General features: G+C 43.7%; 1 protein-coding gene across 3 annotated transcripts; it reads left to right on the top strand.

The window, feature by feature from the left end:
* The first annotated feature begins 16,698 nt into the window (after positions 1 to 16,698).
* On the top strand, positions 16,699 to 59,441 carry LOC117526913 (NAD(P)(+)--arginine ADP-ribosyltransferase 2-like). 3 transcript variants are annotated; one of them, XM_034189040.1, is made up of 4 exons: positions 16,699 to 16,834; positions 35,251 to 35,389; positions 37,631 to 37,954; positions 58,560 to 59,441. In XM_034189040.1, exons 2-4 carry the CDS (start codon positions 35,273 to 35,275, stop codon positions 58,596 to 58,598), a joined length of 480 nt encoding a protein of 159 aa, XP_034044931.1. In that variant the 5' UTR covers positions 16,699 to 16,834; positions 35,251 to 35,272; the 3' UTR covers positions 58,599 to 59,441. The 3 variants fall into 3 exon arrangements, with proteins under 3 accessions (XP_034044931.1, XP_034044928.1, XP_034044930.1); XM_034189037.1 differs by lacking the exon at positions 58,560 to 59,441 and having other exon boundaries at positions 37,631 to 38,481; XM_034189039.1 differs by lacking the exons at positions 35,251 to 35,389; positions 58,560 to 59,441 and having other exon boundaries at positions 16,710 to 16,834; positions 37,631 to 38,481.
* Positions 59,442 to 60,948: the final 1,507 nt, after the last annotated feature.

Consider the following 60,948-nt stretch of genomic DNA (forward strand, 5'->3'; position numbering starts at 1 on the left):
GATTTGCAAATCCTCTTCAACCTAACTTAAATTGAATACACCACAAAGACAAGATATTTAATGTTCAAACTGATAAACTTTACTGCTTTTGTGCAAATATTTGCTAATTTTGAAATGGATGCCTGCAACATGTTTCAAAAAAGCTGGGACAGTGGTATGTTTACCACTGTGTTACAACACCTTTCCTTCTAACAACACTCAATAAGCATTTGGGAACTGAGGACACTAATTGTTGAAGCTTTGTAGGAATTCTTTCCCATTCTTGTTTGATGTACGACATGAGTTGTTCAACAGTCCGGGGTCTGTGTTGTTGTATTTTGCACATCATAATGTGCCACACATTTCAATGGGCAACATGTTTGGACTGCAGGCAGGCCAGTCTAGTACCCGCATTCTTTTACTACGAAGCCACGCTGCTGTAACACGTGCAGAATGTGGCTTGGCATTGGCTTGCTGAAATAAGCATGGACGTCCCTGAAAAAGACGTTGCTTGAATGGCAGCACATTTTGCTCCAAAACCTGGATGTACCTTTCAACATTGATGGTGCCATCACAGATGTGTAAGTCGCCCATGCATGGGCACTGACACACCCCCATACCATCACAGATGCTGGCTTTTGAACTTTGTGCTGGTAACAATCTGGATGGTCTTGCTTCTCTTTTGTCCGGAGGACACAACACCCACGATTCCCAAAAACAATTTCAAACGTGGACTCATCAGACCACAGCACACTTTTCCACTTTGCGTCTGTCCATTTCAAATGAGCTCAGGCACAGAGAAGGCGGCGGCGTTTCTGGATGTTGTTGATGTGTAAAATGCTTTCGCTTTGCATGATAGAGTTTTAACACAACACAATGATGATGGTTTTTAATGCAGTGCCGCCTGAGGGATTGAAGGTTACTGTAGATGATGGAATCCCTAAATTCCTTGCAATTGAATGTTGAGAAACATTGTTCGTTAAACTGTTGGACTATTTTTTTCACGCAGTTGCTCACAAAGTGGTGATCCTCACCCCATCTTTGCTTGTGAATGGCTGAGCCTTTTGGGGATACTCCTTTTATACCCAATCATGACACTCACCTGTTTCCAATTAGGTGTTCTTTGAGCATTCATCAACTTTCCCAGTCTTTTGTTGCCCCATCCCAACTTTTTTGAAATGTGTTGCGGGCATCCATTTCAAAATGAGCAAATATTTGCACAAAAACAACAAAGTCTATCAGCTTGAACATTAAATATCTTGTCTTTGTGGTGTATTCAATTGAATATGTTATGTGTCGACGCGGGTTGAGGAGCGGACCTGCGTCTGACGGAACCCAGCGCTAAAATAACCAGAAAGCGGTTCCAATAACAAAACAATTTATTCTTTCCACCCTCTGGTGCATAACAAAGTGAATGAACAAAAGATGCGTCAGTCTGGTGGAGTGAAGGCTGGCACGCTCTCCAGCGCCTAAAAGGATCGAAGCCCGGCGCTTCTGGACTCACTTTTACCGCCAAACACCCCCCAGGTGGACACGACAAACCGACTCTCTGCGAAGGATAGAAGAGGTGAGGTAAGTCAGCAGTTACAAGCAATATCCTTCAAAAGGCACACACTATCAGCAACACATTCAGGTCTGTATTTAAGCTTTATGTAAATGAGCAGCTTCTCACAACAGGTGGAGGAACAGTTGTCCGCACGCCACAGCAGTGAGAAGCAAGCTGCACAATTCTCATCACAATTCAAATATACTGCGTAACAAAATACCAAGTTATTATCAACAAGTAGTCAAACAATTAATCACCTCTGATGTGTGCTGACAGCATGTGTCCCTCACCCTTCCTGCTTCACAGGCACGATGTGTCAAACCCAGGCGCGGTCCTCAGCGTCTCACAAACGAACATCACAAGGTCGAGTTCCCGGCAATTCTGCTTGAATCACACATGGCTTAAATGCAGAACGCCATCTAATTATCTGCTTCAGCTGAAAGTCTTTAAGGTTGCATGTGAGCACCATCCACAGGTGCTGCACATAACGTTGATGAGGGTGAAGGACTCTTCTGCCAGCACCTTCTCCACAGACAAATCAGTTTTCATACCACCTGGAGAGCAAAGAAAAGAAAAGAACAACAAAATGTCCAGCCACACCCCCCCAACACACAACAGAATATAGGTTGAAGAGGATTTTCAAATCATTGTTTTCTGTTTTTGTTTACATTTTACACAATGTCCCAACTTCATTGGAATTGGGGTTGTATAACAGATTTCGATTATAACGGACAAAATTCGCTGGTCCACCTGAATCATTATATGTTGGTTTTACTGTATTATCATTACTATTATTAATAACAAATGTGATTTTTCTGTATATAACTCGCACCAGAGTATAAGGCATAGGGCCTCTAAAGGTAGTAAAAAGAAAAAAAAAAAACATATTCTGGAAAATAAGATAAATTGGCAGTTTATGTGAATAGGTTTTATTTTTCATCATAAAAATGCATTTATGCATACATGTATTTAAGGTCATTAAACTAGAAATACCAGTTTGTGGGATTACTGCAATTTCTCAGAAAATCAGACTGTATGTATCAGAAATTTGCTATTTATTATTGTGTGATTATCAACAGGTGTCTGTGATGACAGCAAATCATAGTTTGGAGCACATTGGGTTTACATTGGCAAATAGGCTTTGAAAATTACCTTAATAAAATAGAATATGAAAAGCTCACCTATCTCACGGACAGAAACTGACACAAACTTAATTCATCTGTACACGACACATGTCTCCCTCCCTCCATCCCTACTACACCCCCCCCCCCCCCCCCCCTTAGTGTCTTTCTAATCCCCTTACCCTGGCCTCCTTCCTGTCACCCTGGAGGCAGCGCAGCTTTTGCTGCTGCACCCTTCAACTCCCCAATCTTGGTGGCACAGGCGCCCTTGCTGCGGCCTTCACCCACTTTGCCTCAGTTCAGATGACAGACTGTTTCAAGTTTAGTGCACATAAACAATGTCAAATGTATATGTGATGTCTTTAATTCTAATGTGTGCCATTATTATGTTCAACTAGTAATAATTGTGGATTAATTGCTGTATTTTGCCTGAGGTAATTGGAGTGTAAACGTAATTTTGTTGTTGTTGCACTCATGTAATGACATTGACAATACATCTCATCACCATCCATCTTTCCATCCACCCACCCATCCATCCATCCATCCATCCATCTATCTATCCATCCATCCATCCATTTTCTAAACCTGCTTATTCCACTTAAGGATCACCGGTGGCTGGAGCCTATTCCAGCATTCACTGGATGTTGTTTGTTTGCTGGTTTTAGATTTTATTTATTGTGAAAGTGATGCTTCTAATGTCATAAGTAGTTTTTTTTTTAATATTGAAAAAACTATTGTACAGATTTCTGTTGGAATAAGTCTATTCATACATTTGACATTGTGATTATAATGCTGCCGGAGGGGTAAACTCTTGTGATTGCCTTGGTCTCTATGTAACTGATATGACTGCATTTACTTTGAATTGGTCAACAATCAAGGTCAGACAAACTGAATTTTTTTTTAGGACCCATGCTCATATACGAGGTCTATTAGAAAAGTATCCGACCTTATTATTTTTTCAAAAACCATATGGATTTGAATCACGTGTGATTGCGTCAGCCAAGCTTGAACCCTCGTGCGCATGCGTGAGTTTTTCCACGCCTGTCGGTTGCGTCATTCGCCTTTGAGCAGGCTTTGAGTGAGGAGTGGTCCACCCCTCTCGTCGTTGTTTCATTGCCAGGAAATGGCGGAATGATTTGGGCTTTTTTTCCATCAGAATTTTTTCAGAAACTGTTAGAGACTGGCAGCTGTAAACCATTAGAAAAATTTATCTGGCTTTCGGTGAAAATGTTACAGGCTTGGTAGAGAATAAGGAGTGTTACTGTCGCTTTAAGGACGGCCCCCTTTCCATGACAAGAGATTTTGTCATGGAAAGCCGAGCGGAGGCTTCGCGCGTCACGATGGATTCGCTACTGGAGCAAAAACCAAAAACAAAACCACCTCCGTTTTGGTCTCAAAGGACGGCTTTGAGATGGCGTTCAGACAGCTGTCGGTGGTTTTTCCATCGAGTGATTATCCGAGAAATTGTGGATGTGCCTGGACTTGCCAGAACATGTCCCGTGATGCTTCATCACGGCGTTGCTTAACTCCTGTAACAGTGGAATGTGCCGTTCATTTCCAAACTGGACGCTGTGTTTTATCCGGGACGTCGTCTGACTAGCACAGGAATTGTGAAAAGACGTGGACATCAGCACTTTTTCGGCACATTGAGACAGACGTGCGGAGGAATTCCGCGCATCACCAATGCTACCTTTAAAAAAATTATATACCAGATTATGAATCATTTCTTTAACTTGTGCATGCCCTGATATAGCTGATAAAATGAAAAATAAGCCAGAGTGCATCAGAAAAATTTAAGTCAGACCAACAACTATTTTGATCGACCATAGGAACAGAAAATTAGCTGCCTGAAGGTCACTCCACCTGCAGCCAGTTGCAGTCGGTTTCATGCTCGGAGCTACGCCAGTATATCAGTCAATTTGCTTTTCACATTCAGAAAAAAACATCAAATATGTCTTCTCCTCCCATGGTATCGCTCCAACTCCAGTTCCATATGGCTCCGTATGTAAACAAAGGTGTGATCTCCTTTCAGAAAAATACAAATTGTATGAGCTCATGATGGTCATCAAAAGTTTGATCGCTGTTGTCACACTTGTGTTGCTTCCATTTGTCATTTGTCTGCCCACAGTCATTGATCTGGTAAGTGGGTAACCATTAAACGCCATTAAACGGTTGGAGACTCGTCCAGTGTCCACATCATGATTCTCCCATTAAGACTGCAACAGCAGTCATTTTCTCTCAGAGTCGTTGTGGTCACACTTATAAGCACATGGATAAAACTGTTCTTTCTCCGCAACTCACCGGCATCTGGTGGAGCTTGGGAGAGGCATTTCACCTCTATGACGGTACAGGAAACATGCTTTGTTAGAGTTCTGCTGACCACATGAATGGTTGAGATAACATCCTTTAGAGCCAAGTGTTTTTGAAGCCCATTTCTCATGCTGTTTGTAAGAGTAGCTGGGAGGCAGAGCCTTCAGCTTTCAGGCTCCTCTCCTGTGGAACCAATCGCTCAAATCGCTCAACCATTTCCCTGACAATGAAAATCAGACGAGGGGGTGGACCAGTGCTCACTCAAACCCTGCCTACAGGCGAATGACGCAACCGACAGGCGTGAAAAAACTCATGCATGCGCACGAAGGTTCAAGCTTGGCTGATGCAAGCGCACATGATTCAAATCCATATAGTTTTTAAAAAAATAAAAAGGTCAGATAGTTTTCTAACAGACCTCGTAAGAGCTGTTGAGAAAGGGTGCAATGAAATGTCAATAATGAAATGTGTGATTGATGAACTGTATTTTGTAATGTTGAGAATATATTTTAAATAGTAGATTTTTATTTTAAATTGTGAAAATAAAACTACATTTTGATAATACACCTCTCTTCATTCCACGAACTTAGTGTAGCCTTTGGGATCATTTAAATTTGAATGGTACTGGGGCAGTTGTTGGTCTTTTTCCCAAAATTATATCATATCCTTCTGTCCCATCAATTAATCTGCTTTTCCACACATAAGGTTAGGATTCAGTGCCCTCCAAAAATATTGGAGCACTTGGTATTTCACACATTACATGTTCGATGTCGCTGGCATTAATGTGTGAAGCTCTCCACGATCTGTGTATATATCACAAACAATAATTTAAAATTGAATAATTGTTGCAGAACCTACCATTGCTTTGTGGCTTTTTACAACAATGTTGTCCTTTTTATGGCTTCGTCCACCATGGGCACATTTTTTGTGCCATTTCTGATTTGTGCCTTCATCTACCATAGAGCCAATTTCGCGCCGCACAGCAAGTTCATATTTTTTAAATGCGACAAACAAAAAGTTACACAGAAACAACATAAACAACTTACCAAAGAACAGGTTAATAATAATAATAATAAAAAAAAAACAACAGATCAAAACCAGGGGGGAATTATTAAAAACAACAACAACAAAAAACTTTTCAAAGTTAAACACATTTGACATTTTCTGTTTCACTGTGGATTCAAAATTTGGCCCTTCCTGTTTCATTCTCAAATTGCCACTAAATTCCCATGAGATCCCATGAGATGTCCTGTCTTTTCAATCCAGGAAGTGTTCAACATTTGACATTTCCTGTTTAATTGTGGACTTAAAATCTGGCACTTCCTGTTTCAGTCTCAACCTCCCACTGAATTCCAGTGAGATCCCACAAGATCTCCTGTCTTGTCAATCCAGGAAGTGTTCAACATTTGACATTTCCTGTTTCACCGTGGGCTCAAAATGTGGCACTTCCCGTTTCAGTCTGAACTTGCCACCGAATTCCCGTGAGATTCCACGAGATCCCATCTACTGTCAATCGAGGAAATGTTTGACATTTGACATTTCCTGTTTCACTGTGGACTCAAAATTTGGCACTGCCTGTTTCCCTACGGCGCTTTGCTCGTAATATGCATATGTCGCGGACATGAACGAGTGAAGCTCGTCAGCATCTCGCCATGTCATTTAGGTCCTTCACACTTTATTTTGAGTAAATGCTTCAGGGAAGCATTAGCATGGCAAAAATATTTCCTCCCCCCCCAGACCCGTGCCTTTTTAAGCATTTTTCTTTATTTGCCTCTCACTTACCTGGAAAAGCTCCTTGCCATCTAACCATGTCCTTTAGGTCCTTCAGACTTTTTTCAGTAAAATGGTTGTTGGGAGCATGAGCATGACTAAAACCTGTAGTGAATGTGTATATCATCAAAACCCATCCCCCAAACTGCCATCACCACCATCTTTGCCACAATAAGACTAATGCACAGTGAACTTACTGAGTCGTCTTGCAGTTTTCCAAGACATAAAGCACAAACTGGTTTGAGATAATTTTAACTGAACACCACCTTTGTTACCTTTACAAGAAAAAGCGAGACACCTGCATGTTAGTCAATCGCACGGCACATTCCAAGCTGAATGAGATGAACCAAAAATAAACAACAGCTTTTGTTCACTTATCACCACTGACATCTCACACAGTTCTGCGACAATGAGCTTATGTTGTATTTCAAGAGATACAGGTTATTCCACTCTGGGGCCTGTACTACGAAGCGGGGTTAACTTACTCAGATGTAACCCAGGGTCAACCTCTTAAACCGGGGTTGACAAAACCTGGTTTCCTCAAGTGGTGTTAATCGGTACTACGACGCTGAATAAGATGTTGATTTGTTGAACCTGTGTTAACTTAATTGGAGTTTGTGCGCGTTCACATAATTGGGGCATGTTGCAGCACACGTCACCATTTTTCAATGATGGCGTGGTCACCTTACTTTACCGAAGAAGAATGCACGATTATTATGCGGAGCTATGAAGAATTTAAATTAATGTTAAGGGGGAAATCGAACACATCGTCTGCCAATAAAGCAAGACAGGCTTGTTGGCAACGTATTGCTGATCGGGTAAATGTGTACGTACAATTCATTTGTTCTCCAAATCTGTTACAGATGATTAACCTGTGGAATGTCTAATATGTGTAAAAAATGACCTTTTATTAATTACGCTCAGATGCAACACGATTCAGAGGTGGGCATAGGCCTACTGATAAATGTTAGGTTAATTTAATGTTTCCTAAATAGGCTACCTTGACTGTATGATTGCTATTCCTAATCCTGTCAATATTTCAGATGCAATAGCAGTGCCAAACGCACCTGGCAGCAGGTGAAGATGAAATATAAAAACATCCTTCAGAACGGTAGGTTTATATTCATAGCTTGATAAGCCCCACTTCGCCTAATTAATGGACATGCATTAGACCTATTTTGATATTAGTAATTACCCGCGATTGCATAAAACCCTTCTTTGATTTGCATTGCGGATAAATGGTCGGGGAAAACGATAAATGCATCCAACAGTTTAGATAGAGCAAGTACTACCTTGCGAATCATACGACATACAGTATTCTTGCTCAGATGTTCAGCATCACCGATGGAATACATAAATTGTCCACTGGCAAAATAGGCACAAGGCACATTATCTGCTCGATCGTCGGAGCATTGCTACACTGTAAAAAAATTACTTTTTTGTACAGGAAAACACTGGCAGCTGTGGTTACCAGGGAATTCCTGTAAAACATACTGCAGCACAGTAGATAACGTTACAGACATAATATGTATATGGATTTACAGTGAATGAACCACAGCTGACTCACATTAAAAGAACTGTTAAATCTACAAACAGGAGCTCTCTTTTTTTGTACATTTAACTGTTGTATTTTTTACTGGAATTCCCTGGTAACCACAGCTGCCAGTGTTTTCCTGTAAAAACAAGTCTTTTTTTACAGTGTACAATGGGTGATGTTACAGACTTCTGGCCTGATCAGCTGACAAAGATAACGAATTCCCTTGGCTGAGAATCTATATCTTTCATAGAGAATATCGTCCGGGTATGTCAGCGGATTCTGGCGGTCTTTAAAAACCCTCGCCCTGCGAAGACAGGCCGTCACAATTTGTGCCCCAGTATCAAACGGATCATCCAGGTAGGCCAGCATTGTCTTCGGAGTGATTGAAGGTGGATGGACGGTACTTATAAAGGGAGTGATTAAGCAAAAACCTCAAGCTAACCGAGAACATAACCTGCTCGGAGCAGGTTTGGCACACAGCGTAAATTGCCATGGCAGCATACCTCAATCACAACCTATCCACCTTTCGTAGTACGGGTTAACCGGGAAGTTACTCCACACGTCATCAACTTACTCCCGAAGTTACCCTGATAAGCCAGTAACCCCGCTTCGTAGTACAGGCCCCTGGTGTCACATCTGCTGATTAAGATCTGAACATACAGATTACCACTTTTACCTTAAAAATTAAATAACCCCTGTTTTCAGGCTGGTAGTAGCTTGACACACTCAATTTTCAGCCTCTTTTAAATGTTTGAAAGCCTGAAAAGTCCCACTCAATTTCTTGAAGAAAGTTCACCTGTTCAGCCAATGTCCAGAAATGTCAGTTTGACTCTTTGGTATTCAGTAAACTATAGAGGCCTATATTTTAACATAGGCAGCCAACAAAAGCACTCAGGCCCATGGCATGCGTCTGTCCACCTCCCCAGCACTCCAGTTCAAACTTCATCCTGCTGGAACCTCACTGAGATCTCAAAGCTCCAGTTGGGAACTTGGCGGACATCAAGAAACAAATCCAGAATGCAGATCTTACAGTCCAAGATGCAAATCATTCGGCCACCACTTCCTTATGGTAAATTGTGAAGCTTACAAAGTTGTCCTTTTTACAAATCAGGTTGACTGATTTATTAGTTGTATATTTTCATCATGTGTTTATTTTATGTTCTATTTTGCTTTGCCACTTTGTTTCTTTGTTACATTTATACTTTAGCCATTGTTCAGTTCTGTTCTGCCAGGTTGTGTTTTCATTTAGTTATGTTTATTTTTGCTGTTTTCATTTCTGTCATTTTCTGTTGTACTTTAATATCGGGTTTTGCTTTCTTTCTGTTTAGTATTTAGTCTTTGCTTGGTTATCTTTATTGTATTCTTCCGTCATTAGTCACTTCTAGTTTAGTTTTGTCTTTTGTACTTATTGTCTCTTGGTTCTCTTTTAGTTCTCATGATTCATACTCTGTTCAAGTTCCTGTTCATAGTAGTTTTATTTTGTTTAGCTCAGTTCATAGTTCCCTGTAGTCCTTCACATCATTGCACCTGCCTCATGTCTTTGTCTCTCACCTTGATTCTGTCTGCTTTGTGTTTCGATTTACTCACACTCCCTGCACCAGCCCTAGTATCTTTGTCTATTACATCACTCCACTCTGTGTTTCCCTTCCTTCACTATCTTGCACTGTTTAATCTTTGTCCACTAGCCACGGCCCCTTTCTAGATCACTCCACATGTGCACCTCGTTAACACCACCTGTTCCTTGTTTCACACAGATTAGTCCACCTGAATTTAAACCTCACAGTCCTTTACTTCCCTGCCAGATTGTTGTCTCTGTACACTTTCCAGCACCCGTTTATCAGTCCTGTTTTTGCCAAGCCATGTGTTGTGTGGGCCACCAGAAGAGGAGGTACTGCTGGCCCAATACCAGAGGGCGCCCTACCTGAAGGCGGGCTTCAGGCACCAGAGGGCGCAGTTGCCTCCCAAGAGCAACCAGGAACACCGGGATGACAGCGGTCACACATTATCATCATCGCACTGGGATGACAGCTGTCATACATCACCATCATCACCTCCATCTACATAAGCTGGGCAGCGACTCCACCTCCCTGCCGAGATATCAGCTTACCCGACAGGTAAACCTCTCAGCTGTCTCTGTGCCATACGCACATAATTGCTTCTGAACTCTTTGCAGTCGTAACCTTCTGAATACTTTCAGCTTGGAGCTGGTTTTGTGGGAATTTGCAGGAGCTGGCGTTTCCACTCCTAAATTTCCTGAGTATTACATTAGGTACTACACGTATTCAGTTTTCCTGCTACCTGGGAGTGGAGGACTTTTCCCTCAGGAAAGAACTGTGATTTTGCTGACTGTTTGCTGGGTGTTCGCACACCCACCATAACCTGTTTGTTCTTCCCGCCAGCAGTACCAGATCTGACAGCTGGAGGCAGTGGCCACCTGGAGACTCAGGACTTGGTGGCTCCGGTGTGTTGCAGGTCTCCATTAGCAGTGGAAATCGTGTGGGGCCCGGCTCTTCCCTGGACAGGCATCTCCGATCCTCGAGCCTGCCCACACGTCACCTGTGATTTGATTGACTGTTACCTAAAAGCAGCATCTGTATTCCGTTGTGCACATTTCACAAATTAAATTGTTATATTTTGGGATTTTCATTGTCTGTTCATTTACGCCCCCTGTTGTGGGTCTGTGTCATTACACTTTCACAACAGGATATCTCGGCAAATCATCATGGATCCCGAGGGGCGTCAACCATCGATTGAACAATCAATGGAAACGCAAGGTGAACAGGCGCCAGCAGGAGGTGTGTTAGGTGAGTTGCAGCAGATCTTAACCGCCTTCACTGCTCGGTTGGATTTAGTGACCGAGCAGAACGTCATACTCAATCGGAGGATGGAGGCCCTCACCACGCAGGTGGAAGCGTGCCCGCAGGGCGCAGCTGCAGCACCTCCTCCTGCTGACCTGGTGCCGAATACAGACATTCCAGTGGTCGTTCAATGAACTACCCCCCGTCCCGTGAAGCATACATAACCCCTCTGGAACCGTACAGAGGTTGTGTCAAGATGTACGCAAACTTCTTGATGCAGTGTTCGCTCATCTTTACACAGCGTCCCGTCATGTACGCATCAGATTCCAGCCGGGTGGCTTATGTTATAAATTTGCTTCGAGGAGAGGCACACGCCTGGGCTATGGCGCTCTGGGAGCAGAACTCACGGCTCCTAACAACATATACTGGGTTTGTGAGAGAGGTCAAGCAAGTGTTCGATCACCCAAATAGAGGCAAGACCGCTTCAAACGTGCTGCTGTCGATAAGACAGGGGCGTTGGAGTGCAGCCGACTTCCGCATAGCGGAAGCGAGAGCCGGCTGGAATACTGTTGCACTCCGCACCGCCTTTGTAAATGGACTGTCTCTGGTCCTAAAGGAGCACCTGGTGGCTAAGGACGAGCCGCGGGATTTAGACGGGCTTATCGACCTGGTTATACGGTTAGATAACCGATTGGAAGAATGTCATCAGGAGCGAGGCGAAGGGCGTGGCCGGGAACGAGCCATCCCTCTTCCTTCCGGGTCCGAAAGGATACCGCCGTCCCCAAGCTCCACAGCCAGAGAGCTCCGTGTGGCAACAGCTCCCCCTGCTGATGAAGCTATGGACACGAGCAGGGCCAAAGTTAAATCTGACAATAGACAACGGAGGCTGGCCCGCGGGGAGTGTTTTTTCTGCAGCTCAAGCGAGCACATACAGAAGAACTGCCCCAAGCAGTTAAACACCAACGCCCGCCCTTAGAGACTGGGCTAAGGGTGGCCCATAACACTCACGCGGGAAACCACGTAAATCCGCACATATCCCAGTCACGATCCTGAGTGGGGATCTAACCCTTCATGCCCCAGCACTGGTGGACACGGGGTCGGAAGGGAATCTGCTGAACAACAGATGGGCAAAGGAAATAGGGCTCCCTCTAGTGGCCCTCCCTTCACCATTGAAGGTACGGGCACTAGATGGCACCCTTCTTCCACTAATCACACACCAGACACAGCCCGTGACGTTGGTTGTGTCTGGGAATCACAGGGAGGAGATTGCGTTTTTTGTAACACCTTCTACCTCCCGAGTGATTTTGGGCTTTCCATGGATGGTGAAGCACAGTCCCCAGACAGATTGGCCATCTGGGGTTGTGGCTCAATGGAGCGAAACCTGCCACCAGGAGTGTTTAGGATCCTCGGTCCCACCCGGTGTGACAGCTAAAGAGGAGGTTCAAATTCCCCCCAATCTTGCGGCGGTGCCAGCCGAGTACCACGACCTTGCTGACGTCTTCAGCAAAGATCTGGCACTCACGCTGCCCCCGCACTGTCCGTACGATTGTGCCATTGATTTGATCCCAGGCATCAAGTACCCGTCCAGCAGGCTGTACAACCTCTCACGTCCGGAGCACGAATCAATGGAGACCTACATCCGGGACTCTTTAGCTGCCGGGTTGATCCAGAACTCCACCTCCCCGATGGGTGCTGGTTTCTTTTTTGTAGGCAAGAAAGACGGCGGACTCCGTCCATGCATTGACTACAGAGGGCTGAACGAAATCACGGTTTGCAACCGATACCCGCTACCTCTGTTAGCTTCAGTGTTCACGTCCTTGCATGAAGCCCAAATCTTCACAAAGTTGGATCTTAGGAATGCATATCACCTGGTTCGGATCCGGAAGGGAGACGGCATTCAACACCCCGTTAGATCACTTTAAGTACCTGGTCATGCCGTTCGGCCTCACAAATGCGCCCGCGATGTTCCAAGCCTTGGTAAATGACATCTTGCAGGACTTCCTGCATCAGTTCATCTTTGTATACCTGGACGATATTCTCATCTTCTCCCCGTATCCTGAGACCCATGTCATGCATGTACGTCAGGTCCTGCAGCGGTTACTGGAGAACCGGCTGTTTGTGAAGGGTAAGAAGTGTGAATTCCACCACACTTCTTTGTCCTTCCTGGGGTTCATAATCTCCTCCAACTCCGTCGCCCCTGATCCTGCCAAGGTAGTGGCGGTGAGAGACTGGCCCCAATCCACAAGCCGTAGGAAACTGCAACAGTTCCTCGGCTTTGCAAATTTCTGTTGGAGGTTCACAAAGGGCTATAGCCAGGTGGTTAGCCCCCTGACGGCCCTAACCTCCCCTAAAGTCCCCTTCACCTGGTCGGATGGGTGCGAAGCCGCGTTTAGGGAGTTGAAACAGCGGTTCTCAACTGCACCAGTTCTGGTGCAGCCCGATCCTAACCGCCAGTTCATAGTTGAAGTGGATGCCTCTGACTCAGGGACAGGAGCCGTGCTGTCCCAGAGTAGGGAGTCCGACAAGGTCCTCCACCCTTGTGCCTATTTTTCCCGCAGGTTGACCCCAGCTGAAAGGAACTACGACGTCGGCATTCGGGAACTCCTGGCAATGAAAGAGGCCCTTGAGGAGTGAAGACACCTGTTGTAGGGAGCAGCGGTACCATTTACGGTTTTCACAGACCATCGGAACCTGGAATACATCCGGACCGCCAAGTGTCTGAACCCCAGGCAAGCCCGCTGGTCACTGTTCTTCGGTTGTTTTGACTTCCAGATCACGTACCATCCCGGGACCAAGAACCAACGGTCCGATGCACTGTCCCGGGTGCACTGTCCCGGGTGCACGAGAAGGAAGTCGGAACAGAGCTGTCAGATCCACCAGACACCATCATACCCGAGTCCACTATCGTGGCCACCCTCACCTGGGACGTGGAGAAGACCGTCTGGGAGGCCCTGGCATGGAACCCGGACCCGGGAACTGGGCTCAAGAACAAACTGTATGTCCCACCAGAAGACAGGGCTGCAGTCCTTGACTTCTGTCACGGTTCTAAGCTCTCCTGCCACCCAGGGGTGCGAAGGACCGTGGCAGTGGTCCAGCAGCGCTTCTGGTGGGTGTCTATGGAGGCCGACATCCGGGAGTATGTCCAGGCCTGTACCATCTGCGCCAGGTGCAAGGCAGATCACAAAAAAGGACAAGGACTCCTCCAGCCGCTGCCCGTGCCTCATCGCCCCTGGTCCCACATCGGCCTGGACTTCGTCACGGGCCTCCAGCCATCCCAGGGCATGACGACCATCCTCACGATAGTGGATCGGTTCTCCAAGGTCATTACACTTTCACAACACCATGTATCAAACTATTTCTCTGTGTTACTTCCACCATGCCTCTTGCCTCTTCCCGGGTGTCTATGTTTGCTCATGCCATTGAACCCTGCTCGTCCATGACTGCGTCTCAGCCTAACCCTGCTAGTACCTTTGCTCCGCTGACTGATCACATGTGTACCGTACCTGAGCCTGAATTAAAAACCATTATTTCCTCTTACACCAAAGTCCAGTCTGGGAGTTTGCATTGTGGGTTCTACTGCTCCTGGGGCCGGGTCGCCACCTGCCATGACAAGAAAAAGTGATGTAACAATTTGCATATTTTTTAAAGTTATTTCAACTTAGTTTTTTCAACTGTCAAATGAGTTAATGCCACAAGACTTCTCTAGTTAAGTTGAAATAACTTTAGTTAAGTTGAAATAACTTTAAAAAAGCTATGCCAATGCTATTTGAATTAGGTCATCACTTTTACAACCCCTTTTCTTGAAGCAAGTCAAGGGAAGGATACATGAATCTGAATATGTTTTGGACTTCATTTACATTAATCATAAAGAAATTCAGAAATCATGATATTGTATGATAAATCTGTGTCTGCTCTGCAGTTCTGAAAAATAGAGTGACCATACTGAATGGAAACTAGTGAGAGAAGCCACCAAAACCCTATGACAACTGATTAACTCAGGCCATAACAAATAAGTGTAACTGGTGGCTGTGTATCAGATGTTCTTGTTGTTAGTTGTTATGCCTGTTGACTTAAGCTATGGAAGATTATAAATGATAAAAGAAATGACACTAAGCGGCAAAGAATTCCACTGTGGTCCGATTGCTCTGTAAACATCCCTATGTTGTCGACTGACACTGTATGAATTATTTGCATTTTTCATGTTTGAGCAAAACTGACATTCTTGTAAATCATTCAGATCTTGTCGTGCTTGTGACTTATATAATAAAACATATTCTTTAAAAAACATTGCAGGTTTTACTTACAGCCTGGTGTCACTGGTGTCAAGCAATAGTGAAAGTATGCAGCTTTATGTTCCTGTCATTTCACTGTCAGTGTTGCCAGATTGGCCAGTTTTCCAACTCAGTTGGGCTGTTTTTGATCACACTGGGCTAAAGGAAATAATGTTAAATTGGAAGATGATGTTTGGGCTTTTTTTTTTTAAAGACTGCTTTCTTTGTTCCTATGGGGATAATATTTGGATATTTAAGGGCCATACTAAAATACGAAATGGGCGAAATGGAGCGAAATGGGGACTGATAATCACGAAATTGGGGTAAAATGTTATGAAATAGAGCTGACTGAACCAGACTGACTCCAAATAATTACTTTTATTTAATTGTTTAGCTTTTGTTTTTTGTGAGATGCACTCAGTCCATGTAGAGGCAGGTGCACCATCTGGTGTTCGAGAAATGAAACTTCAATTAATGGGTCAGTCTGCTCCATTTTGTTAAGTTTTACCCCCATTTCATTATTATCAGTCCCCATTTCATCCCATGTAGCTAAAAAACTTAATAAAAGTACTTAATTGAATCATATTTGGAGTCAGTCTGCTCCATTTCGCTACGTTTAACCCCTGTTTTGTTATTATCAGTCCGCATTTTGCTAAAAAATAATTAAATAAAAGTAATTAATTGAATGATAATTAATCATATTTGGAGTCAGTCTGGGTCAGTCTGCTCCATTTCGTTACTTTTTACTCCCATTTCATGATTATTAGGCTCCATTTCGCTCCATTTCGTATTTTAGCATCGTCGGACATTTAATGTTCCCTGTGATTAGGCATCAGTCACTGAGTGAGTCAGCAAAATGTCCATGTACAAACATTGAACTGGTCTTCTGAGAAGGTGAATATAAGGATGCTTAGGAATATTGGTAAATGGGCTGCATTTATATAGCGCTTTTCAATCTGCATCAAAAGCACTCAAAGCACTTTACAATTATGCCTCTTATTCACACATCAGGGTGTTGTCATGCAAGGCCCTCACTACACTCAGGGAGCAACTCTGGGATTGGGCCCTTACTGCTTTTCCAGTTTGGCTGCATTTTGAACTTAAGATCCTCTTTTCTGAACCCTAACATTTGATCACTAGACCATCACCTACCCTAGTATTGAAAAGCAAGGTAGAGAAACAAAAAGGCATGTTTTCAATTGCACATGTGATCCTTGTATAGTTTTACACAGACCGCTCAGAAGTTATAATTTGGGTTTTTCTCTTTTCTGTTCAACTGGATGGGTTTTAGGACCTGATTAAGAAAAGTGTGCTTCTAATCTGGCAACGCTGTTGTACATTTGACAAAACTCACAAAACCTGTTTGAAAGCCTGTTCAGACAAAAACAAAAGTCTGTGCTGGAAACTCCATCTTAAGAGTCCAAGAAGTTTTACTGTCAAAAAAAGGATAATGATAGGTCTTCAAAAGTGAAAGACGACACTGCCAGTCTTCTACATTTGCCGTGGTAAGTAGCTCAAAGGTTGTCCTTTCTTAACTCCTCTATGTTATTACAAGATGAATTGTTACACGTCCTTATATAAAATGAACTTCTTATGTTACGAACGCATGTTAAATCCCCAGTAACTCCAACCTGTAGTGCCACATTTGTATTCTGACCAATTTAAAGATTTGCAGAAAAACATAATAGGAGGATTCTAGAAAGCAGAGCAAGTGTGTTTCTGAGCCTCTCTCAGTCAGAACACAGTGCAGTGTGTAAATGGCATAATTGTCATTTTGTCACATGTCCACATAATGCACGTAAATACTGAAAATATTTGCACTCATTTGTGCGCCAGTGGGTGTTTGTCAGTGCAAGCATTGTTATCATAAGGCAGCAGAATCAACTGCACCATAGAAAACCTCGTCGAATGTGCAGTGCAGAGGCTTTCTATTATTTAAAAGGTGCAATATTCAGGAAAGCAACAGTGGCCTTCATGGCCACCCAGACCCACCCAGCTTCACGAGAACACTGATAGGCCCGTTTGTCTTAATTTTATGTTGTTCTGCATGTTAAACAACATCAACATGGCCTAAAATAGGAGATTCGCATGCAGTCATTCTAATGGTTTAGAAGATGTATCAGCCATTATATGTTTATTACAGCTGTGGCACCGCGTTCAGCTGTGAGCGCTGCTCTGCCACTCAGAGACGTGCTTACCAGCAGTGCAGCCATCTGAAAAGGCTGTTTCAGCCATGATAACATAATATTACAGATAAAGCTTCTAAATCATGAGGTGGATTGACAATATATATGTCATATGAGGCTTATTACAGCTGTGACAGGCCGTTCAGATGTGCACGCGCTGCCCCGCAGCTGTGGAACGCACTGACTTGCAGTGAAACACTGTGTTTTCGGTTTGTATGCGCAATGTTTGCATTTACTTCACAAGATGAATTTGTGCCACAGACTTTGCACATTACAATATTTCCTTTGCGTACTCCCAACAGGATGCACGAGGGTGCAGTCCGGGACTTGCTGGCAGGATTAGACGTGTCTCACTATGGAAAATTTCCCCCAAACACGATCAGACTGTTTCGAATGCTGTTTTATGTTGAGAGAATATTTAGAACGCAGTCAGATTGCTGTTAGAGTCCACCACGAATGGCGTACAATTCCCACCTCGACTGCACCTCGACTGTTTTTGAACATGTGCTAAACATTTGGGTCAGCCACATAATTTTGCCCAACTGTTTGGAATACACGCAGAATGCTGTCGGAGGGTTTCAATTGCAGCTCAACTTTGCCTGAATGGAGGTCGAATTTTCATTCGGATGGCATTCAGGCTCATTCAGCCTTGAGTGTGATGGGGGTATTAAGTATGTTACTCCAGCATATGAAAAGTGTTCTCTTTTTTTAAATAGAATGACTGTTTTAGAGGTACCAATTTTTTGTATAGGTACTGTCAACTATGGCAGAAAAAAAAATGCAGAAGAAAACATTTATGTTGATCCTACAAAAGTCTAAAGTTGGTCAAATCAGCTCCACCTCTGATGCACTCTAATACCATGCTTGTAGTGATGTGCTCACCCTGTAGTCATAGCAAATAATGTCATATAACTGGGTTCACAGCATGTGTACAATTTGCATGAGTTATAGCACAACATACTCCTACACAAGTGAAGAACTGAATGACTGATTTATGTCACATTTACGAACATGAGGTGGGGATTCAATTCACACATAAAATTCCAACAGCTGATAATGCATCTTGATGAAACCTAACAATGCCATGCTTTTTTGACACAACAACCATATTACAAACTCTTATCACACAGACTCAAACATTCCATTTTTGCAGGAGATAAAGTATATTTTGTCTTACTGTTCTAGGAGTTTCAGGTGTCTTGGTGTGGAATCTCCTGAGGAGGTTATCCTTCTAATGCACATGAGGTCTATCACAAAGGCCAGCTGAATCAGCATGATGCGTGAACTGCTGGTGGTGCTTACCAGAGAATCTCTCACTTTTAAAGTTGCCCTTTGGATTAGTGATGTGTAGATCGATACTGAAATATTATAATACTTCCGATACCAGATCTTTATGCTCTAAAAGCAATTCTCAAATCAAAATATCAAATACTTTTGATACTTCAGTTATTTGAGGTAATGTATATCATTAACAGGAACACAGTGGAAAGTAACTAAACTTTTGAGGTTTTGTCCAAATGAGACATGGTTAGTGTCAATTATTGTGGCATTTATATATTTATTTAAATATTTTACTGGCAATTTCATTTTGAGTCACCCGTATTATAAAACAGTAAGTGATTGTTTCCCTTATTTTAGGCTATTTACAGGATTACATCTTCAACCGCTTAGTCCAGTTAAGGGTCGTGGCAGGCTGGAGTCTATCCCAGAAGTCATAGAGCGCAAGGCGGGGTACACCCTGGACAGGACGCCAGTCTGTCGCAGGGCCACATATAGACAAACAAACACATTCACACCCACAAGCACACCTAAGGACAATTTAAAGTTTCCAATTCACTGAACCTGCATGTCTCTGGATGTGGGAGGAAGCCAGAGCACCTGGAGAGGACCCACGCAAACACAGGGAGAACATGCACACTCCACACAGAAAGGCCACAGGCGGGAATTGAACCAATGACCTTCTCGCTATGAGGCAACAGTGCCAACCACTAACCCACCGTGCCGCAACTATGTATTACATACATAGCTGAATCTAATAAGATTAAGCACTCAGTGCAGATTAGCCCCATCATTTGTTTTTCCCTGTGATCTTATATCATTTGAACATGATTCCCCAAGAGCAGCAACACTTACAAGATGCCTGGGAGAGATGGTTGCAAATGATCTCCAGCCTTTGTCTATAGTGGAAGACTAAAGTTTCCAAGGATTTGTGAGAGCTCTTGACTCAAAATATAAACTCCCATGAAGAAAAAAACCTGACAGAAAGACATCTTGTTTGATGAATGCAAAGACAAAGTAATTCTTTATGAAGCTACAATTTGAAATACACTACTTTTTTAGATTTTCCATATACATTAGTTGTATCTGCACAAAGTATTGGTATCTGATTGGTATCACCGATACCAACCTGAATTTTACACAGTATCAGATCGGAAAGGAAATCGGTGGTTTCAAACATCACAACTTTGGATAGCAATGCATTGCACATGTTGCTGGCACACTTGTGCTGATAGGTGATAAACTGATTTATTTCATGTTATTCCCAAAATACACAAACTAACTAGGTGACTAAATCCACCCTGCATAATTGTGCTTAGATTTTATGTTATATACATTTTTTATGTTATATAAATAATAGCGTAGTGCCTGACGCATCCCAAATCAATCTAACATGCACAGGGCCCTCTGTTTCATGTGTGACCAGTGGTCCAAAACTGCAGGAATCTAACCTTCAAAAACACAGAGCCAATTTGTGCTGTACCTGATGAATGAGTTCTGCCCTTTGGTTGGGACACTAGGATGAAATCTTTCACCTTCAGAAAGAGCAGCTGCTGTGGCTTCACTTAATGTGACTGCACCCAAAACATGAAGACAGGATGATTCACAATAACTGGAACACAGTTAAAGTATGGAAACAAGTGTGTGCAGAGCAGGGATGTGGAAAAAACCACACCTATCAGGGAACTGACAAAAATCATGTATTTATGAAATACATTGTATAAATAAATTGTTTGTCCACAACCCCAATTCCAATGAAGTTGGGACATTAGTCAAATTTTAGTCAAACTTTATTGCAGACTCCAACGTCCAAATAGACATACCATCACATACAAAACATAAAACAAATATTTAGTATAAGAAAAAGTGTATATATCACATAATGTTAAAAAAAGAAAACAAATAAATAGATATATATACACATACACACATATACAATATATATATACATATATACATACATACATACATCCATACACATGTACACACCCATACACATACATACATACATAAAAAAGTGCTTATGCAAATTCAATAAAAAGGCATCTAATAAATAGAAGCAGTAAAAAATGCCATAAAAAAAAGTGGATACACATTCTATAAAAGGCACAAATGCCAGTGTTTCCACATATGGGAGTGGTATCTAACAGAACTGCACCTGGGATTGGTCAACTGCATAATGAGATTATTCCCGGACCCCTGCAGTCTACATATAAACTTGTACATCAGTCTTCTCAGGGTAGCCTGGAAGGTGTTCAACCCTAAATCACAAAAGAGCTTGCTGGCACTACTACCCCTGGGCTTTTTGAGCAGGATTCTGAGACAGTCATTATACGCAACCTGAGGTTTTTGCAAACTCTCCTTCTTATAACTCACCCAGAGGGGGGCCGTGTACATAGGGGTACAGTAAGCTCTAAACAAGTTCACCTTCACTTCATCAGAACAGTAATGAAATTTTCTCACTAACACATTGGCTTGGACATACAGCATTCATCTCTGTCTGAGCATGTCAGCATCATCCTCCATCTTATCGTTAACAATGTGTCCCAGATATTTTACATTGGTGCACACAGACAGTGTTTGACCAGACAAATAGAAACCTGGGAAGTTAAGATGTTGATCCTCCTTGGTCCTACGTATCATTATCATGCTCTTTTTGGCATTATACTTGATGTCAAACCTGACCCCGTAGTCAGAACATATATTAAGAAGCTGTTGGAACCCTGCACTGCTGGGAGATATAATGGCCAAATCATCAGTGTACATCAAGTGATTGATTAAGGTGTTGCCCACAATACACACTGTTCTACAATCTCCCAACTGCCTTGACAGTTCATCCATGTACAGGCTGAGTAGGCTTGGGGATAAAAGCCCACCCTGCCGTACCCCATTGCCAACTCTGAAGGGAGAAGATAAAAAACTCCCCCATTTCACCTGCATAGTCTGTCGGTTGTACCAATATGCCAGGATACGTATAATGCTACCCGGAACACCCCTATACTTCAACTTGGTGAAGAGCTTGTGATGGTTAACTCTGTCAAATGCCTTAGAGGCATCAATAAAGCCCACCAACACTGTTGAGCCATGCCCTCTGTACTTTTCTACTACTTCTTTTAATGCATAAATACACAAATCAGTACTATGCTTACTCTTAAAGCCAAATTGATAGTCCGTGGTACAAATAAAATCCCCAATTCTGTCAAATATGACACTTTCTAGCACCTTTGACAGTACGCTGGCTAGGGCAATAGGCCGATAGTTATCCATACTCCCTACCTTCCCAGCCTTGTCTTTGATAACAAGTACTAAAATAACTGTCAACATAGCATCTGGCAGAATACCATGCATTACCAACCCTGTAAAACACATAGCCAGCAACACAGCAACCCTAGAGCTGGCAAGCTTCAGGTGCTCTGCAGTGATATTATCCATGCCACATGCCTTGTTATCAGCCAGTTGCCTTATGGCTTGGGAAATTTCATAGGGGCTGATGTGTACCACTTCCTCCTCTATATTACCTGTACAGTAGGGCTCACTTCTGACACAGTTGAACAGAGCAGCATAATGCTGCCTCCATAGTTCAGTTATATTTTCTCCACCAAATACACCCTCAATGTTACATGGCAGTGCTGTTTTAACCCTGTTTATATTCTTCACTTCTTTCCAGAAGCCAGTGACATTGCTGTCAAGCAGTTTTCCAGAGTCAGCTCTCAAGGCTTGCTCATGCTTGCGAACAAAGCGTACTGCATATTTGTATCTAGTATTGGTTACCTTTTTATGCTCATGAACCGGCCCCTGCCTAGGTCTCCCAGCAACTACCCAGGCTTTATGGGCTGCCTTAGCTTCTGCATGGGGGCCAGCGACATACCTATTCCACCCAGGCTGAGCATTTACAGCTTTATTAGGGAGAGTGAGTAGAGGTCTGCTGGCTTCTAATAAGGCAAACACAATACAATTATACATTTCACAGAGGTCATCACAGTGAGAAGTGTCACTACAGTTAACATTCAAACATCGAATGGCATGCATAGGTAAATGTATTTTTCTCAAAAGTGCATCTGATCTCCCACAATAAAACAATACATCCTCTGAGGACAGTTTAGTCCAGTCTATCTTAGCCTCACTTATGATGTTATCCTCCCTTATTATCTCAGGGAGACACACGGTGTTAAGTATGAACTCAATAGGAAAATGATCAGCTGTGGTCACCTCATATAGTACTTTCATAGGCCCAAGCGTTGCATGAGCATCTGCAGTGCATATCAGATGATCAAGCCAGCTAGTTGTTCTATGGGCTTCACTATAGTAGGTAAAACTGTCTGCAGGTAGAAGCACCTGACTAGATAGAACCAAATTATTGTCTTCACACATCCTGATCATATGCTTAGCAAAAGAAGAAGCATTATCAGAGATATCTGCATTCATGTCTCCAACAACATAAACGGTTGTACAGCAATTATCACCAATAAAAGAGTTAATAAATGCCAACCTATTCACATATTCATCATCATTATGTCTCGACTCATATGGTGTGTAGACATTCAGAATGATAAATTCTGTGTTACTCATCCTGACATGAACCCCAATACACCAGTCAGTTTCCAGTCGAACAACATTAATCACAGAATCAAACCTTTTATGCCACAGGATGGCCACACCCCCAGGGATTCTCCCCCTAATAATGCACTGAGAGAGATCTGTAGTTGACTCCCCAGCACCGTGAAAGTCATCATGAACAGAATTCAACCCTCCCAAATCCTGTTTGGAAAGGAAAGTCTCCTGTAAACACAGAATGTCACAACTTTGAAGTATTTTATCCGCCACAACACGTCGGGCTCTGTCCCCAGCGCTGTTACCTACACGCAGCCCACGACAGTTATAAGAGACAACCCGCATCACAGTTTAGGAGGAAGTAGCCACAGCTTCATTATTCTCTGACTGCAGCAGTTCATTTCTCCCCACAGGAATATTGCCAGCAAAGCCTCTGTGCCCACGGGGTTCAAAATACCTCCTCACATACACCCCAGCTGGCCAGATATGGGAACTGTACATGTCAGCCACCTCCTTACAATCTGCAGTGACATGAAAGGAGCCGAATCTGCTCCCATGCGATTCTATCTTCCTACATGTCACAGACTTATTGACCAGTTTCTCAGATAGATAGCTGCGCAAAGTCTCAGCATCCACATCTGGAGAAAATCTGGTGGCAAATACACTCACTCTCTTAGTTGTAATCACAGGAATGTGGCTCTCTGTGCCAGTGCCAATAATTCCGGGAGGCCTATTCCTTCGCTCACGTTTCCCCTGAGTGGATATGGGTCGCCTCTTAGGTGTGACATTAATGTCCGGCTTTTTACGTCCATTGCTCACAACAAAACTCCACGGCGGTGACATACCTGATGTGCAAGGCTGAACGTTCTCTGTAGCCGCAGCATGGGGAGACGGTAACACCATCTCTGCCTGCTGAGCAGAGCCTGTCTTCCTCTGCACCTCCACCTCCCCCCTGCAGCAGCCACAGCAGCAGCCCTGCGGTCCAGGTTAAGAGTGCAGCTCTGCTCCATCGCCTTCACCCGGCGATTCACAGCCACAGTAGCTGCCATCAGATTCTCATTCACATCCGCCTGTGCTTCAATGGTCCTGTGCAACGCAGAAACTTCATTGCTTAGTTGCCCTATTCTTCTAAGCAGGGCTGAGGCATCGATACTGCCAAAACCAACAGGTAGAAGTTTGTCCAAACGGTGCGAGACAAACATAGGCATATCTTCCCCAAACTCATTAAACAATCTCAAGCATGCCTTCACGTTTTTAACGTCCTTGTCTTTTCCCATATAATTAATTTTCCATTGTGTTGTTGTCGGACATACCTCAAACAGGAAATCCTTTGATTTTGCAATCCATTCCGATGAAAAATTGTTTGTAGCCAACAGAACAATTTCATTGTGGTCAAGAGTCCTCATTTTGTCAGAAATGAAGTTCAAGAACTCATCCACAACAATAATCTTTCCAAACTGATTTTTAAAAACTTCAGGATTAGCACTAAGGCAGGCAGTGGATTCTCCCGACACACTGCCACCCGCCATCTTGCTACTCCCTTGTATGACTGTAAAATGTAAATAAAAACAGAATACAATGATTTGCAAATCCTCTTCAACCTATATTCAACTGAATACACCACAAAGACAAGATATTTAATGAAGAGCAAAGCAGCTGGTGCAACACAGAAGTAGGTGCTGAAAACAAACAAAAAGGACTAATGTTTTGATGTGAACATCACATCTTCATCAGAGTCCTGATATTTACTGTTCAAACTGATAAACTTTATTGTTTTTGTGCAAATTTTGAAATGGATGTCTGCAACATGGTAGCACGGTGGCTTAGTGGTTAGCACTGTTGCCTCACAGCGAGGAGGTTGTGGGTTCAACTCCCGTGGCCTTTCTGTGTGGAGTTTGCATGTTATCCCCGTGTTTGCATGGGTTTCCTCCGGGTGCTCCGGTTTCCTCCCATGTCCAAAGACATGCGGGTTAGGTGGATTGGAATCTTTAAAATTGTCCTTAGGTGTGTGTGGGTGTGTCTGTGTTTGTTTGTCTGTTTGTGGCCCTACGACAGACTGGCGTCATGTCCTGGGTGTACCCCGTCTCGCGCCCTATGACTGCTGGGATAGGCTTCAGCCCCCCGCGACCCTTAATTGGACTAAGCGGTAGAAGATGTCTGCAACATGTTTCAAAAAAGCTGGGACAGTGGTATGTTTACCACTGTGTTACATCACCTTTCCTTCTAACAATAATAATAATAATAATAATAATAATAATAATAAGCGTTTTGAGAACTGAGGACACTAATTGTTGAAGCTTTGTAGGTGGAATTCTTTCCCATTCTTGCTTGATGTACGACTTTAGTTGTTCAACAGTCCGGGGTCTCCGTTGTCGTATTTTGCGCTTCATAATGTGCCACACATGTTCAATGGGTGACAGGTCTGGACTGCAGCAGGCCAGTCTAGTACACGCACTCTTTTACTATGAAGCCACGCTGTCATAACACGTGAACAATGTGGCCCTGAAAAAGATGTTGCTTGGATGGCAGCATGTGTTGCTCCAAAACCTGGATGTACCTTTCAGCATTGATGGTGCCATCACAGATGTGTAAGTTGTCCATGCCATGGGCACTAACACACCCCCATACCATCACAGATGCTGGCTTTTGAACTTTGTGCTGGTAACAATCTGGATGGTCTTTTTCCTCTTTTGTCCGGAGGACACGATGTCCATGATGTCCAAAAATAATTTGAAATGTGGACTCATCAGACTACAACACACTTTTGCACTTTGCGTCTGTCCATTTCAAATGAGCTCAGGCCCAGAGAAGGCGGTGATGTTTCTGGATGTTGTTGATGTATGGCTTTTGCATGGTATGGTAGAGTTTTAACTTGCACTTGTAGATGTAGTGACGAACTGTGTTAACTGACAATGGTTTTCTGAAGTGTTCCTGAGCCCACACGGTAAGATCCTTTACACAATGATGGTTTCAATGCAGAGCCGCCTGAGGGATCAAAGGTCATGGGCATTCAATGTTGGTGTTCGGCCTTGCCGCTTATGTGTAGAAAGTTCTCCAGATTCTCTGAATCTTCTGATTACATTCTGGACTGTAGATGATGGAATCCCTAAATTCTTGCAATTGAATGTTGAGAAAGATTGTTCTTAAACTGTTGGACTATATTTAAACACAGTTGTTCACAAAGTGGTGATCCTCACCCCATCTTTGCTTGTGAATGGCTGAGACTTTTGGGGATGCTCCTTTTATACCCAATCATGACATTCACAATTAGTGTCCTCAGTTCCCAAATGCTTATTGAGTGTTGTTAGAAGGAAAGGTGATGTAACACGGTGGTAAACATACCACTGTCCCAGCTTTTTTGAAATGTGTTGCAGGCATCCACTTTAAAATGAGCAAATATTTGCACAAAAATAATAACGTTTATCAGTTTGAACATTACATATCTTGTATTGAATTGAATATAGGTTGAAGAGGATTTGCAAATCATTGTATTCTGTTTTTATTTACATTTCACACAACGTCCCAACTTCATTAGAATAGGGATTGTATATGTAGGTCTGCGACACACTGACATTCCTGTCCAGGATTTACCCTGCCCTTACCCTGTGACTGCTGGGATACACTCCAGTCCCCCAGTGACCCCTTAATTGGACGGTGTAGAAAATGGATCGATGGATATAAGATCTGGCCCAAATCAGTTATGAGAGGACATAAACCTTTAGTTTGTTCACATGAAAATCTGTACTGTATGTGTTGAAATTATCTGAGGCCTTAACAATAATACCACCTGTAAATTGAATGCAGATTTTTAAACAACAAATAACATATCTAATGATAGCAAAAACCATATACTTTATTACACTGGCTGTTTGTGATATTTTCAATAAAAATTAAATTAATTTTCATGTCCGATACATTACCGATAAAAGACTTTTCAGTATCTGGCGATACCAACAGAAATCCAATGCCATTTTATTGTCTTAAAATAACTAATTTGTTGATAAATACAAGTGTCTGGAAGTACCCTGCTAACCTAACTACTGAAGAAAACATCACCTCAAATTACGAAATAAATATTCTGCTCCCAAAATGGAAGAAATGGCATGATTCAGATGTGCAGTTGAAGGCTCGGATCAGATAGGGGTGAGGATGTATGAAACTGGAAAAACTGACGTGATTTTTTTTTCTGCGATATATATTATGAAGTGCAAAAACATTGGAACTGTCACACATGCACAGGTTAAGCTTATAAACCCCAAAAATAAAGTTGAAAAACTTCAAGCAACTTTCACAAATTACCTATTTTTGGTCGATGCACAGCCATCTTGCTTAATAAACCCCTGCTCCCTGTCAGATCCCAGGAGGATATCAATGCATTCTGGGTTGATTATTCCTATATACAGTAGGGAGCATTCCATACAGCTGACAGTAATTTTATTTTGACAGTCATTTCTATATTTTCGTCTCATTTTGCTGAATTTTAACAGAAAACTAAGCTAAGCTGAGCTCTGCCTTTTCACAAAGAGCTTCTTTCACAGTCAGATATTACACAAAAATCTGTTTCTTCCATTAACTTTTGACAAAAATGTCTTGAATCCAAGGTAATGTTCATAAACTTCCTTCCCTACAGGTTAATACAGATGGGCAAAGACAACCACTGCAACTTTGTGACAAGTTGGAGTGAAGTTGATGTTCTGTGCCTGCACATCTATTTCTTAGCAGATCAAAACAACAAAAAGCTTCAGTGAATGTAATCATCCTTAAATTATACTATAAATTGCATTATATTAGACAGACTCTTATGATGAAAACTGAGAATCATGTGTTTTTTTAGTCATCTTTTGGCTGGTCCTGTTCAGGTTTGCCATGGGAAATCATCCATCTCTATCTCTCCCTGTGCTCTTTATCTTCTTCCATCACAGCAACCACCTGCATATCCTCCCTCAGGACATCTATAAACCTTCTCTTTGGCCTCCCTCTTCTCCTCCTACAGGGAGGCTTCATCCTTAGCAGCCTTCTTCCTGTACGTTTACCCTGAGCCCCTCCTCTGTACATGTCCAAACCGTTTCGTTCTCTCCTCTCTGTCTCTATACAATTCTATCTGTGCTTTTCCTTTGACATGATCATTCTATTCTTGTCCATCCTCATCGTTCCCAAGGAAAATTTCAGCATTTTAGCTCTGCCACATCCACATTTGCACTATTCCAACATGCTTCCCCTTATTCATACATGTGTACTCTGTCTGGTTCCTGCTGACTTTTATTCCTTTTCTCTCCAGAGCATATCGCCACCTCTCCAAGTTTGTGCTCTCTACTCTCACAACTGATAACAATATAATCTGCATACTTCATTGTCCAAGGAGATGCCTGTCTGAACTCATCTGTCAAACTGTCCATCACCATTGTAAACAACAAAAGGCTCAGAGCCGATCCCTGATGCAATCCGACATTCTTCTTGAATGCATCTGTCATTCTTGCTGCATATCTCATTACTGTTACATTTTCCTTGTACAGTATTTTCCGGAATCAAATCGCACCAGATTATAAGTCACACTGGTCTAAAAATGCCTCCACAAGAGAAAATCAAAAACACGTTGCACCAGAATTTAGGTGGCATTTACCAGAAGCATATAGGCTTAATCACTGTGTTATTTGCTCTATTGAGCCGAGTATTCCTTTAACTTTAACTAGTAATGACTTCATGACTTTCTTTGCTAATAAAATTTTAACTATTAGAGAAAAAATTACTCATAACCATCCCAAAGACGTATCGTTATCTTTGGCTGCTTTCAGTGATGCCGGTATTTGGTTAGACTCTTTCTCTCAGATTGTACTGTCTGAGTTATTTTCATTAGTTACTTCATCCAAACCATCAACATGTCTATTAGACCCCATTCCTACCAGGCTGCTCAAGGAAGTCCTACCATTATTTAATGCTTCGATCTTAAATATGATCAATCTATCTTTATTAGTTGGCTATGTACCACAGGCTTTTAAGGTGGCAGTAATTAAACCATTACTTAAAAAGCCATCACTTGACCCAGCTATCTTAGCTAATTATAGGCCAATCTCCAACCTTCCTTTTCTCTCAAAAATTCTTGAAAGGGTAGTTGTAAAACAGCTAACTGATCACCTGCAGAGGAATGGTCTATTTGAAGAGTTTCAGTCAGGTTTTAGAATTCATCATAGTACAGAAACAGCATTAGTGAAGGTTACAAATGATCTTCTTATGGCCTCAGACAGTGGACTCATCTCTGTGCTTGTTCTGTTAGACCTCAGTGCTGCTTTTGATACTGTTGACCATAAAATTTTATTACAGAGATTAGAGCATGCTATAGGTATTAAAGGCACTGCGCTGCGGTGGTTTGAATCATATTTATCTAATAGATTACAATTTGTTCATGTAAATGGGGAATCTTCTTCACAGACTAAGGTTAATTATGGAGTTCCACAAGGTTCTGTGCTAGGACCAATTTTATTCACTTTATACATGCTTCCCTTAGGCAGTATTATTAGACGGCATTGCTTAAATTTTCATTGTTACGCAGATGATACCCAGCTTTATCTATCCATGAAGCCAGAGGACACACACCAATTAGCTGCAGGGTTGTCTTACAGACATAAAGACATGGATGACCTCTAATTTCCTGCTTTTAAACTCAGACAAAACTGAAGTTATTGTACTTGGCCCCACAAATCTTAGAAACATGGTGTCTAACCAGATCCAGATAAATAAAATTGATTGATTGATTGATTATTTATTTATCAAATCAAATCAAATCAATTTTATTTATATAGGGCCAAATCACAACAAACAGTCGCCCCAAGGTGCTCCACATTGCAAGGCAAAGCCATACAATAATTACGGAAAAACCCCAACGGTCAAAACGACCCCCTGTGAGCAAGCACTTGATGACAGTGGGAAGGAAAAACTCCCTTTTAACAGGAAGAAACTTCCAGCAGAACCAGGCTCAGGGAGGGGCAGTCTTCTGCTGGGAGTGGTTGGGGCTGAGGGAGAGAACCAGGAAAAAGACATGCTGTAGAGGGGAGCAGAGATCAAGCACTAATGATTAAATGCAGAGTGGTGCATACAGAGCAAAAAGAGAAAGAAACACTCAGTGCATCATGGGAACCCCCCAGCAGTCTAAGTCTATAGCAGCATAACTAAGGGATGGTTCAGGGTCACCTGATCCAGCCCTAACTATAAGCTTTAGCAAAAAGGAAAGTTTTAAGCCTAATCTTAAAAGTAGAGAGGGTGTCTGTCTCCCTGATCCAAATTGGGTGTTGGGAAAGTGTAGTGACACGGACCCACAACAGGGGGCGTAAATGAGCGGACAATAGATGAGCCAAAAATACAACACTTTACTGTTGTGAAAAAGGCACAAGGAGAATACAGACAAATGCAGAATTTGGATCACAATCAAACTGTACAAGGTGATGTGTGGGTAGGCTCGAGGATAGAAGACGTCTGTCCTGAGAAGAACCGGATCCCACACGATTTCCACTGCCACTGAACCCAAAGGATACTGGAGCCGCCAAGTCCCGAGTCCCCAGGTGGTCACCGTCTTCGACTCTCAGATCTGGTACAACTGGCAGAAGAACAGATGTGATGAGTGTGTGACAATACACTCAGTAAACAGTCAGTGATTCGGTATTCCAGGTGGGAAACAACACCTCCACCTTTAACACAGAACACAGGTAAGCAGAGCCAAAGAGCTACTTAGCGTTTTGGCGTGAGAGTGAAGAACGTCACTTTCACGAAACCACAAAACTCTGCACCTAGCAGACAGCAGCTACAGCAACTCCTGCAAACACTCAAAGGAATTACGTGCATAACGGCACAGTCAAAACGGCTGAGAATTTACCATAGAGGTAGACGATATCTCGGCGACGAGGTGGAGATGTCGTCCAGCTTTTGTGTGCGTGGTTGAAGACCTGGTGATTGGTGACAGCTGTCATAGTTGATGAGTGACAGCTGTCACCCCGGGTGTTCCTGTGAGTCGGCAGCATCCTCTCGTGCCTGAAGCCCGCACTTCAGGCAGGGCGCCCTTTGGTAGTGGGCCAGCAGTACCTCCTCTTCAGCGGCCCACACAACAGGAGCCCCCCCCTCAATGGGCGCCTCTTGGCACCCGACCCGGCTTGTCGGGATGGCGATGGTAGAAATCGGCCAGGAGGGCCGGATCCAGGATGAAGCTCCTCTTCACCCAGGAGCGTTCTTCGAGTCCATAACCCTCCCAGTCCACCAAGTACTGGAACCCCCGGCCCTTCCGGCGGACGTCCAGGAGCCGACGCACAGTCCAAGCTGGCTCCCCGTTGATGATCCAGGCAGGAGGCGGCGGCCGGTCCGGGGAGCACAGAGGGGTGAGGTGTCATAGGGTTTCAACCTGGAGACATGGAAAACAGGGTGGATCCGCAGTGAAGCTGGGAGCTGTAGCTTCACTGCAGCAGGACTGATGACCTTGAGGATCTTAAATGGTCCAATGTATCTGTCTTTTAGTTTCAGGGAGTCCACTTGTAGAGGTACGTCCTTTGTGGAAAGCCATACCTCCTGCCCGGGCTGGTATGCAGGGGCCGGGGAACGCCGGCGATCTGCATGGGCTTTGGCCCTCATCCGGGCTTTCAACAAGGCAGAACAGGCGGTGCGCCACACCCGACGGCACCTCCGCAGGTGGGCCTGGACGGAGGGCACACCGACCTCTCCCTCCACAACGGGAAACAATGGGGGCTGGTACCCCAGACACACCTCAAACGGGGAGAGGCTGGTGGCAGAGGACACCTGGCTGTTATGCGCATACTCGATCCAGGCGAGATGTTCACTCCAGGCCGTCGGATGTGCAGACGTCACACAGTGCAGGGCTTGCTCCAGTTCTTGGTTGGCCTGTTCTGCCTGTCCGTTGGTCTGCGGGTGATACCCGGATGAGAGGCTCACGGTGGCCCCCAGTTCTCGGCAGAAACTCCTCCAGACTTGAGAGGAGAACTGGGGACCACGATCTGAGACAATGTCTGTTGGTATCCCATGCAGACGCACGATGTGGTGGACCAGGAGGTCTGCTGTCTCCTGGGCCGTAGGGAGCTTCGGGAGGGCCACGAAGTGGGCCGCCTTGGAGAATCGGTCCACTATCGTGAGGATGGTAGTCATGTCCCGGGACGGCGGGAGGCCCATGACGAAGTCCAGGCCGATGTGGGACCAGGGGTGATGGGGCACAGGTAACGGTTGGAGAAGTCCCTGTGCCCGTTGTTGGTCAGCTTTTCCCCTGGCGCAGGTGGTGCAGGCCTGGACATAGTCCCGGACGTCGGCTACCATGGACGCCCACCAGAAGCGCTGCCGGACCACTGCCACGGTCCTTCGCACCCCTGAATGGCAGGAGAGTTTGGAACCGTGACAGAAGTCCAGGACGGCAGCTCTGGCCTCTGGTGGGACGTAGAGGCGGTTCTTCGGTCCTTTACCTGGGTCCGGATTCCATGCCAGGGCCTCCCGGACGGTCTTCTCCACGTCCCAGGTGAGGGTGGCCACGATAGTGGACTCAAGTAGAATGGATTCTGGCGGATCCGACAGCTCGGTTTTGACTTCGACTTCGTGAACCCGGGACAGAGCATCCGATCTTTGGTTCTTGGTCCCGGGGCGGTAGGTGATCTGGAAGTCAAAACGCCCGAAGAACAATGACCAACGGGCTTGCCTGGGGTTCAGCCACTTGGCGGTCCTGATATACTCCAGGTTCCGGTGGTCCGTGAAAACCGCAAATGGTACCGTGGCTCCCTCTAACAGATGTCTCCACTTCTCAAGAGCCTCCTTAAAGATTTCTTAAGTTTCACAGATTCACAAACACCACACACCAACTCAGTGCAGTTTGTCCATAACATTAGTGTCACGTGAGCTCTCCTAGTAATCACTACCACCAGTTCCAAACAAACAGTTGACACAGTGGCAATATATGTGGCAGTCGGTAGCGACAGCTAAGGATTTTTTGGAAGAAAAGACAATTCCAAAAAAATGGGAAAAATGCTTTCCAGTATCTCTGTGTAGTACTGCTTTTGTTTTGTTTGGGTTTTTTGTTGTTGTTTTTTGAGTTATGAGAGGGGTTGACATAATTTATCTATCTGTTAAATAAACAAATAAATCAGACTGACGCCAGTCTCACTCAGGCTGTAACTGAGGAAATGACTGGCCAATGAGGACAATTAATATGACACCAATTTGACTTTTTCTTGGTGGGGCATGGTGGCGACACACCCCAATCAAGTCCTACATTCCCAATTCCAATGAAGTGTAAATAATAACAGAATACAATGATTTGCAAATTCTCTTCAACTTATATTCAACTGAATACACCACAAAGACAATATATTTAATCTTCAACCTGATAAACGTTTTTGTTTTTGTGTAAATATTTGCTCATTTTGCAATGGATGCCTGCAGCAAGTTTCAAAAAAGCTGGGACAGTGGTATGTTTACCACTGTGTTACATCACCTTTCCTTCTAACAACACTTAATAAGCATTTGAGAACTGAGGACACTAATTGTTGAAGCTTTGTAGGTGGAATTCTTTCCCATTCTTGCTTGATGCACGATTTCAGTTGTTCAACAGTCCGGGGTCTCCGTTGTCGTATTTTGTGCTTCATAATGCGCCACACATTTTCAATGGGCGACAGGTCTGGACTGCAGCAGGCCAGTCTAGTACCCGCACTCTTTTACTATGAAGCTATGCTGCTGTAACACATGCACAATGTGCCTAGCAAGACATTTCAATTTCAGCAAGACAATGCCATTGTCTTGCTGAAATAAGCAGGGATGCCCCTGAAAAACACATTGCTTGGATGGCAGCATGTGTTGCTCCAAAACCTGGATGTACCTTTCAGCATTGATGGTGCCATTACAGATGTGTAAGTTGTCCATGCCATGGGCACTAACACACCCCCATACCATCACAGATACTGGCTTTTCAACTTTGCGCTGATAACAATCTGGATGGTCTTTTTCCTCTTTTGTCCGGAGGACACGATGTCCATGATTTCCAAAAATAATTTGAAATGTGGACTCATCAGACTACAACACACTTTTGCATGTCTGTCTTGTCATGTCTTTTATGTCTGTCCATTTCAAATGAGCTCGGGCCCAGAGAAGGCGGCGGCATTTCTGGATGTTGTTAATGTATGGCTTCGCTTTGCATTGCAGAGTTTTAACTTGCACTTGTAGATGTGGCAATGAACTGTGTTAACCAACAATGGATTTCTGAAGTGTTCCTGAGCCCACGCAGTAAGATCCTTTACACAATGTCAGTTTTTAATGCAGTGCCGCCTGAGGGATCAAAGATCACAGGCATTCAGTGTTGGTTTTCAGCCTTGTCGCTTACGTGTAGAAAGTCCAGATTCTCTGAATTTTCTGATTATATTATGGACTGTAGATGATCAAATCCCTAAATTCCTTGCAATTGAACATTGAGAAACATTGTTCTGTAAACTGTTGGACTATTTTTTCACGCAGTTGTTCACAAAGTGGTGATCCTCGCCTCATGTTCCAAACAGGTGTTCTTTGAGCATTCATCAACTTTCCCAGTCTTTTGTTGCACTGTCCCAGCTTTTTTGAAATGTGTTGCAGGCATCCATTTCAAAATGAGCAAATATTTGCACAAAAACAAAAAAAGTCTATCAGTTTGAACATTAAATGTCTTGTCTTTGTGGTGTATTCAATTGAATATAGGTTGAAGAGGATTTGCAAATCATTGTATTCTGTTTTTATTTACATTTCACACAACATCCCAACTTCATTGGAATTGGGTTTGTAGTTTAGGGCCTCCTGTAGACCAAAAATCCATACAAGGTGACGAAGCATCCAAACATTTTCAGTAAAATCACACACAACACAACCTGAGCACAGCTAATCTATGTAACCAATTCCATGTCTTCTAGGTGCAGTACAACTTCCTGGAAGATGCAGACATGTCAGAGGAAAACCTTCACATGTACCATTGCTGCTCTGGTACTTTTGGTGGGACGTCTGATTGTGGCTACGTTTGTCAATTTCAGCTGGCACGAAACAGTCAAAAAAGTAATTTACCCTCCATTAAGCATTTTGCAGAAACTTGAACATCTGGAATGAAATAAAATAATTTTACAATAAGCAGGTATTGAATGATGATTTATTGTCATTAAAAGTGCAATGAAATTATCTTTAAGCTCAGATAAGATAAGACTTTACTGATCTCACGGTGGAGAAATTCACGTTACATCAGCACTTAAAAAACACAAAGATGGGTGTGAGTAGAGGAAAATGTGCATCAGACAGCGTGTGCAAGGATAAGCAATAATAATAATACTTGTAACAATACAATAAAACAAGAGAATGAGGTAGAAATTTACACTCAATAACCTCAGAAATACAGCAATTAATTCACAATTATTACTGGTAGAATGTAATAATGGCACACATCAGAATTAATACAACCGCACATATACATTTGATTTGTTTATGTACGCTAAACTTTGAAGCAGTCCGTCATCCGAATTGAGGCAAAGTGTGTGTAGGCCGCAGCAGAGTCCCGCGCAGCCGAGCTTGAGGGGTTAGAGGGGCACTGCAGCTGTGCCGCACAGCTCCTCGGAGTGGCAGAGCGGAGGCTGGGGTGGGCGGGGGATTTACTGACTTAAGCTCCTCTCAAACAGAAATGGTGTCTTAGTGGCAACCACTAGTACATACTCGTGATGCACATGCCTGCACTTGTTGCCAATTCTGGCGACTGATAGGACATATGTTAAATACAACTGAATGCCATGTGCACACAGCGTGCATTCTGCTGCTTCCAAACTTTTATCAACTTTGTCTCTTTTTTCTTAAATTTTATCATGAATTTGGAGTTCCTGAACAACCTGGTGATTTCCAGTCTGTGTCTCAGATGGCGTGTAGGTGATGTGTGCATGGAGAGTTAGTAGAGTGTAAAGGGAGACTACCTGATGAGTGAAGTTGAGCAGTAAGTGCTCCATGACCAAACAGAATGCACACCAGCATTGTATGTAATGTGTTTTTAGCTGTTAATGCAACCTGGTCTCACGGCAAGTCATGATTCAGCAGCACAAAATATACATTAATCTATTGGTTCGTGATATTGTGACGAAAAGCACCTCATTTTCGTCACAGCAGCACAAATTCATTCTCATTCATTCTGTGATGGCTGCACGAAATTAAAAGTGAAGCGGGGGGTCAGGGTGGTTATGGTTATGGTGAAGGGAAGGAGTAGGGTTAGTAATAGTGAGTTTAAAAAAAACGAAAATTTGACTAATTTCCTGATGGGAGCATGAAAGAAAAAAACGCGTGACTGGGCTGGTTAATGCACAGTATATTATATACTCTGCCAGGATCTTTGTGAGGAGTGCATTGCCCGTGGAAGAAGGTACGGGACCAGGTTGTGGAGGGATGTGAGGGAATGACCCGCATTTGTCCTTCTGGCCCTTCTCCTGCCGTCTTTCCCTCAAACTGTTGTCAATTTTAATGGCTATTGTGATCAAGTGGTCTAGGATATCGGATTCGTCCCAGACCGCCAGCTCATCTTTAAGATGTTCGGTAAGACCGTTAATAAATACGCTCTGCAGCACCACAGTGTTCCACTCAGCTTCCGCCGCTAAAACCCGGAACTTGATTGAATAGTCTACAACACTGCGGTTGACAACAGCCGTTTGGAGGCCACCTGCCCACGTATTGGAGGATCGAAGATCATCCAAAACTAATGAATGAAAGCAGAATATGAATCTAAGATGGGGGAGTGCTGGCCCCAGAGGGCCATCTCCCAGTGTAAGGTCTCCGCCCAGAGCAAACTGATAAGGTAAGCTATTTTATTCTGGTCGGCAGAATAAGCTGAGGGACATTGTGAAAAAACGAGTAAACACTGTAATAGAAAAGCTGCACAAGTGTCCACTGAGTCAAAATATGACTGCTGAAGAGTGTGATGGAACTAGAGGTGTGGGTGGTGGCGGAGATGGAGGTGATGGGTGATTTGCCTTGATTTTATTGAAAGAACTGCCCAGTGCTGTGAAGGTGTCTTATAGCGGGCGAGACCAATTCTGCCGCAAAGATGATAGTTATATGCTTTTCACAGGTGTGAAGCAGCTTTTTACTCAGTATTTTAAGAAAGCTGGTGACTGAGCTCTGTGAAAAATGAATAGGAATATTTCAGACACAGGACCTGAGAGGAGGAGGAAAACAAACAAATAAACAGGCAGACCAACATTTTTCATATTATAGTATGATGTGTGAAATTCAAATATATTTTGAATAACGTGTTTCTTATTTTCATTTCAGGATGCTGCTAATCTGACCTCTGACCCCAGGGGCAGTTCGAATGATGACTGTGGGACCAAAGCAATGGTGGTGTTTGAAGAAGCTCTGAACATAACTCAATGCTTTAATGATGCAAAGCAAAAAGCAAAAGAGCCAGCACACATGTTCCTGAAGAAAAGTCATTCAACAGCCATATACACGTACACCAATGCTATGATGGTGGCCACCAATCAACACAAGACAGCAGCTAAAGCAACTGAACAGTCGGAGGATAAAGACCCATCTCAGTGCCACGTTCCTTATTCTTCCCTCAGTGAAGCCATTCAGATTCTGAGGCATAGTCAGGTGATATGTGTGAATACGTACTACAGATCAGATGTAGTTTTACATTACAACATCTCTAACAAACACTTTCGCTTTAGCACCTTCATTTTAGGATCTACTGAGTGGAACCTTTCAAGAAATGCTTCATGTTTTGAAGTACACACATGTTTTGGTGCTGACATAACATATTATTCAGCCTTGATATTAACTGACCAAGTCCTGATTCCTCCCTATGAGGTTTTCAAAGTCACTGACACCCAAACAGACAGACAGAGGTGTAAAGTTATTTACAGACTGAGAAGCATCTTGAACTGTGTTTATGACAAAGACAGCAACATGTTGTTGCCAATATCTGCATTACTGCTGGATGAATTTTGGCTTACTTTCATCATCATTTGTATTATAATTGTATCACTTCTCTTGATCTTTGTCATTGTGAAGGTGGTAAGAATCCATGACAAGAAAAGGGCTGTTTGCAGGGTCATACCCAGGGATCAAAGCACTTACAGTCCTGCAGAAGCTGTCCTTTAAAATGGAACAGAAATAAAATATATAAATAAATAAAATTTGTACACAAGATCTTATTGGTGTTCATGCTTGAAATAATTAAAATGTGTAATATTAATATAAACTGAATACATTTATACAGTGCATGTTGTGAAAGTGTAGGAACACGGACCCACAACAGGGGGCGCAAATGAACGGACAATGGAGGAATCAAATAACACTGTTTTTACTGTTGTGAAAAAGGCACAACAAATACAACCGATTACAATATGGAGATTGAGTCTAATTACAACGGTGTCGTGTGGGCAGGCTCGACGATAGGAGACGTCTGTCCAAGTCGAACCGGAACCAACCCGATTTCCTCTGCCACCGAACCCCGGGAATACTGGAGCCGCCAAGTCCCGAATTCCCAGGTGGCCACTGCCTCCGCTCGTCGGATCCGGTACTGCTGGCAGGAAACAGAAACAGTCAGGTGTGGATGCGGCTGCACCCAGCAACACGGAGGGTGGAGAGTCCACCTCCACCTCTCGTCAACAACAATCAAGAAATGTAGGAAGGTGAGTACTTATCCAAACGCTGTCTGGTAGTCAGCTGTCCTACAGATAATCACAAGAACACAATTAAAGTCACACGTATGTGTAGGCTGAGTTTGTTACCTCTTTGGTAAGGCGATATCTCGGCAAATGAGGTGGAGATGCCGTCCTGCTGATATACCTCCTTATTGATTGGGATCAGCTGTCTCCAGTGATGGGTGACAGCTGTCATCCTGGCTGCTCCCGTAAGGCGGCAGCGCCCTCCGGTGCCTGGAGCCCGCACTCCAGGCAGGGCGCCCTCTAGTGGTGGTGGGCCAGCAGTACCTCCTCTTCAGCGGCCCACACAACAGGACCCCCCCCTCAACGGGCGCCTCCTGGCGCACGACCGGGTTTGTCAGGGTGGCGACGGTAGAAGTCGGCCAGGAGGGCCGGGTCCAGGATGAAGCCCTTCTTCACCCAGGAGCGTTCTTCGGGGCCGTACCCCTCCCAGTCCACCAGATACTGAAAACCCCGGCCCATCCGTCGGACGTCGAGGAGCCGGCGCACGGTCCAAGCCGGCTCTCCGTCGATGATCCGGGCAGGAGGTGGCGCCGGACTTGGAGTGCAGAGGGGTGAGGTGTGATGGGGTTTAATCCTAGAGACGTGGAATACTGGATGAATCCGCAGTGAGGCCGGAAGCTGGAGCCTCACTGCGGCGGGATTGATGACCTTGAGTATCTTGTACGGGCCGATGTATCGTTCTTGCAGTTTTGGGGAGTCCACTTGAAGGGGAATGTCCTTGGTGGACAACCACACTTCCTGCCCAGGACGATACGTGGGAGCCGGGGCCCGCCGCCGGTCTGCATGGTTCTTCGCCCTCGTCCGGGCCCTTAACAAAGCAGAACGGGCGGCACGCCACACCCGACGGCACTTCCGTAGGTGGGCCTGGACCGAGGGCACACCGACCTCCCCCTCAACCACCGGAAACAACGGGGGTTGATACCCCAAGCACACCTCGAAAGGGGAGAGGCCGGTGGCTGATGACACTTGACTGTTGTGGGCGTACTCGATCCAGGCCAGGTGGGTACTCCAGGCCGTCGGGTGCGCGGCTGTCACACAGCGTAGGGTCTGCTCCATCTCCTGGTTGGCCCGTTCTGCTTGTCCGTTGGTCTGGGGGTGATACCCGGACGAGAGACTGACCGTGGCCCCCAGTTCCCGGCAAAAGCTCCTCCAAACATGCGAGGAGAACTGGGGACCGCGATCGGAGACGATGTCTGATGGTATCCCATGCAGACGGACGACGTGGTGGACTAGGAGGTCCGCTGTCTCCTGGGCCGTTGGTAGCTTCGGGAGGGCCACGAAGTGGGCCGCCTTGGAGAATCGGTCCACTATCGTGAGGATGACGGTGTTTCCCTGGGACGGCGGGAGACCCGTGACAAAATCCAGGCCGATGTGAGACCAGGGGCGATGAGGCACGGGCAGCGGCTGTAGCAATCCCGATGTCTTGCGGTGGTCGGCCTTGCCCCTGGCGCAGGTGGTACAGGCCTGGATGTAACCCCGGACGTCGGCCTCCAGGGACGCCCACCAGAAGCGCTGCCGGATGACTGCCACGGTTCTTCGCACCCCAGGATGACAGGAGAGCTTAGAACCGTGACAGAAGTCCAGAACTGCAGCCCTGGCTTCTGGTGGGACGTAGAGTTTGTTCTTCGGTCCGGTTCCGGGGTCCGGGTCTCGTGTCAGGGCCTCCCGGACGGTCTTCTCCACGTCCCAGGTGAGGGCGGCCACGATAGCGGACTCCGGGATGATGGGATCCGGGGGATCCGACGACTCCGTTTTGACCTCATCTTCATGTACCCGGGACAAAGCATCCGATCTTTGATTTTTGGTCCCGGGACGGTAGGTGATCCGGAAGTCAAAACGGCCGAAGAACAGTGACCAGCGGGCTTGCCTGGGATTCAGCCGCTTGGCGGTCCTGATATACTCCAGGTTCCGGTGGTCAGTGAAAACCGTGAATGGCACGGACGTTCCCTCCAACAGATGTCTCCACTCCTCAAGAGCCTCTTTCACCGCAAGGAGCTCTCAATTGCCGACGTCATAGTTCCGTTCGGCTGGGGTCAACCTGCGGGAAAAATAGGCACACGGGTGAAGGACCTTATCGGTCTTCCCGCTCTGGGACAGCACGGCTCCTATCCCTGAGTCCAAGGCGTCCACTTCAACCACTAACTGCCGACTAGGATCGGGCTGCACCAGAACAGGTGCAGACGAGAAGCGCCGTTTCAACTCCTTGAATGCGGCATCGCACCGATCCGACCAGGTGAAGGGGACTTTTGGTGAGGTCAGGGCTGTCAGGGGGCTAACTACCTGACTGTAGCCCTTAATGAACCTCCTGTAGAAATTAGCAAAGCCTAGGAACTGTTGCAACTTCCTACGGCTTGTGGGTTGGGGCCAGTCTCTCACCACCGCAACCTTGGCCGGATCAGGAGCGACGGAGTTGGAGGAGATGATGAACCCCAGGAAGGACAAAGACGTGCGGTGGAACTCACACTTCTCGCCCTTCACAAACAGCCGGTTCTCCAACAACCGCTGCAGGACCTGACGTACATGCCGGACATGAGTCTCAGGATCCGGAGAAAAGATGAGTATATCGTCTAGATATACGAAGACGAACCGGTGCAGGAAATCCCGCAAGACATCATTAACTAATGCTTGGAACGTCGCGGGGGCGTTTGTGAGGCCGAACGGCATGACCAGGTACTCAAAGTGACCTAAGGGGGTGTTAAATGCCGTCTTCCACTCGTCTCCCTTCCGGATCCGAACCAGATGATACGCATTTCTAAGATCGAGCTTGGTGAAGATTTGGGCTCCATGCAGGGGTGTGAACACCAAATCCAACAGGGGCAACGGGTATCGGTTGCGAACCGTGATCTCGTTCAGCCCCCTATAATCAATGCATGGACGAAGTCCGCCGTCTTTTTTACCCACAAAAAAGAAACCTGCGCCCATCGGGGAGGTGGAATTCCGGATCAACCCGGCAGCTAATGAGTCCCGGATGTAGGTCTCCATTGATTCGCGCTCAGGCCGTGAGAGGTTGTACAGCCTACTGGACGGGAACTCACTGCCCGGAACCAAATCAATGGCACAATCATACGGACGGTGGGGGGGAAGTGTGAGAGCCAGATCCTTGCTGAACACGTCGACAAGGTCGTGGTACTCCACCGGCACCGTCCCCAGATTGGGCGGGACTCTGACCTCCTCCTTAGCTTGGGAGCCGGGAGGAACCGAGGAACCTAGACACACCCGATGGCAGGTCTCGCTCCACTGAACCACTACCCCGGACGGCCAATCAATCCGGGGATTGTGCTTCAACATCCAGGGAAATCCTAAAACCACACGGGAGGTGGCCTGAGTCACAAAAAACTCGATCACCTCCCGGTGATTTCCTGACACCACCAGAGTTACAGGTGGTGTCTTATGCGTGATCGGAGGGAGTAGGGAGCCATCTAGTGCCCAAACCTGTACAGGCGAGGTAAGCGCCACCAGAGGGAGCCCTATCTCCCTGGCCCATCTGCTGTCCAGCAGATTCCCCTCAGAGCCCGTGTCCACCAGTGCTGGGGCCATCAGGGTTGAGTCCTCATAAAGGATCGTAACTGGGAGTCGTGTGGCAATGTGGGTGTGTCCCACGTGAATGTCTCGGCCCACCCCTAGCCCAGTTTCTAGGGGCGGGCGTTGGAGTTTAACCGCTCGGGGCAGTCTCTCATATGGTGCTCTATTGCACCACAAACAAAACAAGCTCCGTGGGCCCGTCTCCTCTGTGCATCTGGTGCCCTAAATGTTGCCCTACTCGTGTCCATAGCTTCGTCAGCAGGGGGAGCTGTGGCCCCACGGAGCGCAGGGGCCGTGGAGCGTGGGGAAGGCGGAGCACGGTCGGAACCGGAAGGGAGAGGGACGGCGCGTGCCCGGCCACGCCCTTCGTCTCGTTCCCGCCGACGTTCTTCTAACCGGTTGTCTAACCGTATGACAAGATCAATGAGCCCATCTAAATCCCGCGGTTCGTCCTTAGCCACCAGGTGCTCCTTAAGAACCAAAGACAGTCCGTTTACAAAGGCGGCGCGGAGGGCAGTGCTATTCCAGCCGGACCTCGCAGCCGCAATGCGGAAGTCGACTGCATAGGCAGCTGCGCTCCGACGCCCCTGTCTCATTGACAGTAGCACGGTTGAAGCGGTTTCGCCTCTATTAGGGTGATCAAACACAGTTCTGAGCTCCCTTACAAACCCATCATATGTCAGAAGGAGCCGTGAATTCTGCTCCCAGAGCGCTGTAGCCCAAGCGCGTGCCTCACTGCGAAGCAGGTTTATTACATAAGCTACTTTACTAGCATCAGTCGCGTACATGACGGGACGCTGTGTGAAGACGAGCGAGCACTGCATAAGAAAATCCGCGCACATCTCCACACAGCCTCCGTACGGCTCTGGGGGGCTTATGTATGCTTCCGGGGAAGGTGGGAGAGGTCGTTGAACAACCAGTGGAACGTCTATGTTACGTACAGGGTCTACGGGAGGGAGAGCCGCAGCGGCGCCCGATTACCCCTCCTGCGGACGCCTGCGCGTCCTGTTCTTCCATTGGCCGTTCAACAGCCGGTTGACGCCCCTCGGGATCCATGACGTTGGCCGAGATATCCTGTTGTGAAAGTGTAGGAACACGGACCCACAACAGGGGGCGTAAATGAATGGACAATGGAGGAATCAAATAACACTGTTTTTACTGTTGTGAAAAAGGCACAACAAATACAACCGATTACAATATGGAGATTGAGTCTAATTACAACGGTGTCGTGTGGGCAGGCTCGACGATAGGAGACGTCTGTCCAAGTCGAACCGGAACCAACCCGATTTCCTCTGCCACCGAACCCCGGGAATACTGGAGCCGCCAAGTCCCGAATTCCCAGGTGGCCACTGCCTCCGCTCGTCGGATCCGGTACTGCTGGCAGGAAACAGAAACAGTCAGGTGTGGATGCGGCTGCACCCAGCAACACGGAGGGTGGAGAGTCCACCTCCACCTCTCGTCAACAACAATCAAGAAATGTAGGAAGGTGAGTACTTATCCAAACGCTGTCTGGTAGTCAGCTGTCCTACAGATAATCACAAGAACACAATTAAAGTCACACGTATGTGTAGGCTGAGTTTGTTACCTCTTTGGTAAGGCGATATCTCGGCAAATGAGGTGGAGATGCCTTCCTGCTGATATACCTCCTTATTGATTGGGATCAGCTGTCTCCAGTGATGGGTGACAGCTGTCATCCTGGCTGCTCCCGTAAGGCGGCAGCGCCCTCCGGTGCCTGGAGCCCGCACTCCAGGCAGGGCGCCCTCTAGTGGTGGTGGGCCAGCAGTACCTCCTCTTCAGCGGCCCACACAACAGTGCATCTAGAACGTATTCACAGGGCTTCACTTTTTCCACATGTTGTTATGTTACAGCCTTATTCCAAAATGGAGCAAGTTCATTTTTCCCTGAAAAATTAACTTGCCACTCACAACACCCCATAATGAACTACTCACAACACCCCATAATGACAACTTAAAAAAGTTGTTTTTTTTTATTTTTTGTAAATTTATTAAAAATAAACTAAGAACTAACATACACATCAATTTTTATACCCGTTGCTTGGCAGCAGTTACAGCCTCAAATCTTCTTGAATATGATACCACAAGCTTGCCACACCTATCTTTGGGCAGTTTTGTGCATTCCTATTTGCAGCACCTTTCAAGCTCCAATTCTGGAAACAAGCACCAAAACTGGCATACATACTCCTTAGCAGTGGTGGGCACAGTTCAGCTAATCCGATAACAGATACTTATCAAAGCTAATGTTATTGCTAGCGGATCAGCTTTTCAGATAATTTTTACAACCATCATCAGACAAATTATCTTAAATTTAGTTCTGATAACTTTCAGTCCGATAACATTTTTTGCTGGTAAAGTGAGCGAAGGTTAATGGTCAAAAATGTTTGTAAACCCTATAATCAAACATTTTAGTCCGTCTGTTGTGTATTTGTTGCAGACTGATTGCCTGTCACTTGTTGATGATGCCATCATTAAGCACAAAACCTGATTCTCCGGTCGACGCAGGGAGCATTGTGGGTAGTGTAGTTCAGGTTCAGAAAGGAGATCTCATGGTGCAGCTGCAAGGACTTCTCTTCACCATTTAGACACTGTTGTTGATAAAAAAAAAAGGACACTATTTCTTCAGATGAATCCCACTGAAACTAACAGTAAGAATTTATATTTACGTGTCTTTTACTCTGCCAATCAATGCATTAACGGACGTATTTCAGTTAGGCTGCAGGGTTCCAAACATGAAAAAAGCAGCAGCTTTTTAGTTCTTGTACATAATACTGAGATAAACTGTGACTTCTAATATTGTGTTTTACTGCTTTTGAAAGATGATGACAGTGTTTTGGGTTTTATTTTTTATTCATTCATTTTTCGTGCGTTCTTATGTGTTTGTAATCCTTGAATTTACCCAGCAGCAAAAAGTGAAAGTGAAACTGGTTTATCAGAAGCCGACAGTGTAATCTGATGTGGCCGCGTCCATTGGCTTCTGTGACATATGTTGCCTGTAACGTGACAACTAAGCATGACACATGGTGCAAACTATTCCTTATTAAAATCCCATTAACTCAACCAATAAATTGCATCACTTTTTCGATCAAAATTGGAGCAACTTAATGAAGCAACAGGTTCATGATGAAGTGATATAGAGGAGGATTTTCCTTCACCAAAACATCGAATTTTGGCTGCATCTCAGATGTACCTTCTGGCAAACTGTAGCTGAACTTTCAGGTCTTCATTTTAAGAAAATCCTCTGATTTTAAGAAAATGGTGCCTCTGTCCATTACTACTGTTGTCATGCCTGTGGGTGGTATTGCCTAATATTATAAATCTAAGAAAATAACATTTTTAAAACTATATATAATGTGACCATAATGGCCCCTTGAAATGTTTGCTACAGGTCCATAAGTAATACAGGTCAAGATACAGGTCCTTTTGTAACTGAGTGACTGTACACCAACCACAATGGAGCTGAAATGAAACAATCAAGATGTGCTTGTACTGTTGACTTAAGCATTAAAGAATTACAGCTACAGTTGTATGCAAATGTTTAGGCACCCCTGATAATTTTCATGATTTTCCTTTATAAATCATTGGTTGTCTGGATCAGAAATTTAAGTTAAATATATCATATAGCATACGAACACACTTATATTTGAGAAGTGAAATGATGTTTCTAGTATTTACAGAAAGTGTGCAATAATTATTTAAACAAAATTGGGCAGATGCATAAATTAGGGCACCCTTGTCATTTTATTGATTGAATACATTTATCACTAATTATTGGAACAGAAAATTGGTTTGGTAAGTACATTGACACTTGACCTTCTTATACAGGTGAATTCAATCATGAGAAATGATATTTAAGGTGGCCATTTACAAATGCTTCCCCTCTTTGCATCTCTTCTAATGAGTGGCAACATAGGAGCCTCTAAACAACTCTCAAATGACCTGAAGGAAAGATACAAAAAGCTATCTCAGAGATTTAAGCTGTCATTTTCCACTATGAGGAACATAGTGAGGAAATGGAAGCCCACAGGCACCGTACTAGTTAAGGCCTGAAGTGACAGGCCAAGAAATATCTCAGATAAGCTGAAGTGAAGGATGGTGAGAACAGTCATCGTCAACCCACAGACCTGCTCCAAAGACCTACAACATGATCTTGCTGCAAATAGTGTCTCTGTGCATTGTTCAAATATACAGCGCACTTTGCACAAGGAGATGATGTAATGCAGAAGAAGCATTTTCTGCGTACACGCCAAAAACAGAGTCACTTGAGGTATGCTAAAGCACATTTGGACAAGCCAGCTTCATTTTGGAATACGGTGCTGTGGACTGATGAAACTAAAATTGAGTTATTTGGACATAACAAGGGGCAGTATGCATGGCTGAAAAAGACACAGCATTCAAAGAAAAACACTTGCTACCTACAGTAAAATTTAGAGGTGGTTCCATCATGCTGTGTGGCTGTGTGGCCAGTGCAGGTACTGGGAAATTTGTTAAAGTTGAGGGTCACATGGATTCCAGTCAAAATCAGCATATTCTTGAGAACAATGTTCATGAATCAGTGACAAAGTTGAAGTTGCGCTGGGGCTGGATCTTTCAACAAGACAACGACCCTAAACACTGCTCAAAATCTACTAAGGCATTCATGCAAAGAAACAAGTACAATGTTCTGGAATGGCCATCTAAGTCCCCAGACCTGAATATTATTGAAAATCTCTGGTGTGATTTTAAGTGGGCTGTCCGTGCTCGAAAACCAACAAACCTGAGATGTTTTGTAAAGAAGAGTGGTCCAAAATACCTTCAAAGAGAATCCAGACTCTCATTGGATGCTATAGGAAGTGTTTAGAGGCTGCTATCTCTGCAAAAGGAGGATCTAATAAATATTGATGTGTTTTGTCTGTTGGGGTGCCCAAATTTATGAACCTACCTAATTTTGTTTAAAGAATTATTACACACTTTCTGTAAATCCTATAAACTTTATTTCACTTCTCAAATATCACAGTGTTTGTCTGTTATATGATATATTTAACTGAAATTTCTGATCCAGACAACCAATGATTTATAAAGGAAAATCATGAAAATTATCAGGGGTGCCCAAACCTTTGCATACAACTGCATTTTTACACATTCATTCATTTTCTACGCCCACTTACTCCAACCAAGGCTCACGGGGGTTGGAGCCTATCCCATCAGTCATATGGCGAGAGGTGGGGTACACCCTGGAAAGGATGTCAGTCTGTTGCAGGGGCTCATCCTGACACACCAACTCATTCACACTCACATGCACACCTACAGTCAATTTAGAATCAAATTCACCGAATCTGCTTGACTTTGGAAGTGGGAGGAAGCCAGAACACCTGAAGGAAACCCACATAAACATAGAAAGAACATGTAAACTCCACACAGAAAGGACCAGGCAGAAAGTGAGCCTGGAAACTCCTTTCTCTAAGGCCACTGTGCAGTCTGTTGCACTGGTAGAAATTCAAGAATGATTTGAAGATCAGTCTTGTTTTCATTTCAGGACAAGATCATGTGACCTCTGAACACAGTGACAGCTTTGTATGATGATGGTGTGACAAAGCAACAGTTGTGCTTGAAGTCAGAATTAAGAAATCTCACAGATGTAATTCAATGCTTAGAGCCAACACACAACTACCTGAAGAAACATCATTCATTTGCCATGTACATGTACATCAGCACCATTGTCTTGAACATCAATCAAACACAAGTCAGCAGTCAAAACAGCCAAACAGGTAAAGGAAAGAGAGCCATCTCAGTGCCACTTTAACTCTGGCCTCAGTGAAGCTATCCAGATTCTGAAGCAAAGTCACATGATCTGTGAGTATTAGTTTGTGGTCCAGATAAGTGATAGTTTTACATTACATCTCTAGTAAGCAGTTTTGCTTCCATGCCTTTGTTTTAGCAAGGCTGTCAAGTCTCACACATTGACCGTGAAAAATGCATTTCAACGCATTCACATGCTCACATGCCACCTTAAGAGGTCATGAATGAGGCGCAGGGTAACAGTGGAGTTTTCTGCCAAATTTAGATTATATTAGATTAGATAGAACTCAGCCACATGGGGTGTGCAGCCAGTACATTCTGAGTGCCGGTCCCAAGCCCGGATAAATGAGGAGGGTTGCGTCAGGAAGGGCATCCGGCGTAAAACAAGCCAACCCAACTATGCAGACTCAGAATCGAATTCCCATACTGGATCGGTTGCGGCCTGGGTTAACAACGTCCGCCACCGGTGCTATTGCCCAACAGGGTGCCGGTGGAAATTGGGCTACTGCTGGGCGAAGACGACGAAGAAGAGGAGGAAAATGTTGCCACGAACAGCGGGAGAAGAAGAAAACTAGAAGGGTGGAAATGAGAGTGGGGACTTTGAATGTTGGTAGTATGACTGGTAAAGGGAGAGAGCTGGCTGATATGATGGAGAGGAGAAAGGTAGACATATTGTGTGTGCAAGAGACCAAGTGGAAGGGAAGTAAGAGCAGGAGCATCGGCGGTGGGTACAAGTTGTTGTACCATGGTGAGGACAGGAAGAGAAATGGTGTTGGGGTCATTTTAAAGGAAGAGTATGTTAAAAGTGTGTTGGAGGTTAAGCGAGTGTCTGACAGGGTGATGAGTATGAAGTTAGAAATTGAAGGGGTGATGATGAATATCATCAGTGCATATGCCCCACAGGTTGGTTGTGAGATGAAGGAGAAAGAAGATTTCTGGAGTGTGTTAGATGAGGTGGTGGAGAGTGTGCTCAAGCATGAAAGAGTGGTGATAGGAGCAGACTTCAATGGGCATGTTGGTGAAGGGAACAGAGGTGATGAGGAAGTAATGGGTAGATATGGTATCAAGGATAGGAATGGGGAAGGACAGATGGTAGTTGATTTTGCAAAAAGGATGGAAATGGCTGTGGTGAATACCTACTTTAAGAAAAGGGAGGAGCACAGGGTAACATATAAGAGTGGAGGAAGGTGCACACAGGTGGACTACATTCTTTATAGGAGATGCAAGCTAAAAGAAATCACAGACTGTAAGGTGGTAGCAGGAGAGAGTGTCACTAGACAGCACAGGATGGTTGTTTGTAGGATGACTTTAGAGGTAAAGAAGAAGAAGAGAGTGAGAGCTCAACAAAGGATCAGATGGTGGAAGCTGAAGGAGGAAGACTGTTCTGTGAAATTTAGCGAGCAGGTGAGAGAAGCACTAGTTGGAGGGGAAGCAATTTTGGACAACTGGAAAAATACTGCAGATGTTGTGAGGGAGACAGCTAGGACAGTACTGGGTATGACATCTGGACAGTGGAAGGAAGACAAGGAGACTTGGTGGTGGAATGAAGAGGTCCAGGAAAGCATAAGGAGAAAGAGGTTGGCGAAAAAGTTTTGGGATAGTTGGAGAGATGAAGAAAGTAGACAGAAGTACAAGGAGATGCGGTGTAAGGCGAAAAGAGGCAAAAGCAAAGGAAAAAGCATATTGCGAGCTGTACAAGAAGTTGAATAGTAAGGAAGGAGAAAAGGACTTGTGCCGATTGGCCAGACAAAGGGACAGAGCTGGAAAGGATGTGCAGCAGGTTAGGGTGGTAAAAGATGCACATGGTAATGTGCTGACAAGTGAGGAGTGTGTGCTGAGAAGGTGGAGGGAATATTTTGAAGAGTTGATGAATAAAGAAAATGAGCAAGAGAAAAGGCTGGATGATGTGGTGAGAGTAAATCAGGAAGTACAAGAGATTAGCAAGGAAGAAGTGAGGGCTGCTATGAAGAGGATGAAGAGTGGAAAGGCAGTCGGTCCAGATGACATTCCAGTGGAGGCATGGAAATGTCTAGGAGAGATGGCAGTAGAGTTTCTAACCAGATTGTTTAATAAAATCATGGAAAGTGAGAGCATGCCTGAGGAGTGGAGACGAAGTGTGCTGGTTCCTATTTTCAAGAACAAGGGTGATGTGCAGAGCTGCAGTAACTACAGAGGCATAAAGCTGATCAGCCAGAGCATGAAGTTATGGGAAAGAGTAGTAGAAGCTAGGCTTAGAAAACAGGTGAAGATCTGTGAGCAGCAATATGGTTTCATGCCGAGAAAGAGCACTACAGATGCAATGTTTGCTCTGAGAATACTGTTGGAAAAGTACAGAGAAGGACAGAAAGAGTTACATTGTGTATTTGTGGACTTGGAAAAAGCTTATGACAGGGTGCCAAGAGAAGAGTTGTGGTATTGTATGAGGAAGTCTGGAGTGGCAGAGAAGTATGTTAGGGTAGTGCAGGACATGTACAAAAATAGTATGACAGCGGTGAGATGCACAGTCGGAATGACAGACTCATTCAAGGTGGAGGTGGGATTACACCAAGGATCAGCTCTGAGTCCTTTCTTGTTTGCAGTGGTGATGGACAGGTTGATGGATGAGATCAAACAGGAGTCCCCATGGACTATGATGTTTGCAGATGACATTGTGATCTGTAGTGAGAGTAGAGAGCAAGTTGAGTCTAGTCTGGAGAAGTGGAGATATGCTTTGGAGAGAAGGGGAATGAAAGTCAGTAGAAGCAAGACTGAGTACATGTGTGTGAATGAGAGGGAGCCCAGTGGAATAGTGCAGTTACAAGGAGTAGAAGTGGTGAAAGTAGATGAGTTTAAATATTTGGGGTCAACTGTTCAAAGTAATGGAGAGTGTGGTAGAGAGGTGAAGAAGAGAGTGCAGGCAGGGTGGAGTGGGTGGAGAAAGGTGGCAGGAGTGATTTGTGACCGAAGAATATCAGCAAGGGTGAAGGGGAAAGTTTACAAAACAGTAGTGAGACCAGCTATGTTGTATGGTTTAGAGACAATGGCACTAACAAAAAGACAGGAGGCAGAGCTGGAGGTGGCAGAGCTGAAGATGTTGAGATTCTCTTTGGGAGTGACAAGAATGGACAAGATTAGGAACGAACATATCAGAGGGACAGCTCAGGTGGGACGGTTTGGAGACAAAGTCAGAGAGGCGAGATTGAGATGGTTTGGACATGTGCAGAGGAGGGACCCAGGGTATATAATGAGAAGGATGCTGAGGATGGAGCCACCAGGCAGGAGGAGAAGAGGGAGACCAAAGAGGAGGTTCATGGATGTGCTGAGAGAGGACATGCAGGTGGTTGGTGTGACAGAGGAAGATACAGAGGACAGGGTGAGATGGAAACGATTGATCTGCTGTGGCGACCCCTAATGGGAACAGCCGAAAGACAAAGAAGAAGAAGAAGATAGAACTTTAGCAATCCTTTGGGAAGACTCCCTCAGGGAAACTGAGGTTCCAGCAGCCACACACAGAGTAAGAAGCACACGGAGTATCAAAAAGAAAAACAGTTTGCAAATATAAATATAAATACACAATATAAACACCAGACTTACCCCCAATCTCAATTCTCTTTTTTACCCCTTCCCCTTGGCCCTACCCCTACCCCTACGCCTACCCCTTTAAAACAAGGGGTAAGGCAAAGGGATATGCCTCTAGCCCTATGAATTGAGACACCCCTCCACCTTAGGAGAAAAAAAAAACTGCCCGTGTCAATCTGCCGTCTTCACTGTTTGTTAACATGGCAACCGAAATGCAACTTGTTGCAGTAGCCTGTTTACTCTTTTTATTTTCTCGCCTTTCTGCATAAATGCAAAGAAAGAGAAGAAGTTGCAGATTTCTTTGATGCATCGCAATCATGTCATGTTAATTAATTAATTTGTAATTTATAATAATAATAATAGTATTAACAATTAATTAGTAATTGATTAATGTTAATAATACTAATAATAATTAATCAATAATAGTAATTAATATTATTTGATTAATCATTAATTGATTGATTAGTAATTAATTAATTAGTAATTAAAATAATTTATAATAATAATTTATTAATTTATATAGCGCCAAATCACAACTAATTGCCTCAAGGCACTTCACAAACATCATTTAAAAGCAGAATAAAATGAAATAAGATTAAAACAATAAAAAAGTTTAAAACATAAATAAGTAAAAGAAGTAAATAATAAAAAGAATAAAAAAGACACACAATCATATAAAATACTAATGATAAAACAGAAAAACAGTTTATTTATTTAAAATAAACAGGAAATATATCAGTTTGTGTGCAATGAATGTATACATTATACAAATTTCACTTTTTGAATGGAATTACTGAAATAAATCAACTTTTTCATGATATTCTAATTATATGATCAGCACCTGTATGTTATGGGCTGCATCTAGTTCTGTTAACCTTATATTTCTTTTTCAAATTCTCCCATTTTTTGCATCCAGCCCTATTTCCTTCAGAAATTTCCTTGACAAATAACATCAGTCTATTAGGACGTCAGGTTGTGTGTTACACATATACATGTGTGTGTATATATTTTCCAATTTATTCCCATGAATGAAACTTCTCATTTTCTGCCTGAAAGCTTATTAGGAGACAAGTGTGTTCAGGGCTCCCTGTTTGTTTACAAAATATACACACGTTACAGACCTTGAAATCCAACAGCAGGGATTGATTGTCATGATTCACAGGTAGTCAGGGCACAGCAGGTGGTAGGGAGCAAAATGCAGGCACACAGGCAGGTGGTGGATTAAGAAAAAGGCTTTATCAATAAATCAGGCAGGGTCTGGTACACAGAATGGTAGTCAGCGTTATGGAGGTACAGGCAGGTGATAAGCAGAGGTGTCATCAAAAACAGGCGGAGTTCGATACCACAGCAAACAATGTAACAAGGGCAAAGACAAAATCCTGATCCAGAATACAAGTAAGGTCAAGAAAAACGTGAGAGCAAAAAACTGTGACGAGAGGGCCAGGACGAAGATAACAAAATCAATAAGCAAGCAACGGAAAAGAAAACATGCAGGGCTTAAATACATTGAGTTAATTAGGAGGTGATATGGAGTAGGTGTGGTGTGCAGGCAGGAGGAGGGCGTGGCCTAACAGAGAGGAGAGGCTGTGAGACAAGAGAAGGCTGTGACAGGTGGACAAGGAGGTGACACACAAAACTGGGCGTGGCCAACAGAGCTGAGAAGGTGATGGGCAAGAGAGTGGAGTGATCTGAGGACGTGACTGAGATCCAAAAGAAACTGGATGTGAAAATATGAGAACAGAGAAAGGAGTGCAGTGACAAGATGGACATGACAAATGATACTAAAATATCCAAGACTGCATAGAGACTAAACATGAGCAGAATCAGGTTGGAGAACAAGAAAATCCAAAAGCTAAAACTAGAATAGAACTGACATGAATAATATAACTGAAGACAAATGTGGTAGACCTGACCAATAAACTTAGTGACACAAGTAATCAAATGCAATCAAAAACAGTGGATCAAAACTAAACTAAATCAGAACTCAACATGTGGCAGGAGTGTACAGAAAAACCTGATTTACAAATGTGCTCAAGACAGTGACTGACTAACCAGAAAGTAAAGGATGAAGACTAAACTAGAACAGAACTCAGTAAGTGGCTGAAGAGTAATGAACAAAAAACAAGCTGTGACAAAAGCAGTAATGAACCAAAATCAAAGACGGTGGTTCAAAGACTAAACTAAACCAGAACGGAACTCAAGATGTGGCTATGGTGTGATGAACAGAAAACAAGCAGCTGTGACAAAATTGAAATAATCAGACTGTCAAAAAAGCAGACAAAAGGAAAATCAATAAAAAGACTGACAACAAACATGATGGGTGAGGACCGAGCAGGGGCAAGACCTGACATTGATATTATCCAAAGATTTATGAACATACAAATTAACGTGCTTACACTTTATCGTGATTTTCTCCATTGTGAGATATAAAAGTGCCTTATCGTAGCGTTCGTGTGTATATGCATTATAACGACATTACGATATTCTTCAGAACGACAATATACACAACATGCATCCAGCAGCATACACATTGCTATCGTAGGCAACTGCCTGTAAAGTTTTTTTGGCAAGTTATAACTTTCTAAACAGCGTAATTTGTAATGAAAGCTGCTTCATTTGTGCGGCTCTTTCGGCGCCATGTTTGTTTTTTCGGAGACAGCGGTAAGCTCGTCCTACCCCTCCAAATGGAGTGTGCATTCAGATTCACGCCAAATGGAGGGGTTTGAAGCCCTTCGCCTTCCTCTCCGCCTCGCTCCAAAAAGAGAATTAAGGCACCCCTCTGTCTCTCGTGCCCGCGCAAAACGGAGGGGAAGGTGGAAGGGGAAGGGCCAAGGGGTAGAATTGAGATTCAGCCATACTGATCAATACTGGTTTACTGGCTACTACCGTTCCTCTCATTCCTGACATCTGTCTTCCTGTTACTCCTCCTCCCCCCAAGTAAGGAGTTGTACAGTCTGATGGCCTGGGGGACAAAGGAGTTTTTCAGTCTCTTGGTCCTGCACTTGGGAAGTTTAAAGCCAATCAGAAAACACCTATGGCTGTCAAAATAAGGCATTAGAGTTTTTCACAACTGCTAAAACCCATTTCTTGAAACCTACAGTTTTCTCAAAACCCGGTATTCAAACTACATTCTTGAAACCCATGAATCTTCTTGCAGAATTGAACAATCACCTCAAAACAATTGCTCAAAACCAACCAATTATTAAGCAGCAAAAACAACATTACTGCAGAGCAGTCATTACACACTCCATCAAACAATGGAAAACACAGTGTTCAGGGCCTGGAGAAATGTTTATTGGTTACAATACAGTAAATGCATTTTGCATGACCAACAAAAGAAAAAAAAATTATAACTCAGGATTAGGCATTTACTGTACATACAGTAAAAAATAAAAGAATAGGGAAACATAGTGGAAAAGACAGAATTTTCAGAAAATGTAAAATGGAAGTATGCTTCAAATAAAATCAAATCAAATCAATTTGATTTATATAGCGCCAAATCACAACAAACAGTTGCCCCAAGGTGCTTTATATTGTAAGGCAAAAGCCATACAATAATTACAGAAAAACCCCAACGGTCAAAATGACCCCCTATGAGCAAGCACGTGGCGACAGTGGGAAGGAAAAACTCCCTTTTAACAGGAAGAAACCTCCAGCAGAACCAGGCTCAGGGAGGGGCAGTCTTCTGCTGGGACTGGTTAGGGCTGAGGGAGAGAACCAGGAGAAAGACATGCTGTGGAGGGGAGCAGAGATCAATCACTAATGAATAAAAGCAGAGTGGTGCATACAGAGCAAAAAGAGGTGAATAAAAAGAAACACTGGGTGTTTTGAATTAATTGAAGGCTTTTCAGGGAACTTTTAGGACAACCTGATAATAATGAATTACAGTAGTCCAGCCTAGAAGAAATAAATGCATGAATTAGCTTCTCAGCATCACTCTGAGACAAGACCTTCCTAATTTTAGAGATATTGCACAAATGCAAAAAAGCAGTCCTACATATTTGCTTAATATGCGCATTGAAGGACATATCCTGATCAAAAATGACTCCAAGATTTCTCACAGTATTACTGGAGGTCAGGGTAATGCCATCCAGAGTAAGGATCTGGTTAGACACCATGTTTCTAAGATTTGTGGGGCCAAGTACAATAACTTTGGTTTTATCTGAATTTAAAAGCAGGAAATTAGAGGTCATCCATGTCTTTATGTCTGAAAGACATTCCTGCAGTTTAACTAATTGGTGTGTGTCCTCTGGCTTCATGGATAGATAAAGCTGGATATCATCTGCATTACAGTGAAAATTTAAGCAATGCTTTCTAATGACACTGCCTAAGGGAAGCATGTATAAAGGGAATAAAATTGATCCTAGCACAGAACCTTGTGGAACTCCATAATTAACCTTAGTCTGTGAAGAAGACTCCCCATTTACATGAACAAATTGTAATCTATTAGATAAATATGATTCAAACCACTGCAGCGCAGTGCCTTTAATACCTATAGCATGCTCTAATCTCTGTAATAAAATTTTATGGTCAACAGTATCAAAAGCTGCTTACATACTTCTACTTGTTTGTTCCACTTTGTTATGGGTTTGTGTTCAGTCATCTGTCTTTTTCTGTACAGTGTTATTTTCTCCGTCAGTTTGGTCCCTGCCTGTCTTATCTTCTGACTCGCCTTGGTGACAGTTCCTATTGTCTGTGTCTAAGTCCATGTGACTTTTTATGTCTGTATCACTGTCTGTGGTCATAGTTATCATTGATTATTTTTGTCAGTCTGCAATTTAATTTCCTTTGTTATGGTGTTTTATTCCTGGGGTTAGTTTGATCATGGGTTTTGTTTCTTTATCAACTGTACTTTGTCTTCTTGTGCTATTTTGGCGATCTGACTGTTCTTGTTTGTTGAGTTAACTTCATTCTGTGTTTTCTTCCCCAGCTGTGTCTGTTTTAGAATTTCTCACACCTGTCATTCGTTCGTTCATTAGTTCCTTTATGAATTTATACCTGCACCATTTCCTGGTTTAGTTGCCAGGGTATTCTTATGGGTATTTCCCATGCTGTTTAGTTGGAAGTAATTTGAGTGTCTTTATCACCCGTGGTTAGTAGCAGTATATAGTTTTTTATGTACTGTTCATTTCTTGTTACCTTTCTAGTTGGATTTTGTGGTGTGTTTATTTTAAAGTGGCTTATTAGACTGGAATTAAATGCTTTTTGAACATTATATCACCTTGCGTCTCACCTACCATCTGTTTTCTTACTGCCTGCATCTCTCGGTTATTTGGACATTTCTAATCAAAGTTTGACAGAGTTTCACTTAATGAAAACACGGAATTTCCAAGAAGTGCAACTGTGGATGTCAAGAGTTCCCAGTATTGGTTTTCATTTTGCAGGTTCTTGTTTTATCTTTGATGTATAATTTATATAATTTACGCAATACATTTTGGATTCTGAATAAAGCTGGAGGCATGAAATCAGAGGTCATGTTCAAAGCCTCTGTTGGAGGAGCAGCTCCTGTCAGTTGTGATAATACAACCCCTGGCAATAATTATGGAATCACCGGTCTCGGAGGATGTCACCACTGACATCCCTCTAACATACTCATTTGTCCTCGTAGTACCTTGTACACAAATCACTCTGTGCTATTTTTGCTCCATTTTGAACTTTGCGAAATTAGCGCCATATGCTCAGAGATGAGACTCGTTAGCCAAATAATCTGCCTCTAAGAACCTATAAGAACCACAATTCTCCCGCATTTCTTGAAGGACTCGACTCGCACAAAAAAATTCATGATACACGGCTCGTTATTCATCGTTCATTATTCGGTCTGGCCAGGACTTTACTTCTACACTCGGATAAGACTGAAATGATGGTCCTTGGTCCAGTGAAACATCAGCATCAGTTTGATTAGCTAACATTTAACCTAGGCTCATGTGTCATACATCACAATGACAAAGTGAGGAAACTTCGGGAGATTTTTGTTCTTATGTTGTCCTTTGACCTCCACATTAGAGATATTACGAGGACTGCTTTCTTCCACCTATGAAATAAAGCAAAGATTTGTCCCATCATGTCTATGGCTGATGCTGAGACCCTGATTCATGCATTTCTCTCTTCTTAATTGGACTACTGCAATGTTTTATTTTCTGTTTTACCACAGTCCACCATTAGGGGTATCCATTTGGTTCAAAATGCTGCTGCCATACTCTTGACAGGAAGCAGAAATTTCGACCATATTGCACTTGTTCACAGACTAGCACCTCCCTACTTAGCTGATCTAATTAAACCATACATACCAGACCGGGCTCTGCATTCTCAGGACTATTTTGTGTCCCTAGGGTGCATAAAAAGTCTGGAGGATACACAGCCTTCTCTTATTGTGCACCTGTTTTTTGGAATGATCTCCCTATGGAGATAAAACGATAAAACAGTCTGATTCTGTAGAGACATTTAAGTCCAGACTTATGTTATTTGCAATGGAACAGGTCTCTGCCTCAACTTTATCAAAATTTTGGGTCTGTTAGTGAAGCTCAGGGCTAGCGGCCAGCGATCACCTTCATATTTTCTCTGCTTTTCTGTTGATTTACTGCTAATGAATTATATCTTAGGTGTAGTTTTTCCACAAGACTGATTCTGCTCTTTTGCTCTCTGTCTGAGGTACAGAAAGCGGGACTGCTACTGAAGACAGGATGCCAGATTTGACAGACTACACACTGCAGTCTGCATTTGAAATGGACATTGCCATGAGAACAGGCCCACTGACAGCATGAGAACTGCTGGATGATCCCTGCCTGTGGCATAACCACCTGAATGGACTTCTCATCAAATACACATTCTTTTGCTATTATTCTGTTTCTTCACCTTTGTAAAGCTTTGTAAAACCCTTGTGCTATTTTGGCGATCTGACTGTTCTTGTTTGTTGAGTTAACTTCATTCTGTGTTTTCTTCCCCAGCTGTGTCTGTTTTAGAATTTCTCACACCTGTCATTCGTTCGTTCATTAGTTCCTTTATGAATTTATACCTGCACCATTTCCTGGTTTAGTTGCCAGGGTATTCTTATGGGTATTTCCCATGCTGTTTAGTTGGAAGTAATTTGAGTGTCTTTATCACCCGTGGTTAGTAGCAGTATATAGTTTTTTATGTACTGTTCATTTCTTGTTACCTTTCTAGTTGGATTTTGTGGTGTGTTTATTTTAAAGTGGCTTATTAGACTGGAATTAAATGCTTTTTGAACATTATATCACCTTGCGTCTCACCTACCATCTGTTTTCTTACTGCCTGCATCTCTCGGTTATTTGGACATTTCTAATCAAAGTTTGACAGAGTTTCACTTAATGAAAACACGGAATTTCCAAGAAGTGCAACTGTGGATGTCAAGAGTTCCCAGTATTGGTTTTCATTTTGCAGGTTCTTGTTTTATCTTTGATGTACAATTTATATAATTTACGCAATACATTTTGGATTCTGAATAAAGCTGGAGGCATGAAATCAGAGGTCATGTTCAAAGCCTCTGTTGGAGGAGCAGCTCCTGTCAGTTGTGATAATACAACCCCTGGCAATAATTATGGAATCACCGGTCTCGGAGGATGTTCATTCAGTTGTTTAATTTTGTAGAAAAAAAGCAGATCACAGACATGACACAAAACTAAAGTCATTTCAAATGGCAACTTTCTGGCTTTAAGAAACACTATAAAAAATCAGGAAAAAAAATTGTGGCAGTCAGTAACAGTTACTTTTTTAGACCAAGCAGAGGGAAAAAAATATGGACTCACTCAATTCTGAGGAATAAATTATTGAATCACCCTGTAAATTTTCATCCCCAAAACTAACTGTTGGGTATTTTCTCCTCCAAACATTTTTAAAACCTTTAACAAGACAAACAGAGTCAAGAAACACCAGTGAGACAGAAAGTCAAATTTTACGCTCGGAGTGCAGTCAGGCTGTACACCAAAGCTACACTAAAGTCTGGCCTGCGCTCCGCTCTTTTTATTAGTGAATCCCTCATCACATAAACAAAAACTTGTCCTAAGGGTGGGGGAATGACGCAAGACAAGTTTCTTCCCGTAACATAAACACACACGTTAATAAGTGCAGCTGTAAGCAAAAACAGTTTCTTTCTTTTACTCTTATCGTCGAAGGTCAGCACATCTCGTTCATCTGTTGCAGTTATCAGCTGTTCTGCATCTGCCTGGAACACTAAGCATCACATCACAATCAGTCAAAATTCAACCTTCAGTTCTTTTACTCCCAGTCGTTAGCGGCTACGAAAACAAGTTGTATAATAATAATAATAAGTACATCCAGCTCCTCATTCCCAGTTCAGATTGACCCCAGCATGCTAAAACAAGGTTGAATAACACGTACATTCTCTGGTTTAAGTGCAAACAGCACAACACCGTTCTCATCAGAAAGAAGACAAAGGTCCAAATGTTTAACAGTGATAACATATATATATATATATATATATATATAAAATCCTTAACACTAACACCTGCATCAAATCAGATCTGCTCGTTAGTCTGCATCTAAAAAGGAGTGATCACACCTTAGAGAGCTGTTGCACCAAGTGGACTGACATGAATCATGGCTCCAACACGAGAGATGTCAATTGAAACAAAGGAGAGGATTATCAAACTCTTAAAAGAGGGTAAATCAACACGCAATGTTGCAAAAGATGTTGGTTGTTCACAGTCAACTGTGTCTAAACTCTGGACCAAATACAAACAACATGGGAAGGTTGTTAAAGGCAAACAAACTGGTAGACCAAGGAAGACATCAAAGCGTCAAGACACAAAATTTAAAGCAATATGTCTCAAAAATTGAAAATGCACAACAAAACAAATGAGGAACGAATGGGAGGAAACTGGAGTCAACGTCTGTGACCGAACTGTAAGAAACTGCCTAAAGGAAATGGGATTTATATACAGAAAAGCTAAAGGAAAGGCATCATTAACACCTAAACAGAAAAAAACAAGGTTACAATGGGCTAAGGAAAAGCAATCGTGGACTGTGGATGACTGGATGAAAGTCATATTCTGCGATGAATCTCGAA

Source organism: Thalassophryne amazonica, chromosome 15, assembly GCF_902500255.1.
Source record: "Thalassophryne amazonica chromosome 15, fThaAma1.1, whole genome shotgun sequence".
Lineage (NCBI taxonomy): Eukaryota > Metazoa > Chordata > Actinopteri > Batrachoidiformes > Batrachoididae > Thalassophryne > Thalassophryne amazonica.

Excerpts from the sequence above, each read along its gene's own strand:
- LOC117526913 (XM_034189037.1), top strand. The coding sequence starts at position 35,273 with ATGCAGACATGTCAGAGGAAAACCTTCACATGTACCATTGCTGCTCTG. Across the intron at positions 35,390-37,630 it reads GGCACGAAACAGTCAAAAAA|GATGCTGCTAATCTGACCTC; the intron begins GTAATTTACCCT and ends TTTTCATTTCAG.